Raw genomic sequence first — 72,089 nt, 5'->3', positions numbered from 1 at the left:
CAAAACTTGTCCGAATCTGCGGAAAAAATTAATATTTGGGTCAACATTTGTAAAACTCTAATTCCTCTCTCTCAGATCCCATACTATGGGAAGAGAGGGAGAGTTTTAGTTTTAGCGAATCAAAATTTACGAAGTAAATAACTATTTTTCATCCATCCGTATCCATTTTCCATGCAAAAATGAGAACATTGATTTTCTTGAATTACAGCGCCAACTACTAAGAATCAAAACAAATGTTTAAGATAAAGTGTACTTAGTTTTTTATGTAGAATCCGATTCTTCAATAAAATGTTGGGGTTCCGATTTGAAATTTTTAATTTTCCTCCCACCCCACCCCCAGGGAGCTGGGGTGGCGTGCTAATTTTAGCAGCAGCAGATGTACCCCTCGAAAATAATCAACTTTGGATTCTATACATTTTTTCGTGTGAAGCTTATTTTTCGAGTTATTCTGGTTTGTCAACTTAAAATTTACACCCTGTATATCGATAAACTAAATATCGCAGTAGACTAAGTTGGGAGCGGGCATGTAAAATTCCGCTTTACAAATAATTTTGTTTGTAACGGGAAAGAAGTCGATGCTTTCGGTCGACATCTCCCGTTGCGTGAAAGACGCGATGAGTAGTCCGTTTTTTTTTTCCTTTTTTTTTCTTTTGGATGATTCCAGCTACACATTGCAATAACGAAATTGCAGATATCAGAAATATCCCGTAACCATTTGCTCTATAAAGGATACCTTATCAGCTATGAACACTTATTCTCCTTCGTTACTGTGAAACACTTCTTTCATACTACAAACTCTTTGCTATTACGAACGACCTACAGAGTTTAGTAAAAAACAATGAGTACTCAAATGAGAAAACATGGTATCATGCGTTCCGGATATTTTTCTGCACCCGAGATAGGGTTTCGATGGTTGCTGTCATTTGCCAGACAACAACAAAACGGAAAGTAGAATATATGCCCTTTTGTTGTTGTCTGGCAAATGACAGCAACCATCGAAACCCTATCTCGGGTTTGCCGTGAGAATGATGTCAGATTTGGGAGATACAAATATTAAAAAAAATTGCATACTTTGCGTACTTTCGTTCTATAATGTCATATGGGATCATATTCTGTGGCAACTCATCAAACCGAGGAAAAGTTTTTAGGGTGCAAAAGCGAATGATATGATTATTTTATGGTGTAAATTCAAGAACATCTTGTACAAACCTGTCCAAGGAACTTCGTATTCTAACCACTGCTTCTCAGTATATTTATTCGTTAATGAAATTTGTTGCAAGTAATAAATCTCTTTTTCCAGCCAATAGCTCAATACAGACTATCAATACTAGGAATAAGGACCATCTACATAAAGACCTAAAATGACTTACCTTAGTCCAAAAAGGGGTACAATATTCAGGAAGACAAATTTTCAATAAATTGCCAGCAACCATTAAAAACTTGGTTTCAGATAAAGCACGGTTTAAACAGAGTTTGAAAGACTTTTTGATAGGCAACTCCTTCTGCTCCACAGATGAATATCTTAACAGGAGCTGTTAAGCCAGCTTAAGTAAAAATGTCTGTTAGATTTCAGTTTTGACAGCTCTTAGTCACACAGTCAACATTAGGTATTTTGTGTATGATAAATTTCTTAATAGTGCATAAAAGTGTTTCATCCTCACAGCGTGTTAATTCTGTAAATATTAGCAGTTCCAGTTTACTGCATTGTATTAACCTATTTCGACAATCTACTAACAAATGATCGAGGTAGTAAGTATTATATTCAAATGTTTTACGTTATATTTTCTGACATGTACCACAGGCACGAGAATCATCTCATGTTTTGGGCCTATGGAACGGAAAATGGATCTAATCTAAACTTATTCTTACAAGGGAACCTCCCCATCGCACCCCCCTCAGATTTAGTTATAAGTTGGCACAGTGGATAGGCCTTGAAAAACTGAACACAGATCAATTGAGAAAACTGGAAGAAGTTGTGTGGAACTGTGAAAAAATAGTTTTTTATTTTCGGTTTATGTGACACTCTTATGTTTTCATCACTTTTTTGGGAGTGATTATCACATCCACAAGAAAACCTAAATCGGGCAAGGTAGAAGAATCTTTTTACCCATTCGCCAAGTGTACAAGTTAGGTGGGTCGACAACATATTCCTGTCATGTGACGCACATGCCGTCACCAGTGTCGTATAGAATATATCAGATGTGTTTTCCTGTGGAGGAATCGGTTGACCTATGACCTTGCGATCAAATGTTTTCGGTTCCCATTGGAGAGGCACGTCCTCTCGTCTACTAATCGCACGGTTTTGCGATGCGGTCGCAAAACACAGACACTAAACTTATTACAGTGAACAGAGTCGTCAATGAACGAACGGACAGATAATAACCACGCAAAAATAAAGAAAGTAAAATTTTCACTTGTGGGAAGTCTTGAACGAAGGACCTCTCTTACTGCAGCTGCTCACGCTACCACGGGACCACGGCACTGCTGAGGTGACGTCCTCCTTGATGTTGCCTATGTGGCCCATGGACTACTCAGTTTGTATATTTTGCTTATTTTTTCACAGTTCCACACAACTTCTTCCTGTTTTCTCAATTGATCTGTGTTCCGTTTATCAAGGCCTATCCACTGTGCCAAGTTATAACTAAATCTGAGGGGGGTGCGATGGGGAGGTTCCCTTGTTAGTGTTTCACTGTCCATATGAACACATATAGGTAAAACAAATATCGCAGTAGATTAATTTCGGGTAGCTATAAGTGTAGGCGCATAATATTCCGCTTTCAAAATCATGTTATTTGTAAAGGGACACAAACCGACGGTTCCCTCGATACTAAGACGTAACGAATAGTATTCGTTTGACCTGACTCCGGGTATATATTTTAAAAACAATATTTTTCAGATTTTGCTGTGAAATTTCTATACGTCACTTTCGTAAGTTACATCAGATTTGCATGTTTCTTGAACAGAAGTCCACAATCGAAACACTAGACGCTCTAAGCGTGCCACGGCCTCCACATTGGAACGGTGACACTGATGCGACTCGCAACCCGGCGGTCAACCCTTGTTAACTATTGCGATGGGTAGCATCGCGTGGGGGAGCAGCTATTCACCGTCTATGTAGCAGTGGCTGTTGTATTAAACCATCTCTTCTGTGTCGACTATACCGAGCTAGGAGGCGCAGTGGTTAACACACTAGACTCACAGTCGGGAGGACGACGGTTCAAACCCGCGTCCGGCCATTCTGATTTAGGTTTTCCGTGATTTCCCTAAACCACTTCTGGCAAATTCCGGGACGGTTCCTTTGCAAAGGCACGGCCGATTTCCTTCCCCATGTCGCTTCAGGCAAATGCCGGTTCAAAAATGGTTCAAATGGCTCTGAGCACTATGGGACTCAACTGCTAAGGTCATTAGTCCCCTAGAACTTAGAACTAGTTAAACCTAACTAACCTAAGGACATCACAAACATCCATGCCCGAGGCAGGATTCGAACCTGCGACCGTAGCGGTCTTGCGGTTCCAGACTGCAGCGCCTTTAACCGCACGGCCACTTCGGCCGGCGGCAAATGCCGGGATGGTTCTTTTGGAAGGGCACAGCCGATTTCCTTCCCCACCATTCCCTAATCTGATGGCCGGCCGGAGTGGCCGTGCGGTTCTAGACGCTACAGTCTGGAGCCTAGCGACCGCTACGGTCGCAGGTTCGAATCCTGCCTCGGGCATGGATGTGTGTGATGTCCTTAGGTTAGTCAGGTTTAAGTAGTTAAGTTCTAGGGGACTGATGACCTCAGAAGTTAAGTCACATAGTGCTCAGAGCCATTTGAACCAACCTAATTTGATGGGACCGATGACTTCGCCATTTGGTCCCCTCCCCTGCATCAACCAACCAACCATCTGGGTCGACTTCCTAGTTTATCCGCTGTGTGTTAGTCGAAACATGACGTTTGTAGCGACTGTCCAATAGCGTCACCTCAACTCGGTGAATGAGTACCACACATTTCCCGCGTTTCCTTGTTTTGTGACAACGCTGTAGATTACGCTATTTAGTTCTGCAGGCTGTAAGTAGTTACGTGTTTCTAATTATACTGTTCGCAGAACATTACTTTTCTCGATGATAAGTTTTGATTTGTCTATAAGTTTTGATTGTCGCTGTCATTAATACAAATTAGCATTCGAAGCAAACAAGAGTGTGTGGTTTTTTATGTTACCACTGCCTAGTAAGTGTCGAGTCATCACCTCTTCTCAGCCATGGAACCCCAAAATCTGCGACCTGGAACCTGACGAACGACTTGGTTTATCAGCTACTGGATGAATGTACAAGGTAATCAGAGTTCAGTGACGTATGACAATGTTAACGAAAGTAAAGCGTCGTGCAGGATAATGCAGCAATTTCTTGACGTGACTGTGCCCAATGCTGGCACGGTATTCAACGGAATAAATGCAGGAAATAGAAAGAGTCTTAAAGAGTTAAAGTTGATTTCGAGGCTTGCGTTCGTCTTCAAAAAGAGTACATGAAGCACTACGCATCAACTACAACTATTCATAGTTTCCAAGAGCGAATCGGGTACAGGAAATGAGAGAAGACATAAGGACTTTGACTCTAATTCAGTAAAAATAAGAACTGTCAAGCACATAAGCATAACCAGTGAACAATCACTGGTACGCCAGTGGTTTTGCTGCGACGTCACATGCAATAAAAATAGTGTAATACACTATTTTGCAATATCACTTGTATGTATGTTGACATGTGCTGATTGTTTCTATATAAAGAAAGTAATAATTCTAACACGGATTTTATTGCTTTTAAACAAATGGTTAATAGGTTACGGCTGTTGCTCGGAGCGGCTGCGATTGAACGTGGTCAAGAAACTAAAAAGTTGCAGGTGAGAGTAACATCCAGCTCGGATAAACCTGTTACGACAGCGACGCCTGCAGCACACAACAGAAGCTATATAAGGCTCTGAAGGATCAAATATGTTGCAACTGCGTGATAGATTGCGAGGCGGAACTATGAGGTTGCCTGTTACAGTGTAAACGCAAGAATGGTATAAACTTGTTCAAAATTAAGGAAATTTTAACAGGATCAAAAGCATCGGATGATAACTGTGGTGTCACCGCCAGACACCACACTTGCTAGGTGGTAGCTTAAATCGGCCGCGGTCCATTAGTACATGTCGGACCCGCGTGTCACCACTGTGTGATCGTAGACCGAGCGCCACCACACGGCAGGTCGCGAGAGACGTACTAGCACTCGCCCCAGTTGTACGACGACTTTGCTAGCGACTACACTGACGAAGCTTTTCTCTCATTTGCCGAGAGACAGTTAGAATAGCCTTCAGCTAAGTCCATGGCTACGACCTAGCAAGGCGCCATTTGTAACATTACATGTATCTAAAGAGCCTCACTTGTATCGCCACAATCTCCAGATGTCTCATCAAGAACGATGTACCACAAGGATGGAATAAAGTTAAGTAGTCCAGAAGCTACGTACTTTTCTTTATAACATTCATTACGTATCCTGTTTCAGACCTCACTCCATCCTTCGTGAGTTAGCGCGTGCATCTTGGCAGCCTCTTTCAATTAGTGTGCGTAGTGTTGGCAAGTCTGCCGACACTACAATAACTAATTAGTCTTCTCACTGATATCAGAAAGCGAGGTGAATGGTAGTACGTTTCTCTCTGCTGGTGATTCTGTCCTGTAAAAATTTAATATGGTCCAGAGTGGAATATATTATTTGCTTTAGTAAGGACCACTAAGTGACATACACTAAAGAGCCAAAGAAACTGGTACACCTGCCTAATATTGTGTATAGCCCTCGCGAGCATGCAGAAATGCCGCAGAACGATGTGGCATGGACTCGACTGATGTCTCAAGTAGTGCTGGAGGGAACTGACACCATGAATCCTGCATACGTGTCCATAAATCCGTAAGAGTACTAGGAGGTGAAGATCTCTTCTGAGCAGCACGTTACAAGGCATCCCAGATATGCTCAATAATGTTCATGTCTGGGGAGATTGGTGGCCAGCGGAAGTGTTTAAACTCAGAAGAGTGTTCCTGGAGCCACTCTGTAGCAGTTCTGGAAGTGAGGGGTGTCGCACGGTCCTCCTGGAATTGCCCAAGTCCGTCGGAATGCACGATGGACAGAATGGATGATGGAGACCAGACAGGATGCTTACGTTTGTGTCACCTGTCAGAGTCGTATCTAGATGTACCATGGGCCTCGTATCACTCCAACTGCACACGCCCCACACTAATACAGAGCCTCCACCAGCTTGAACAGTCCCCTACTGACATGCCAGATCCAGGGATTCATGAGGTTGTCTCCACACCCGTACACGTCCACCCTCTCGATAAAATTTGAAACCTGACTCGTTCGACCAGGGTACAGGTTTCCATTCATCAACAGTCTAGTGTCGGTGTTGACGGGCCCAGGATAGGGGTAAAGCTTTATGTCGTGCAGTCATCAAGACTACACGAATGGGCCAACGGCTCCGAAAGTCCATATCGAAGATTTTCGTTGACTAGTTTGCACGCTGACACTTATTGATGGCCCGGCATTGAAATCTGGAGCCTTTTGCTTCTGTCACGCACGTTGAATGATTCCCTTCAGTCATCATTGGTTCCGTTCTTGCAGGATCTTTTTCCGGCGGCAGCGATGTCGGAGATTTGATGTTTTATCGTATTCCTGATATTCACGTTACACTCGTGAAGTGGTCTTACGGGAAAATCCCCACTTCATCGCTACCTCCGAGATGTTGTGCTCCATCGCTCGTGCGCCGACTCTAACGCCACATTCCAGCTCACTTAAATATTGATAATCTGCGAGTGAGGCAGCAGTAACCGGTCTAACAATTGCGCCAGACACTTGTTGTCTTACATAGGCGTTGTCGACAGCAGCGCCGTATTCTGCCTGTTTACATATCCCATTATTTGAATCCGCATGCCTATGCTAGTGTGTATTGCGCTTCAGTTTAGTTATTTTAATAGTTACGTTAAAAATCGCTCATTCCTACTCATGATGCTCAACCTCAACAAAAGCTCTTACGCTTGTCTAAGTCTCGTTATGGGCACAATACTATCCCGGGGGCAAATAACCTCCTTGCACGTATTATCTAAAAGTTAAATTACGCAACAACATTTCAGTTTACTGCAGTTTCTGTGTACTTATTTTTTTATCGTCAGACTTTCGACTGGTTCGATACACCTCACTCTCTTCATCTCAGAGTAGCACCTACATACGAAGTACCCAATTTTTTTTTGTAAACTCGGTGATTTTCGAAGTTTACGGGCTTGTCATCTGCAGAACGTTCAGGTAATTGGCAGACCAAACTTCCTATTCCAGTTATTTTTTTTAGCCATCGGTTGAGTCAGTAATTAACATCAGACATTTGATTTATATGAGTTACCCTCGGACACTGCCTGCCGGTAGACAAGTAGCCGCGCGCGGCTGTCGGAAATAACAGCCGTTCGCCACACGTCCCAGTTTGCTGTACCAATAGGCGACGAATATATACAGGGACAGCTACGCCATATTCGGCCGACGACACTCGCCGCAGCTCTACTGAATGGTTCATTTGGCTCTGTGCACTATAGGACTTCACGTCTGAGGTCATCACTCCCCTAGAACTTAAAACTACTTAAACCTAACTAACCTAAGGACATCACATACATCGATGCCCGAGGCAGGATTCGAACCTGCGACTGTAGCGCCTAGAACCGCTCGGCCACTCCGGCCGGCGCAGCTCTACTACCAGTGCATCCAGACGACAGTTCAGTGCTTCTGAAGTAGCGACCCTCCTACACTTAGTTGCAATGCTGTAAAGTTTTGCGTACTATGCTTCGTTTAGACTAAGAATCTCAACGAATGTTTTTTTAATTTTTTTTTAATGCGATCATTTTAGGTGAGAATCATCCACTTTTACGTTTGCCCGAATTTTCGTTTGCAAAGTAACAGCGGATAATTTGCAAACTTTGTGTTTGATGAAAACAGTACGCAACTTCCTGGCAGAGTAAAACTGTGTGCTGGACCGAGACTCGAACTCGGGACCTATGCCTTTCGCGGTCAAGTGCTCTACCATTTGAGCTACCCAAGCACGACTCACGCCCGTCCTCACAGCACAGCAGGAGACGAGGTACTGGCAGAAGTGAATCTGTGAGGACGGGGCGTGACACGTGCTTGGGTAGCTCAGATGGTAGAGCACTTGCCCACGAAAGGCAAAGATCACGAGTTCGAGTCTCGGTCCAGTACACCGTTTTACTCTGCCAGGAAGTTTTATATCAGCGCACACTCCGCTGCAGTGTGAAAATCTTATTCTGAAAGTAGTACGTAATTTATCGATTCATCTCAGAATTGTCGATGGATCATTCCATTGTCTGCACACATCAAAATGCGTTTCGTACATTCTAATCTCTATCGTCCCACAAACTTTTGACCTCTTCCACTTTCTTACTTCGGAAATTATTTCCTTATTTCTTAACATATATCCTATCATTTTGTTCTTTCTCTTAGTTAACCATATCTAAGTATTTCTTTCGTAGCCGATTCTGCGGATGACCTCTTCATTTAGCATCCTATTAATTTAGAAACGAGGGACTTCTAAAATGAAGTTACACATTATTGTGACTGACTAACTAATTTTTTCTGAATGTTGCACTACACTTCAAAGTGACGCAGATACCTGACAGCACTTTTCAGCCAAGTCACATAGTCTCTGCAAACAACGATCGTAACGTTCTACTAATCGTTCAGTTCCCCTACGATAGAAATCCGCTTCTTGTTGACGATGCCACTCAGGAACGGGTGTGTGAACGTGCACATTGTCGGAGAATCTGTTTCCTCTCAGATGTTCTTTCAGCTCTGTATGACGGATGGTTCCAGACCTTCTATTGAAAACCCTGAACCAAAGCTCTTGTTAATGCATTGTGTGGGCCGCTCTGTATGACGGATGGTTCCAGACCTTCTATTGAAAACCCTGAACCAAAGCTCTTGTTAATGCATTGTGTGGGCCGCTCTGTATGACGGACGGTTCCAGACCTTCTATTGAAAACCCTGAACCAAAGCTCTTGTTAATGCATTGTGTGGGCCCCTCTGTATGACGGATGGTTCCAGACCTTCTATTGAAAACCCTGAACCAAAGCTCTTGTTAATGCATTGTGTGGGCCGCTCTGTATGACGGATGGTTCCAGACCTTCTATTGAAAACCCTGAACCAAAGCTCTTGTTAATGCATTGTGTGGGCCGCTCTGTATGATGGATGGTTCCAGACATTCTATTGAAAACCCTGAACCAAAGCTCTTGTTAATGCATTGTGTGGGCCGCAATGTATGACGGATGGTTCCAGACCTTCTATTGAAAACCCTGAACCAAAGCTCTTGTTAATGCATTGTGTGGGCCGCTCTGTATGACGGATGGTTCCGGACCTTCTATTGAAAACCCTGAACCAAAGCTCTTGTTAATGCATTGTGTGGGCTGCTCTGTATGACGGATGGTTCCAGACCTTCTATTGAAAACCCTGAACCAAAGCTCTTGTTAATGCATTGTGTTGGCCGCTCTGTATGACTGATGGATCCTGACCTTCTATTGAAAACCCTGAACCAAAGCTCTTGTTAATGCATTGTGTGGGCCGCTCTGTATGACGGATGGTTCCAGACCTTCTATTGAAAACCCTGAACCAAAGCTCTTGTTAATGCATTGTGTGGGCCGCTCTGTATGACGGATGGTTCCAGACCTTCTATTGAAAACCCTGAACCAAAGCTCTTGTTAATGCACTGTGTGGGCCGCTCTGTATGATGGATGGTTCCAGACCTTCTATTGAAAACCCTGAACCAAAGCTCTTGTTAATGCATTGTGTGGGCCGCAATGTATGACGGATGGTTCCAGACCTTCTATTGAAAACCCTGAACCAAAGCTCTTGTTAATGCATTGTGTGGGCCGCTCTGTATGACGGATGGTTCCAGACCTTCTATTGAAAACCCTGAACCAAAGCTCTTGTTAATGCATTGTAGGGGCCGCTCTGTATGACGGATGGTTCCAGACCTTCTATTGAAAACCCTGAACCAAAGCTCTTGTTAATGCATTGTGTGGGCCGCTGCATGGACGCGCAGGAGAACAGAACCTATGCTTAGTTTTCCACGCTTCTTATTCTTCATGGAGTTGCACAACAATGTCAGTGTGGTAAAGTACTAACCGGAGTCAATGGTTGTGCCCTTTTGGGTGAACTTCGTGGACATAAGTCATTCTCATTCGAAGGAAACGGTGACCATGCTTTTCCTGCTGTGACGCGACATTACATTTTGTCTCCATTCTTTAGATGCTCTAAGTGCTGCATGTGTGATTTGATGGATCCATATCTCGTCGCTTGTAGTGATGCGGCTTCGGAAATCGTTGCCTCCCACGGAGTACCGTTCGAGGAAGTACGGAGACGACATAAACCTTTTGCTTCTCCGCGCAGGTGACTGACTGTGGAACGCAGCGTGAGCGCAGATCCGATGGAATGCTCTGCTATTTAGATGCGCATCAACTGAGTAATGTCCACGACAGTAACTCTGCAACTGCTACGCATCAGTTCGTCTATTGCCTGGAGATTGTCGTCTATGTTCGATTCCGATGGCTTTCCTTCCCATCACCGTCTACGCGGTCAAATTGTTGGCCCTATTTAACTACAACTGGACGCGGCATTTCTTGTTATGCATACGCTGCCAGGATTTCATGCTGAGTGTGTGTCCAGCTTAGACATTTTTCCAACAAAAGTTATGTTGTCTGGCCAACTTCAACTTTAGAATAAGTTTTCAGCTGCCGCGCCATTTTAGTCGAACACTGTAATTGAATTGATAACCGTACCGCAGCAGAACTCTGTCCGCAAGGAATGCGAACCGCGTGCTGTCTTCTGAAGACGCGCCAGACTCGTTGCGCAATTATATTAGCCTGGCACGACATATTAAATAAATCAGACTGACGTGACACAAATTATGGGATACCTCCTAACATTGTGTCGGACCTTCTATTGCCCGCCGTTGTGCAACAGCTCGACATGGGATGGAGTCAACCAGTCGCTGGTAGTCCCCTGCAGAAACGTTGAGCCATGCTGCGTAGGCGTTGTCTGTGGCCGGCCGCTGTGACAGAGCGGTTCTAGGCGCTTCAGTCCGGAACCACGGGGCTGCTACGGTCGCAGGGTCGAATCCTGCCTTGGGCATAAATATGTGTGATGTCTTTAGGTTAGTTAGGTTTAAGTAGTTCTAAGTTTAGGGGACTGATGCCCTCAGATGTTAAGTCCCATAGTGCTTAGAGCCATTTGAACCATTCGTTGTCTGTGTAGGATTTTCTGCACGAAACTGACCTTCCGATTACGTTCCATAAATGTTGGATGTGATTGATGTCGGGTAATCTGGGTGGCCAAATAATTCACTCTAATTGTTCAGAATGTTCTTCAAACCAATCGTGAACGACAGTGGCTCGGTGAAATGGCGCATTGTCATCCATAAAAGTACCTTTGTTGTTTGTTGGAAATGGTCTCCAATTAGCCAAACGTAATCATTTCCATTCAACGATGCGTTCAGTTGGACCAGACGCCCCTTTTTATTCCATGTGACCATTCGTGAGGTCTGCGCCACACTCGAATCTTACCATCATTCCTTATCAACTTAAATCGTAACTATATCATCAGTACACGGTTTTCCAGTCGTTTAGGGTCGAACCGCTAAGGTCACGAGCCTAGCAGAGGTGCTGTCGGAGATGTCGTGCTGCTAGCAAAGGCGATCGCGGCGGTCGTGTGCTGTCATATACCATTAACGCCAAATTTCGCCGTACTGTCCTAACGGATAGGTCCATCGTAAGTCCCATATTGATTTCTACGGTTATTTCACGCAATGCTGCTTGTTTGTTGACACTAACAAGGGAACCTCCCCATCGCACCCCCCTCAGATTTAGTTATAAGTTGGCACAGGGATAGGCCTTGAAAAACTGAACACAGATCAATCGAGAAAACAGGAAGAAGTTGTGTGGAACTATGAAAAAAATAAGCAAAATATACAAACTGAGTAGTCCATGTGCATGGTAAGCAACATTAACGAGAGGGTTAGCTTTTGAGCGCCGTGGTCGCGTGGTTAGCGTGAGCAGCTGTGGAACGACAGGTCCTAGGTTCAAATCTTCTCTCGGGTGAAAATTTTAATTTTTTATTTTCAGATAATTATCAAAGTTCAGGCACTCACACATAATCAACTTCGCTCTCCAAAATTCCAGGACATGTTCAGATTTGCTTGGACATATACAGAATTTGACGGTCTACGCACGGAAACATTTGAAAACGTAAAAAACATATGTTTTGACAGAGCACAGGGAAAAATGTGCGACTCTGAAACTGTTGCATTCATTTGATGCAGTTTATGTGACAAACTCTTATGTTTTCATCACTTTTTTTGGAGTGATTATCACATCCACAAGAAAATCTAAATCGGCCAAGGTAGAAGAATCTTTTTACCCATTCGCCAAGTGTGCAAGTTAGGGGGGTCGACAACATATTCCTGTCATGTGACGCACATGCCGTCACCAGTGTCGTAAAGAATATATCAGACGTGTTTTCCTGTGGAGGAATCGGTTGACCTATGACCTTGCGATCAAATGTTTTCGGTTCCTATTGGAAAGGCACGTCCTTTCGTCTACTAATAGCACGGTTTTGCGGTGCAGTCGCAAAACACAGACACTAAACGTATTACAGTGAACAGAGACGTCAACGAATGAACGGACAGATCGTAACTTTGCGAAAATAAAGAAAGTAAAATTTTCGCTCGAGGGAGGACTCGAACCAAGAACTTTTCGTTCCGCACTTGCTCACCCTAACCACAAGACCACGGCGCTCAGCGGGTAATGTTCTCCTTTATGTTGTCTATCTTGCACATGGACTACTCAGTTTGTATATTTTGCTTTTTTTTTCATAGTTCCACACAACTTCTTCCTGTTTTCTCGATTGATCTGTGTTCAGTTTTTCAAGGCCTATCCACTGTGTCAATTTATAACAAAATCTGAGGGGGGTGCGATGGGGAGGTTCCCTTGTAAGTACTCTACACAAACGCCGCTGCTCTCGGTCGTTAAGTGAAGGTTGTCGTCCACTGCGTTGTTACCCTGGGATTTGATATTCTCCGAACGCTCTTGACACTGTGGATCCCGGAATATTGAATTGTCTATCGTTTTGCGAAATGGAAAATCCCATGCTTTCAGCTCGGCGCTGAAAGTCTGTTAGTTGAGATCATGCTGCCATAATCAGGTTGGAAACACTTTCGCATGAATCACCTGAGTCACAGCTCCACCAGTGCACTGCCCTTTTGTACTTTGTGTACGCGATGCTACCGCCATCTCAATATGTGCGTATTGCTATCCAATATCTTTTGGCGCCTCGGTGTGTTTCTTACCTCGTTTCTTACATTATTTTTTTAATTGTGAGGGGACTTTGAAGAGAGAAGTTACGTGTTAAAATGGCTGGCTAAGTAATTTTCACTGAATGCTGCACTACACTTCAAAGTGACACATATACGTGACATTATTCTTGAACATAGTCTCTAAGTCATTGTAAACAATGGCCGTAACGTTCTACGAATCTTTCAGGTCTTCAACTACAGAAAGACGCTCCTTGGTCCCGAAGCCTTTCGAGAAACGGTATGTGACCTTACTCATTGTTGGAGTATCTCCTTCTCCGCACATATTCTTTCAGATTCCCGCCAAACTGGAAATCGAATTGTCAAGACCGTATGGTGGATGGTTCCAAAGCTTCCATGGGTAAAGCTGAAGCAAAATTTGATTTTGATTAAAATTCAGTCTTGATCACGTTATGTCTGTTTTAATGAGTAACGGGTTTCGGTTTTTTTCTATAAAACCATCATCAGACCCATTGGCTCCCTTGGGTTGGTAGGTGGAGCTCTCCTTGCTGCTGTGCAGTCAACTGATGACTGCACAGCAGCAAGGAGAGCTCCACCTACCAACCCAAGGGAGCCAATGGGTCTGATGATGGTTTTATAGAAAAAACCGAAACCGGTTACTCATTAAAACAGACATAACGTGATCAAGACTGAATTTTAATCAAAATATAACAATTAATTGATCACTGTATTCCAAAAATGTTTACCAAAATTGTGCAAAATTTGATTTGGCGCACCGTTTGGACTGTTGCAGGAGAACAAAAGCCCTGCTTAATTTTCCACGCCGTTCCTGTTGGAGTTGCGCAGTACTAATCAGATGTAATGGTTGTGCCTTTGTCATAGGCAATGGGTACACAACTCTTTCACAGTTGAAGAAAGCGCTGAAGATGACCTTTCCTGCTGATGGCACAAATTAACGTTTCTTCCGAAGAGGCGAGAAGTCTCCGTTCCATAGAGGCTCTCTTTGTTACGTGTATGGTTTGATGGACCCATTTCTAATCGCTTATAATGACGCAGCTTCAGAAACCATTGCCTTCCACGGAGTAACATCCAACAGAATCCAGAGGCGCCTTAAACCTTGTGCTTTCGCGTACAAGTGACTGACTGTGGAATCCCGCGTGAGCGCTATTTCCGGTAACGCAGACGACCTCTTATGATAAAATAAGCAATACCTGTTGAGATGAGCATCAGGTGAGGAATGTCCACGGCAGTATCTCTGCGACTGGTACAAATCAGTTCCTCAATTGCCTGGAGACTGTCGAGTCAGATGGCTTTCCTTCCCATCACCACCTGCGTCTGTGTGACCTTGGGCAAATTGTTGGCTCCTTTTAACTACAACTGGTTGCGGCATTACTTTTGATTTATGTGCCACCGGAATTTCACGGTGAATCTGTGTGCAACTTAGACATTCTCCCAACACTGATTATACTGTTTCGCAAACTTCGACTTTTGTATACGTTTTCAGCTACCGCGCGATTTCAGTCTCAAACTGTGATCCACCGCAACAGAACAGTGTCCGCAAGTAAACCGGACCGTATGCTGTCGTCTGACAATGCGCCACTCTTGTCGCGCAGTGGTCTTAGCTTCCTGAAATCGCCACGCACTTTGTGGCATTCCTCCGTAAACCAGATCTGAAACTCTTGGTTTCTCCTCTTCTCTGGTTTTCTCACGGTTCTTGATTCACTTCCATGCAGTGCTACACTCTAGACTCGCATTCTCTGAATTTTCTTTCAAAAATTAAGGTGTGTATTTGATACCAGTAAACTTCTTTTAGCTTGGGATATCGTTATTGCTTTTCCTATGCGGTGTTTAGCTTCCAGGATAGCAGAATATCTTTATTTCTTCTGCTGCATGGTCCTAATCCAAACGCAACGTTAATGAAATTTGTTAAGAGAGACTCCCAAGTTGCACAGTATTCTCATTACGTAGTTAATCTTTTAAGTTATTGGACTTATTTTAGATCTCTTTATGGTTTTGCCTTAAAAATTCAGGTGTAGCAATTGCATTATATTTTATGGAATATTTCGGCTTTGCAGTTTTGTCTTATTTTACGCTGCAGGTTCCTCCTCAGGGCAGCAGCATTATTTGACAGTTGTAGGATTCTGAACTCTGTTTTGGACAATACACTCTTGGCAGCGACTGGCACTCTTCTACTTTCAGTTATTCTACATAAAAGTTTTGTTGACAAATGTTGCTGGTTATGTAGCTACTAACTCGTACCCTGTATAATTTTAATTACGAAAGTAGCTGTTTGGATGGTTTATTTTGTGACTCTCTTCACTTTCTCTTCTTATTGTACGTCACCTTCCCAACTTTGTTTATTGTATTACATATCTCTGCCGCATTTCTTCCTTCTGTTCCTAAAAACAATTCTGTTTCGTTGTAATACATTCGTATATTTGAACCCCGTGCCTCCATCCTTGGACAATATTCTGTAATAATTTTTTAACAAATTATTTCCTATTTTTACGAGTGTGTAGCTCGCTTACGAGTATTACTTTCTCTCTATTATAACTATTTTTATTGATGGCCGTGTACCTGCGCTAGGCGCCGCCTAGTGCCTGAAGTCTTTACTAACGCTATGGGTAGCTTCTGATTCCAATCATTACTGTCTATACACTGTGTGATCATGGATCAGCCCCCGACACTTTGTTCCGGGGCTATGTTTAGAGTTGTAGAGTATATGAGCGTGATCTGACTACGCTGCTATGGCTGATGACCAACATAGCACGAGGTAAATCGACTGTTACAATTTTTACGTATTCTTCTGTGGGTTTATCCTCAGTGTCTTTTATACCATTTTCTACGGTGCTCTTCACGTTAGATTATCGAGTTTTTTAGTCATGTTTCACTATTGCTTTTTGGTAGTAGCATTTTGTACGTGATTTCATATCCTTGTCGTCCTACATATTTAAATTTTTGCTTTTCATTTTTGAGTACAGTAGTTCAGGATAGCACCACGCCAGGTTATTCATTATGTACATTTTCTGTTGTGCTTACAACTAACCTGATATTGCCCTTCCCGGCTGAAACGCATCTTTTTTCAACCGATAAAGACCATTGTTTTACCTGGGACTCTTTTTTAATATTAATATTGATTAGTTTATGATTAGTTTTATATTTGTTTCTTCTTCTTCCTTTGCTTTCTTTGGTTAAGTCTCAATTCACATACTGTGTTCAGTAGACGCATCATGTTACTGAACAGTTCTCAAATTCTTCTGCCTTTATGGCTCAAATGGTTCAAATGGCTCTGAGCACTGTGCGAGTTAACTTCTGAGGTCATCAGTCGCCTAGAACTTAGAACTAATTAAACCTAACTAACCTAAAGACATCACACACATCTATGCCCGAGGCAGGATTCGAACCTGCGACCGTAGCGGTCGCTCGGTTCCAGACTGTAGCGCCTAGAAACGCACGGCCACTGCGGCCGGCTTCTGCCTTTATGGAATGTTTTCAGAAGATCTTGTCGTTATCATCCTTTCACCCTGGAATTTAATGCCATTTATGAACCTTTCTGTTTCTTTCTCCATTGCTTTTACGGCATGTAGATTGAATGGTAGACGGGAATGCTGTATCCGTGATGAACGGCCTTGTAAATCCTCTGCTCTTCTATTCTTATTGTTATCTCTTGAGTGTTGAGCATATGCGTACATCGATCAACCACAACATTATGACAGCCTACCTAATAGCTGCTTTGCCCAACTTTGGTACGGATTACAGCTGCGGCGCGTCGAGGCATGAAAACAGTGAGGCCTTGGTAGGTCGCTGAAGGGAGTTGCGCACTAAACATCTGCACACGCAAGTAACCTAATTCCCATAATTTTCGGGGAGAGGGTCAATGAGCTCTGATGCCATGTTCAATCACATCGCAGATGTACTCGATCAGGTCCAGATCTGGCGACCTGGGGGGGGGGGGGGGGGGCAGTACATCAATTGGAACTCGTCACTCTGTTGCTCAGACCAGTCTATCACACTCCTGACCTTGTGACATTGCGCATTATCTTGATGAAAAATGCCACTGCTATTATGGAACCATGAAGGCGTGAACGTGGTCTGCAACCAGTGTACGATACTTCTTGGCCGTCTTGGTACCTTGCACGAGCTCCACTGGCCCAAGGATGCCCAAGTGAATGTTCCTCAGATGATAATGGAACCGCCGCCATCTCGTCTCCGTCCTGGAGTACAGGTGTCAACGGGCTGTTACCCTGGAAGAAGACGGTCTCGCGCGCTCCCATCGTCCCATGGGCTTGATGAAGAAGGTATTGATATCCATTAAACCATGCAACGCTCTGTCACTAAGCCGGCGTACGATGCCGATGGGCACTTGTCCATTTTAGTCGTAGTTGCCGATGTCGTGGTATTAGCCCTGGCACGTGTATGGATCATCGGCTGTAGAGGCTCATCGTTATGAATGTTCGACGCACTATGCGTTCAGAAACACTTATACTCTGCCCAGCATTACACTATGTTGTTAGTTCCGTCACAGTGCGCCACTTGTCCCATTTTACAAGTCTGTCCAGGCTACAACGTCGGATGTCTATAATTAGAAGTGGCCGCTTAACCCCTTGACGCCTGCACTTGGTTTCACCTTCGTTTCGCCACGTGTTGAACACACTCCTCGAACACCCGACAAGTCGTTGGGCTGGGAAGACTGGTAAAACATTACTGGTGGCGAACTGTGACAGAACTAGCATCAGAGTTTAATGCTGCGCAGAGTTGGTTCAAAAAACGGCTCTGAGCACTATGGGACTTAAAACCTACGGCCATCAGTCCCCTAGAACTTAGAACTACTTAAACCTAACCAACCTAAGGACATCACACAACACCCAGTCATCACGAGGCAGAGAAAATCCCTGGCCCTGCCATGAATCGAACCCGGGAACCCGGGCGCGGGAAGCGAGAACGCAACCGCACGACCACGAGCTGCGGACCTGCGCGGAGTACAAGGGTGTCTGAACAAACAGTGCACCGCACACTCATAACGATGGACCTAAACAGCCGATGATGACTCATGCATGCAGTTTCCGAAATCCTCGTGCCGACTGTCTGCCCTCGGTCAAACTCAGATAGATGGCGCCTACACATGTACAGCACGGTCTCTGATACTACATGCACCGTGCGTGTGTCTGACTAGCAGCTGTTCCTCACCAAGTAGACATTGCTGTCGCCTGGACACGTTTATATCGATATTAGGTCTGTGTTCATCATGTTCTGACTGATCGGTGTGTATCATCCGCCATTCTCAAATGGCTCTGAGCACTATGGGACTTAACATCTGAGGTCATCAGTCCCCTAGAACTTACAACTACTTAAACCTAACTAACCTAAGGACATCACACACATCGATGCCCGAGGCAGGATTCGAACCTGCGACCGTACCGGTCACGCGGTTCCAGACTGAAGCGCCTAGAACCGCTCGGCCACTCCGGCCGGCCCGTCATTCTCGATAGTATTTGTTTGTCTGAGCATTTCAAACACCTTGCACCCCTCAATATTGCCAAGCATTCTTTGTAAGTGATAACGACCTTGCCGCAGTGGTAACACCGGTCCTTCATAAGATCACCGAAGTTAAGCACTTTCAGGTTGGGCTAGCACTTGGATGGTTGACTATCCTATCTGCCGAACGCCGTTGGCAAGCGGGTTGCACTCAGCTCTTGTGAAGCAAATTGAGGAGCTACTTGATTGAGAAGTAGCAGCTCCGGTCTCTTAAACTAATATATTGGCGGGAGAGCAGTGTGCTTATCACATTCCCCTCCATCTCCGCATCCAGTGACGCGGCGGCCGGACGGTACCTTTGAGCCTCCATGGCCTATTCCTACGGAGTTTAGTTTTACTTTCATTCTTTCTACGTGAAACATGAGTCACGATGTGACCTCGCGGCTTTACTTACCCCAATCAAAAGTTTGAGGTTCGAATTCCGGTCTGGCTCGCAGTTTGAATCCGCCAGGAACTATTAAATCAGCGCACACTCATCTGCAGAGGGAAATTAATTTTGGACATAGTGAAACATTTATTCCGTAGAGGGTCTACAAAGATTTGTTGGAAGGGCTAAGTGCCCGAAAGATTCCGATTTGAAATGTGTTATTGAAAGGAAATTGGATACTCCATGTGATAGTAAAACGAAAATTAGCGTACAGGCATAAAGTTACAATTGACGTTGTTTCACAACACAGCATTGTGGACAATCCACCGCTTCGTGCATTAAACAGTGGTTTGCACCCTGAAACTGCTTGCAACTTCGTCTCACCATCGACTCCAGATGATCTGTAAGGAACGGCATACAAGTAGTGATGAAGAAAGCTTCGTAGTCAGTGTTTATTCTCATTGCTAACACAGAAATCACATGTTTTATTATTGTGGAAGAGAGTAGATGGTTGCCTGGGGAGGTAGGCAATTCATAGAACTTGTTATGGCACAGTGAATTCAAAACATCAACGGACAATTAAATTTATCTCTCTTTTCATTATCAGTTTATTAAATGGAGTACTTTGAAGTACTTCAGTATATAGCATATCACAGGAGGAAACGTCAATATTCAGGGATATGACAGGAACGATCATTCGAACCAAGAAAGTCTAATATACACAGGCTCTAAAGTGCATACCAGAAGGGCTATGAGCACATGTTGATCTTTGCTGCTATGAAACACATCTCCTCTACTGTACAAGTACTTGTAGGTCTTTCTTAAGGTATGAGTAGAGATCATGTATACTAGGCTGTTTTGCTTCAGATGATGGTTTTGTGTCATATCCCTGAATAGTGACCATTCCTCATGGAACACCCTGCACCAAAGTTTCATGAAAATAACAGCCCCACTCGTTCGTTGGGTATAAAAATATTTGAAATTTGGTATTTTTTGTGCTAAGTCGTCCTTCGTAGCTGAGTAGTCAGCGCGGCAGAAAGTCATGCGAGGGGCCACGGTTCGATTACCTGCTGTGTCGGGGATTTTCTCTGCTCGAGGCTGGATGTTGTGTTTTATTGCCCATCATTTCATCCGGAGAAGCACAACACGATTTGTTACAGGTTTGTCTGATACGTGGGAGAGTGTCACAGAGATACAGAAGGAATTGCACTGGAAGACTATCCCGAGAAAATCTATTAAAGTTTCAAGAACTGGCTTCAAATTATGACTCAACGAATATACTACAACCCCCTCCGTATCACACACATAGGGATCGTGAGGATAAGATTAGTATAATTAGTGCACGAATAGAAGTACTCAAAAATCATTCTCCTCACGTTCCATGCGTGAATAGAACAGGAAGAAACCCTAATAACTGGTGCAATGGATCGTAATCTTAGCCATGCACATCACGCTCGTTTGCAGATCGTAGATGTAATAGTTTTATTCTCTACCAGATTACCATGTCCAATTACACGCAGATGCTGAAGAATGACTGATATTGGTCGCGATTTTTTTGCATTTGCGAACGTTACACTGAATTTTTCTCAAGGGAGAAAAAATTCCAGCGTTGATAGAGATCTTCATAACAAAGAAGAAAGGTTACTGCTGCTTTCTTATCGTATAATCACAGAACACTATGTAATGTTTATGTAAAATTCGGGAAATAACTCGGTGTAGCAGACAAAATATCCCATTCGTAGCCACCCCCCTCCCACTCACCCCGAAAAAAAAAACTCTGATTAAGCGTGTTGCGAATTGCCTAACGAGCCATAACCATAAACTCCTTCCTCCCCTCAGTGCTCGGAACGGCCGGCGGCTCCCGCCCCCTCCCTCCCACGCGGCAGTAATCCAACTCAACACCGCAGTGGCCGCCCCCACGCGACACGTGCGTGCTCTAAAACGCACCTCTAATCTTGCAGCGGCTTCCCGACCACTAAATCAACCTTATCTGCCCGGGAGACACATAAACTCACCTGCAATCGAACGGCCTCGTTTAGTTGCAAATTATCAGCAAGCCCTCACCTATCACCCGGAACTTTGACGGCCACAAAAGTTGCCAACGGCTGTTTGTAAAATTGTCGTTAATTAGTGGAGTGGGCAGGGGGCAGCGGTTGTAGCGATGGTGCTTGCGGGGTGATGGAGGGGCACGTGGAGTAACAGATCAATCAGTGGGAACCCGAAGTGAACCCATGGGGGCTATCGACAACCCCTTCTACCATTCTAGCCAACCCCTTCCCAAGCGCGACACAAACTTGGCAGCCATCGGACGTGCAACTGCTACAGGCAATTAGATGCAGTGGTGAAGCATGGAAACAGTCCCGTTTCTAATAGTGAATATTCACAGAGGCGGGGACAAAAGTTGATATAATGGGCATCAAGGACAATAAGCAGAAAATTTTACAATTTCAGTTCACAGTGCCATCCAAGGCAGCGGGCGGGCTGACAAAACGGCTACACAAAGTGTACGTTCAAGCTCATCACATCACCTATAGACACGACACGCTGGTTACCTGCAACGATTTAAATGGCAATTCTTATGGTGCAGAACGAATAATGAAGAGACCGGCTGACAACAAAGGGAAATATTATTGAAAATTGCCGACTATTAGTTGGTGTACTAATCAGTTGGTATAAAGATAATTTTATACAACTGTATCACACATGAATTTAAACAGGAGAGATTTAAAGGACAAAAAATGGTTCAAATGGCTCTGAGCACTATGGGACTTAACATCTGTGGTCATCAGTCCCTTAGGACTTAGAACTACTTAAACCTAACTAACCTAAGGACATCACACACGTCCATGCCTGAGGCAGGATTCGAACCTACGACCGTAGCGGTCACGCGGTTCCGGACTGAAGCGCCTAGAACCGCACGGCCACACTGGCCGGCCTTTAAAGGACATCTGCATCGACTGTGACTGATTGCGAAGAAAATGCAAACCACATCATTTTAGGAAGTCCCGAAAACAAGGCCATTAAAGATCGAATGTCCGCTGAGTACTATGGCGTACATATGCACCCTCTACTCTACGGCTCTGATGAGGGCAACGTGCGTCAGAGTTTACAATCTTCTATACACAGTTTTTCATGCGTTAATTATTTCCAAATTATCGCATTATTTAGACCCTGTGAGTAAGAGAAGATGTATTTTTTTGGCTTTAGATGTTCCTAGAAAGACATGCTGGATCAAGCTTGAGCCGGAGAAAACGTGCAGTACAAAGCCACAAGTGAGTACAACTCCGATTCGTAAATGTTAGGGCTGAGAACAACTGAAACGATTGAAGGTACGCAAGTAGAAGCGATTTCAGCTACCTAAAATTACGAATTGGACATTCACACCATAGTTGCAACATACAAAAAATTTTACCCTAAATTTTTGTAATTTTAACATTTGTTAACGAACGTCATTTTTCTCCTTTAGCTGCAGTAATATTGTTATTAGTGTGTATACACCATTGTACGCCGATAACAATCAACACTGACTTCTGTTAATATGCATAAACTATGGATAGCTGTTGTTCGTTTAGGTAAAGCACGAAACACAGAGGAAATATGCATATTCAGTAGAGTGCACAAGAAGAAGTTTATTTAATTTCTCAGACAAAAGCTCGGATGATTTGATTCAAGCAGCGAACGTGCGGAGGAACTTGGCTGAATTGAAACTGAATAGTCTACCAAGCTCTAGAAAAGCCATGATTCGATTAAAGCAGCGAACGTGCGGAGGAACTTGGCTGAATTGCAACTGAATAGTCTACCAAGCTCTAGAAATGCATATAACTTGCGCAGTATTAATATATCGAGTAAATCATCTTTGCAACACTAACTATACCAGTATGTTACTTAAGAAATAGCGCCTACGGATAAGTCGACAAAAAAGACAGAAATACACAGAAAAGCACTCGGCTACTAGATAGGCAATAGTGAAGACATAGTAAAATATTATCACATTACTTGTCCTAAACCCCAAGATACACTCCTGGAAATTGAAATAAGAACACCGTGAATTCATTGTCCCAGGAAGGGGAAACTTTATTGACACATTCCTGGGGTCAGATACATCACATGATCACACTAACAGAATCACAGGCACATAGACACAGGCAACAGAGCATGCACAATGTCGGCACTAGTACAGTGTATATCCACCTTTCGCAGCAATGCAGGCTTCTATTCTCCCATGGAGACGATCGTAGAGATGCTGGATGTAGTCCTGTGGAACGGCTTGCCATGCCATTTCCACCTGGCGCCTCAGTTGGACCAGCGTTCGTGCTGGACGTGCAGACCGCGTGAGACGACGCTTCATCCAGTCCCAAACATGCTCAATGGGGGACAGATCCGGAGATCTTGCTGGCCAGGGTAGTTGACTTACACCTTCTAGAGCACGTTGGGTGGCACGGGATACATGCGGACGTGCATTGTCCTGTTGGAACAGCAAGTTCCCTTGCCGGTCTAGGAATGGTAGACCGATGGGTTCGATGACGGTTTGGATGTACCGTGCACTATTCAGTGTCCCCTCGACGATCACCAGTGGTGTACGGCCAGTGTAGGAGATCGCTCCCCACACCATGATGCCGGGTGTTGGCCCTGTGTGCCTCGGTCGTATGCAGTCCTGATTGTGGCGCTCACCTGCATGGCGCCAAACACGCATACGACCATCATTGGCACCAAGGCAGAAGCGAATCTCATCGTTGAAGACGACACGTCTCCATTCGTCCCTCCATTCACGCCTGTCGCGACACCACTGGAGGCGGGCTGCACGATGTTGGGGCGTGAGCGGAAGACGGCCTAACGGTGTGCGGGACCGTAGCCCAGCTTCATGGAGACGGTTGCGAATGGTCCTCGCCGATACCCCAGGAGCAACAGTGTTCCTAATTTGCTGGGAAGTGGCGGTGCGGTCCCCTACGGCACTGCGTAGGATCCTACGGTCTTGGCGTGCATCCGTGCGTTGCTGCGGTCCGGTCCCAGGTCGACGGGCACGTGCACCTTCCGCCGACCACTGGCGACAACATCGATGTACTGTGGAGACCTCACGCCCCACGTGTTGAGCAATTCGGCGGTACGTCCACCCGGCCTCCCGCATGCCCACTATACGCCCTCGCTCAAAGTCTGTCAACTGCACATACGGTTCACGTCCACGCTGTCGCGGCATGCTACCAGTGTTAAAGACTGCGATGGAGCTCCGTATGCCACGGCAAACTGGCTGACACTGACGGCGGCGGTGCACAAATGCTGCGCAGCTAGCGCCATTCGACGGCCAACACCGCGGTTCCTGGTGTGTCCGCTGTGCCGTGCGTGTGATCATTGCTTGTACAGCCCTCTCGCAGTGTCCGGAGCAAGTATGGTGGGTCTGACACACCGGTGTCATTGTGTTCTTTTTTCCATTTCCAGGAGTGTATTTTGTTAAGACGATAATTTTATCAAGGACTCAGTAATCACTGTGCAAATAATTGCTGTCGAGACGGGAATCCAAACAGAAAACAACAAAAGCCGAAAATATGGTAACTAGAATAGAAAATATTATTTCACAAAGGAAAAGCTAGAGATGTTCCCACTATTCAAGAGCCGGACCATTGCTCTAATGAGGGACGTTGTGCTAAGTATTTTCGGTGCCGAAAAACGGTTACAGCACAATAAGGCCCTAGGACCAGTGGGGTCTCTATCAAGTTTGGCACAAATTTCGTCAGTGAATAAGCTCTTCTGTTTACCATCACTTGCTGCGCGCTGCTTGATTGGTAGAGGGTTCCTTGTGATTAGAAAAGACCACAGGCCACACACAAAAAGGGAAGCACAACTGACCCGTAAAACTACAGTCCTGTAGCCATTTCTATTTTTACTGCAATCGTAGAACAGTTCAAAGTTCAAATGTTATGACCTGCTGTAGGGAAGCAGCCTACTCACGTCATACAGAATTCATATGCTTTCTCTTGTGTGCCAGCCTAGTCCTCTCTAACTAGCTGTGACGTCACAAATGTTGCACAATACCTTAAAAGTAAAGTAAATGATCTGAAATGTTAATAGCATGTCAGGAGTGATGTTAAAATAATGATGTGTTAAGGTTCAGTTTAGTAACTTTAACAGTTTTCGAAATTTGGACATTTGATGTAAAAATCGTCGGCGCAAGAGGAAGGAGCTAGAAACTTCAAAATTTATATTTGTATTCCCTTTCCATTGTAATTTAATGGAAACAGTAAGTAATATTTTGGTTGAAATTCATGATTTTCTGTTTTTGTGTCCTAAAAGTACGGAAGCAAGGTAGACTAAGAAAGTGATTAGATAAAGCTAGGATGTTTAGATTTAGGTACAATGGAGATACGTTATGATAACAAAGATGTGAGAAATGTCCAAAAGGTAGCTATAAAGCCATATGCACCTCTCCAAATGAACGAAAATCTGATATGCAGCCATAAATCACTAGATGTTGTGAATTCTGTCGTTACACTAGTGCTTCATTAGAAGGTTTGATGGCAGTATGGATGTATATCAGATTTTCGTTCATTTGGAGAGGTGCATATGAGGTCTAAAGATGGTATAATGAGATGCTGAAACTGGTAGCCTTCAAAATAAAATAAAATAACAGGTTACACGGCTGTGGGCGAATCTCACTTAACATTTACAATTCATACTAAATGCCAGCAATATGCGGCAATATTGCAGTAAGGTCGGCTAATATTGCTGATGCTGCAGGTGGTTGCGGAAGTATTGCGAAAGGGGTTGCCGGTGTTGGCCACCAAGGGTGGGGAATATTTCATATTTCAGGGCAATACCTATCTCTCTGCTTGTCTGCAAATGCTTCGCTCGCACACTCACCTTGGTTTCCTACCTCTCTCACTGACAGCGCTGCAGTTGCGTCTCTGAGCCAAAACAATATAACTTCGTTGTTGTTCGAATGTTCGTCGCATACGTGACTACCTGTTTTGTTAGTTGTTTACTGTTGTGAATTTTTTGTACGGCAATGGAGAAGTGCAAAATAGAGAATTAAGAATTTTCTAAATGTGATTCATATACGACTCGAGCCATGGGACGTCGAAAGTAATTTATACAAGGATCGGAATCTGAAAAGAACGGTTGACTAACACTTGTCGATGATTTCGGAATGAAGAGTGCTGAAGCAAACAAAAACTACAAAGTCCTCCAACTTAAAGCGAATGCGAAGAAAATATGTAGCCTAGGATGAAAGGAAGCACAGGTGACTCTCCATCAACGTAGTTTGCGTTTGACATCATGAGTTTCATACTGAGATTGCCTCAAGCACGAACCGATAGTGTGAAAAGAGGTGAGTGCTGGTGAACAAAAATGAAATACAAATAAAAATTGTATTCTTATTTCGGACTTACTTCAAGTATTTACCTTAACTAAACCCTTCAGTCTTTTCACAAAAGCAACGCCTACCTTTGGTACAAAGAGGCTTCTGGATGAGTACAGCACTGTAAAGAAGTGCATTAAGGGGTTAAGTCGTCAAACAAACCGACTTGGAGCAGGAGTGGCACCACAGGGCATTTTACACTACTGGCCATTAAGATTGCTACACCATGAAGATGACGTGCTACAGATGCGAAATCTAACCGACAGGAAGAAGATGCTGTGATACGCAAATGATTAGTTTTTCAGAGCATTCACACAAGGTTGAGGCCGGTGGCGACACCTACAATGTGCTGACATAAGGAAAGTTTCCAACCGATTTCCCATACTCAAACAACAGTTGACCGGCGTTGCCTGGTGAAACGTTGTTGTGATGCCTCGTGTACGGGGGAGAAATGCATACCATCACGTTTCCGACTTTGATAAAGGTCAGATTGTAGCCTATCGCGATTGTGGTTTATCATATCGCGACATTGCTGTTCGCGTTGGTCGAGATCCAGTGCATGTTAGCAGAATATGGAATCGGTGGGTTCAGGAGGGTAATACGGAACGCCGTGCTGGATCCCATCTGCCTTGTATCACTAGCAGTCGAGATGACAGGCATCTTATCCGCATGGCTGTAACGGATCGTGCAGCCACGTCTCGATACCTGAGTCAACAGATGGGGACGTTTGCAAGACAACAATCATCTGCACGAAAAGTTCGACGACGTTTGCAGCAACATGGACTATCAGCTCGGCGACCATGGCTGTGGTTACCCTTGACGCAGCATCACAGACAGGAACGCATGCGATGGAATACTCAATGACGAACCTGGATGCACGAATGGCAAAATGTCATTTTTTCGGATGAATCCAGGTTCTGTTTACAGCATCATGATGGTCGCATCCGTGTTTGGCGATATTGCTGTGAACGCACATTGGAAGCGTGTATTTGTAATCGCTATACTCGAGTATCACCCAGCGTGATGGTATGTGGTGCTATTGGTTACACGTCTCAGTCACCTCTTGTTCGCATTGACGGCACTTTGAACAGTGGACGTTACATTTCAGATGCGGCTCTACCCTTCATTCGATCCCTGCGAAACCCCACATTTCCGCAGGATAATACACGACCGCTTGTTGAAGGTCCTGTACGGGACTTTCTGGATACAGAAAATGTTAGACTGCTGCCCTGGCCAGCACATTCTCCAGATCTCTCACCAATTGAAAACGTCTGGTCAGTGGTGGGCAAGCAAATGGCTCGTCTCAATACGCCAATCACTACTCTTGATGAACTGTGATATCGTGTTGAAGCTGCATCGGCAGCTGTACCTGTACAGGGCATTCAAGGTCTGTTTGACTCAATGCCCAGGCGTATCAAGGCCGTTATTACGGCCAGAGGTGGTTGTTCTGGGTACTCATTTCTCAGGATCTATGCACTTAAATTGAGTGAAAATGTAATCACATGTCAGTTCTACGTAGTATAATATATTTATCCAATGAACACCAGTTTATCATTTGCATTTTTTCTTGGTGTAGCAATTTTAATGGCCAGTGGTGTAATTTCCACTGTCTATACTTTTGCAAATAAATTCATAAAACTCTGTCAGCATGACCAGGAAGGATTCAGGAGTCACCCTGATAGCAGTGGAAGTTAAAAAATATAACAAAATAATTTTTTCACATGTGAAATTTTATCTTTTTTCTCTTACTGTTGGCTGCATTCGTTGTCGTAATACATTTTTCTTCATAAGTAAGAGAGATTCTTCGATGAACTTTGGATAGCATACGAACCATACATACAGGTGTATGAAACTCTAGAATTTTTTTATTTATGTAAAAATGAATGAGGTGTTACATTTTAAACTTCATGTTTAGCAAAATTTCCAATTTTATAGTTAATTAGCTCAATTTTTAACACAGTTTGTAATAGATTTGGAAAATACTAGAGTTTCGTACACCTGTAAGTATGGTTTGTACGTTGTGCAAAATTAATCGAAGAACCTCTGTTACATATGAAGAAACGTGTATTATAGCAACACATGCAGCCAATAGTAAATGAAAAACTGATGATATTCCACACGTAAAAAAAAAATTAATTTTGCTGTGTTTCCGAACTTCCAATGCTGTGAGTGTGAATCCTGAATCCTTCCTGGTAATGCTGACAAAATTTTATGAATTAATTTGTAAAAGTATAGCCAGTGGACATTAAAATGACCTGTGGTGCCTCTCCTGCTCCAAGTCAGCCCGCGTGACGTCCTACCGCCCTTAAACTTCTGTACGAACCACAGCAGCCTAATACCGAAGAGTGATCGCCAGTCCCGTTGTAACTGATATATGCTCCCTCATACTGGTATCAGTCTTAGAAATTCTCGAACCGACTGCTTCTACCAGATATTCAAAATCGTGCGTCGACATTCACGTAAAATTTTTCTGAAACTATCCGCTTACTTAAAAGAAAATGCATCCATGAAACCCAGTTTCTTTTATTCTTGTCATCTTTATGCCTTGTCTAATGTGAAAACAGCAGACTCGCACACACTTCCACTAGCTCGCGGTCATCCAGTCGTTGGAAACAGCGTGGCCCCATGTAAACATGCCTGGCCGGGATATACACTGCCGCAAACACTTGCGTGGAAACAGTGGGCGGTAATGTTGCAGTAAAGGTGGCTGCAGTTCGTCTGGCCACAGTGTTTCGTGACAACATTGTCAGGGTATGTGGTCGCCAAAATGCAATTTTTACTGCCCCCTGTAAATGTAGCTTAAGTTCCTTGTGAAAAAGCACTAATTTTAGGACTCATTGCTTCACACGCACACACACACACACACACACACACACACACACACACACACACACGTGTACAGAGGGACGGCTGCAGAGCCCTTACCAAGCCGTGCGTGTCCGAAGCTGAAGACGCAGCCGTCAGCTCCGTTGACGACGGCGTGCACGACGTCGGCCAGCGCCAACGACGCCACCTCTGCCTGCAACATAAGCGAGCCCCATTGTCAACCTGCAGCCTATGTCAGATAAGTGATAGCTAATTAGTGAAGCATTGGCTAGCGGGTGTTTTTCCCCTTAGTCATGTTTCACCAAGATTATTCTGTGACGGAGAGTCTGCAGAGGCGGTGGGCATTGTTGCCGGCATCGACCCAGGCACGCTGCACGAGCCGCTCCACCTACCTGTTGTGTAATACAGACAAATCGGCGAAGCACATGGCACTTGGAGAAGAACTACAGTTCGGTGGCGGTTGGTCCCTATCATCGATTCACTCCAAAGTCAACGACAAAATAATTTTAGTCGGAGTATACCCTTCTAAGGCAACAGAAATTAAATAAAATTTCCAAAGAAAAAAAATGTTGTGAATGACCCAGATTGTGCGCTTTTCTTTGTCTAAAATGGTGTTCTGAGACGTGTATATTTCTATTCTCTATTGTCAAACCACAATTTATGAAAGATGTTTATATTTTATTAATAGGATTAAGTAGGAATAATTAATATTTGTCATTTTGGAAATAATTGTGGTGGCAGGGAATGTCTGCACCAAAGTGTTGTTGGCGAGAGAGACCGCACATTGATATAATTTTAAAAAGGGAGGGAGAGACCGCGTATGGATACATTTTAAGAAAAGAGCGGAAAAGACCGCTCATTGATACATTTTGTAATGGTAGCAGGGATTGTCTGCACCAGAAAGCATTGTTGGTGGGAGAGACCGCACTTTAGCCTTCGTAGGAAGTCAGTAGTAAGCGAGATGTGAAGCGCGAGTTGGTAGCAGGTCTGAAGCGAGAGGTTGAGAGGAGCAGTGTGCCTGCCAGCCACCAGCTATGATTTACAAGAGATTATAAACGGATGTACAGAGACATCAGCTAACTATTATCATAAGAGGAACTAATATTATTGAATTTTTTTTTTAGAAACTCAAAACTATTGAAGTCATGTTCCCGCAATGCTAGTTGTAAGATTATTGTAAAAATTAAGTCCCATTTGAAAGTTTGTAGAATCATTTCATTACCAACAGTAAGTATTTGAAGAATTGTTTTCAGAATGTAATTAATTTTTGCCAGCAATATTCCATTACTGAGTGTAATCCATCCCAAAAACCATTAACGTAAAACTTTGCAAAATTTTATTATTGTCAAGAAAAAGTTTCACTATGAATTACGTAACTTCACTCAAATTAATTAAAAAATAATAGCTTTGCTATTAAAGAATAACGTCAGCTTTGGTAATAAATACAGCCACTTATTATGACAGCCCCCCCAGCAGCTACTAGAGTATACTAAAACAGAGTAAGTATATTCATGTCGCAGTTCGATGAAGCAGTCAGATGGCGATCCAGTAACAGTAAAAAAGGTTAGGAACACTTTTGGGTTATTGCAGGTAACGACTGGGGGCCAAGATGACGCCACATTGTATGTTTCGTCGAAATAATCAGCAAATCAATTTTAATAATCAGCATTTAAATTTGTACTCGAAGATTGCACTTATTATTATTGAGAAAGAGAATTAATTTCAAAGGGAAGATTTCATTTGTTATTATTAAGCAAGATATAGAAATCCTAAGGGAAGGTTTCATAGGTTATTGTAGAAGGGAAGCTTGCGTAACAAAAGAGATATAGAGGAGACGGGAAGGTTTCAGTGTCATGGGGTAAAATAATGTTTTTCGTCTTTAGCGGTTAAGCCTTGAAATGAAAGAGAACTATGTCACACCAAGCCAAGATTCAAATGAAGACAAATAATGTAGAGGAAAAAATTTATCTTATTAATTGATACTTCCATCGCTACTTGATAGAACAAAAAATAAATAAATAAATAAAAAAAATAAAAAAGAAATAAAAATGGAAGAAAAGCACAATGTGGACATTCTGCAAGCTAATGTATAGTTAAGGATGTTAGTTCTGTCTTCTTCCTTAACACTCGAAAATGTTTTGGAGAAGTTTCTCCATCGCCCATGAGTTGGTTTATCATCTGTCAAATTACAAAAGAGTTTGCATATTAGTTCGTAAGTGTTGAGATTATGGTATTTATATCGATAAAATTATTGGCAGAAAAATATACATCTTAAGATTACGTGTTGCTGTTTATGTGGCTGTCTGGCATTTGCACAGCTGCTATTTCGCTCCACTTTGCCATCTGCAGTTAATAAGAGTCTTCCAGTGTTATGATGCGTTTATTAACTAAAATGTTAGGCTTAAAATGAAATTATTTTGGGTCTAATATCCCTTATATTTATACCTAATTCGACAGGGAATACATCAACCCCCTGATGACATATATTTATACATTGTTTGACAGAGAATAAATGAAAGCACTGATAATGGGGAAACCTCTCCGCTACTTGTCTGAGCGTTAAAGAAGAAGAATTGTGTTTGTTCAAGGCAGAACCAATTTCAGTAATTATGTTTTAGGAAGGAAGCACGGACACAAAGAGAGCATGAACCACAAATGAATACGTTCACACTAAATAAATCGATAGTGTAGAACATCCATGAAGTTTAGTTTTTCTTCATAAAAATTATCTTTGACCTTTAAAATTATTTATAATGACAATGTACGCGTAAAAAATTGTGCTTGCTTCAGATGCTTAATATATGGAAGTATAGTTCACTATAAATTTATTTTTTACATTTACCAATAGTTGTATCCATCATCTAGAGCTATGTTATTTGGAATTCTTTCTCTAGTTACTCTCGGACATACTTTTCTGGAACCGATTTTTGTTGTACCAGCTTTTATTTCAAAACAAGTTCAAGTTATTGAAGGGTTAATGACAAAAAATGGCTCTGAGCACTATGGGACTCAACATCTTAGGTCAAAGTCCCCTAGAACTTAGAACTACTTAAACCTAACTAACCTAAGGACATCACAAACACCCATGCCCGAGGCAGGATTCGAACCTGCGACCGTAGCAGTCCCGCGGCTCCGGACTGCAGCGCCAGAACCGCTAGACCACCGCGGCCGGCGGTTAATGACAATAACGGTTGCTTCTTTTAGAATAACCCAACAGAAGTGCTAGCTTATTAGCCTTTAGAAAACTTACGAAAATGTAATATACCACTGATAGACAATAAGGCAATGGATCCAATGTAACATCTTGTATTGAAACGGACTGTGTTGTTAAATACTTACGTAAAGCCACGGTAAAGTACAAATATTATAAAGTTCACTAATTACTAAAAGAACAGGCACATCAACTAACCATCAGACGGCAGAACTTCTAAGAGCTACTCTAGGCGAGTGTAAAATGAAAGTGCGCAACGGAGAATACTAAACATGAAAATGAAGATTTGACCCTGCCTGAATACCCCTTAAATCAGGTCTTAGGATATCTTAATGGTGATATTATCTTCTCCTTATTGCTCTTTAACGTATAAATTACAGCATCAACATAAATGAAGTAGTAACTACAAATGGTAAATGCTGTTTCTGCTTATACATTCATGGTGGATTAAATCCCCATTATATATTACAAATGTTTACATATCAATGTCCAATGGACATAAAGAGATACAAATGGATTTCCTAATTAATGTGACTGATCAGTTGCCCAAATATGCCCCTTTTCATGGCTACACGATCTAATATAAATAGCGCAAGATGGCTGACATCACCTACGTACCAAACACTAGAAAAAACTACTTTCAAAGATGATCTACCGTGGTGTGCAACCTCAATGGAAATAAAATTTACGTGATCACAGCTATTTTGCTTTACAGCCGCTAATAAGCTGAAGCAATTAGAAATATCACCATATATACTGCGTCCGGTGCGTCGGAGTGATGGTTCTGGTACACGTCTGCGACGACAGAAGAACTCCAGCCAAAAAATATTAAAAAAAACTACATTCAAACCCTAGGACAGCAGAATACGATCCTCTGGCTAGTATAATCTAATACTGTGTTCATCTCTCTGTGTTCTACAGACGAGAAACGCGAACTCCCAGCCACAAGGACGGAGTTCAGATAACGTCTCAATGTGAATATAGGCAGAAAAAGTGCTCTCAATCACTGAACACTGCATACTCAACGACAACTCCCTACCTGGAGGCGAAGTCCAGAATCGTGTAAGTTTGCAACGGTACAGTGCCTAACCGTTCTAACTACAAAATCTCCTGAGAGCAAAGACAGAAGTACGTCTGTACCAACCAAAGCTGATACTGGGCGACCGTCAAACACGGGCACTCAAAACGTAAGACCCCCTTCTCGCCACCGGTCTTCCTAGCAAAGCTCGGCTCCCCTCCTTCGTAGCTGCAGAAGGCGAATCATATTCGCGAAACCACGGAATATTCTCCCTCTCTACAGATTCTTCCGAACGAAGACCAACCATATTTTAGTCTTTTGTTGTGCAGCTCGGGAAGTTCGCGAGTAAATACCTATCCCCATTAATTAGGAATCCATACAGTGGTACGCTTCTCACAGTAAAAATCCTCGGAAATAATGTAGCCTGTGTGATTTCCGAGGTAACGCTTCCTCATTCCTCTCTGCTGCGGCCAAGACTTTTAGAGTTTCCGAAGTACAGAGTGATTCAAAAAGAATACCACAAATTTAAAAATGTGTATTTAATGAAAGAAACATAATATAACCTTCTGTTTTACATCATTACAAAGAGTATTTAAAATGTTTTTTTTTTTTTCACTCACAAACAAGTTCAGAGATGTTCAATATGGCCCCCTCCAGACACACGAGCAATATCAACCCGATACTCCAACTCGTTCCACACTCTCTGTAGCATATCAGGCGTAACAGTTTGGATAGCTGCTGTTATTTCTCGTTTCAAATCATCAATGGTGGCTGGGAGAGGTGGCCGAAACACCATATCCTTAACATACCCCCATAAGAAAAAATCGCAGGGGGTAAGATCAGGGCTTCTTGGAGGCCAGTGATGAAGTGCTCTGTCACGGGCTGCCTGGCGGCCGATCCATCGCCTCGGGTAGTTGACGTTCAGGTAGTTGCGGACAGATAAGTGCCAATGTGGTGGCGCTCCATCCTGCTGAAATATGAATTGTTGTGCTTCTTGTTCGAGCTGAGGGAACAGCCAATTCTCTAACATCTCCAGATACTGTAGTCCAGTTACAGTAGCACCTTCGAAGAAAAAGGGACCAAAAACTTTATTGGCTGAAATGGCACAGAAAACGTTCACCTTAGGCGAGTGCCGTTCATACTGAGTTGTTTCCCGCGGATTCTCAGTGCCAATATACAGACATTGTGACGGCTGACTTTCCCGTTAGTGTGGAAAATTGCTTCATCACTAAACACAATCTTTGAAACGAAAGATTCATCTGTTTCCATTTGAGCAAGGATAAAATCACAGAAATCGATTCTTTTAATCTTATCAGCTGCAGACAGTGCTTGAACCAATTTCAGACGATAAGGTTTCAAAACTAACCTTTTTCGTAGGACTCTCCATACAGTTGATTGTGGATTTTGCAGCTCTCTGCTAGCTCTGCGAGTCGATTTTTCTGGGCTGCGAACAAATGCTTGCTGGATGCGTGCTACATTTTCATCACTCGTTCTCGGCTGTCCAGAACTTTTCCCTTTGCACAAACACCCATTCTCTGTAAACTGTTTATACCAACGTCTAATACACCACCTATCAGGAGGTTTAACACCATACTTCGTTCGAAATGCACGCTGAACAACTGTCGTCGATTCACTTCTGCGTACTCAATAACACAAAAAGCTTTCTGTTGAGCGGTCGCCATCTTAGCATCAACTGACGCTGAGGCCTAGTCAACAGCGCCTCAAGCGAACAAATGTACAACTAAATGAAACTTTATAGCTCCCTTAATTCGCCGCCAGATAGTGCTTAGCCCTGCCTTTTGTCGTTGCAGAGTTTTAAATTCCTAAAGTTGTGTTATTGTTTTTGAATCACCCTGTATAATCCGGTAATCCTTTCGGCCTGCTACAACACCGACCGGCCGCTGCTGTATTGTGCTGCAGTGCTCAGATTCCCCGACCGTCCATCTTGGCTACTTCCTGTGCCAAGCAGGACCAACATATCTGTGTGGGATTTTCCACCCAGAGCTTGAGTTACTCTTGCCGTTTCATTTCCACTGGTGTTCCAACCTCTTATAGTAGAGGCAATCATTCATTACGCCGTTTTGATAATAAAGACACTCTGTCACCTTTCATGCAATAAGCGTGGACAACTATTTACAAGGTGTGCGTGACAATGTCGGTTTTCTTTAAATATTCATACATACGACGCACAACCTATCAAATGGTAACTAATTCCAGTTGGAAATCACGGCGAAGTATTTAGATGAGTGCTTGTAAGGTGCGAAATTATAGCCACCTTGGATGAGTGTTGCTATGACTACATCGTACCGTCTTCTTCAACAGTGATTAGCCAAACTCAATATGTAACAGTTGAAGATAGTTGCCAATGTCAACTGTACTTTCAAACTATTATTACTGGCGACGAAGCTATGGAGTGAATAGATCTGTTCCTGTATCTAGAGAGTTGAAGAAAACGATATATGAGTCCTTCGTGTTTCAGGTTCTATCCTGAGATTTTGTTACTCATAAATTGAAAACCTCGGCTGTAAAGAATTGTAAGTGACAAGTTAGTTGCTTTAAGAAACTGAGCAGCATAGATTTAGTCCAATCTTATAAATACGTTACTTTAAGTGTATCCTTCGTGAATTTTTCATTCGTGTAAGTCATTGTTTTCAAATAGTTGGTAAAAATTTTATTCTTGAAAATATCTGAATGGGTGCTTAACATTGCTTACCTGTAGACTGAGTACGCTTAATGTGGTTTAGTATTACCACTGTTACTAGCTGGGCGAGATAACGAAATGTTACTGTGGAGCCGGCCGGTGTGGCCACGCGGTTAAAGGCGCTACAGTCTGGAACCGCGCGACCGCTAGGGTCGCAGGTTCGAATCCTGCCTCGGGCATGGATGTGTGTGATGTCCTTAGGTTAGTTAGGTTTAAGTAGTTCTAAGTTCTAGGGGACTGATGACCTGAGATGTTAAGTCCCATAGTGCTCAGAGCCATTTTTTTGTTACTGTGGAACTTCACGAATAACGAGTTTAAAAGATCTGTATTGTTTAAATTTATAATACTAAAAGCTGTTTCCAGTTATTGCAATAGTAAAGCATAAAAACCTCAAAAATTAATCTTTAATTCAGGACAGTATGGTATTTACTTTGTTGACGCTTTACTATAGTAAGTAAAAAATGTTAAGGATGCCCTTAACACTTCTGCTGTCACTCTGTCACGCAAATTCACGTAACCTACAGTAAGTGACTAAGTTAACGCTAATTACTTGATTTAATGATGATGTACCTTACTGGCAAATATCAGTTACCAAGATAATCCTCGGATTTGTACCAATTGTCCCACAAGAGCATAGTTCTGGCACGAGGACTAAACGCTTTAGTATTATAGGCAGTCATGTTTATGACGCTTACCAGTTTTCACCTGCACACACCCTGACAAACCTGCGGTTACTGAGAATCCGCCATCTCTCCGTTTATCGCGCAACTATCAACTAATACGAAGGAAGCACATCACGTGCCATGTTTTACTTGCAGGAACTCTGTTTCTCATCGACTGTCCCTGCCATGACAAAAATGGTTCCCTTTCTTACACATTTCCTAGACGAAATTGTATTCCAGATTAACATAAAATACTATCTATTCGCCAGGCAATGGAGCTCTTGCTGCCCGCCGTCCATTGCGCTGTGCATGCTGTCATCTGATAAATCAACACCTTGTAGCAGAAGTGTGGTATCTGTGGTTCACATTAATAGGGATTCGATAAAGGCGTTAATAACGAATAATTGATAGATCGAAATCTAAGACTGGTTTTTCAGTATTGTTAATTTTCGGTCCCTTTTTATTACCTTTTGTGCACAAAAACTTCTTCCATTACCTTCTCACTGCATTGTATGACTTGGATATCAGTGTTCTTGAGAAGACAACAACTGATGGTCGGGGGTGGTACAGCAATTTCGGAACGTAAAGACGCGAGGCAGGCTTTCGGGCGCGGAAATCTCCACGCAGCAGCCGCCACAACACATCGCTGGTGAACGAGGAGAGGGGTCGGGCGAGGAGACGATGAAGTGGGGCGGACAGGACGGCAGTGATGGTGGTGGAGGGGGGGGGGACAACAAAATGGGATCTCAATTACAGGCGCCCCCATCAATAACTTCGGCTCCAGTTTGCGGAGACGACGCGGCTCAAGGAGGCTGCAGGCTGACGAGTGAATGAGCAAGCGCGGTCGTAGGGCGGCGCAGCCAGCCTGTCAATGGCCCGTGAAATATTCACTGTGCGGGGGCGGCGAGGCGACACACCTGCTGTCGCCCGAGCGTCAGCCGAGTCTACTGTTGCGTGGACACAAAACGCTGACGCTCCCTCTAGGCCTGCTTATCTTAGTGTCGAGACGCTGTATCCACTGTGTGAAACGCCCTTTAGGAGATGTAGTACCATCCGTGGAAGCTATCAAAGCACTCCCCGAGTGTGGGAAGCACATAAACCCTCTCGACCGGTAGCAGTAGTCAGTTTCCGAGTGGCACAGTTCTTGTTCTCATGTTGCTGTCCACTGTACAAGTAAGTCTCCGCACAAGCCTTTTCATTACACCCATTTCAACCTGATTAATTATATTCCAGTAGCTGAAAAACCGGGCATTGGCCTGATTTTCATTTTGCCAATTTTGTATGAGGAACGAAGACAAGAAAACTTGTAGTGTAACATCGAAAAAAAATGTCGTTTCTACGTTTTAGTGAAAACACATTTGAAATTTTGCGGTAGACTCGGTGTGAGAGGATCCCGTACAGCTGCCTTTCGTGTCTACAATGCCGTTTTGTGAATATCTATGGCAACGACTTCCCATAGCTCTGTAGACCGAAATCGGTAGTCTGATGACAAAGAATTTGTGACCATAGACGTGAAGTAAAGGGAATTTATTATACGGGTTCAACAGCAGAGGAGGTAAACTGGATCTGTGCTTTATGGCCCTTTGTTTGTCCGAGTATTTATGTCTTGGTCAACATGTCTTGTCGGTTACGCTTCGTTCTTGCTTCGTTCCGCGTACTTCATTTTCCCTTCTGGTACCAGAAACTTTTCGAGCCTCCGGTTTTCGAGGGAGTTGATACTGTCTTGTCCTATTGTTTTGGGTCTCAGAGGCGAACACTAAGCAACGTGAACAAGGAACACAGCAGACAGCGTAGCGGGGGTCACCAAGGTAATGCCGGCGACGTTTTAACATTTTGGGTAATTTCCTGGGAGGGTGGCGGCCGGCGCTCTGGGGCCATAATTCCAGCCGAACCGCGGGAACAGTTCGTCTTAATTTAAAACTTCCCGCGCTGCTATTTACCAGTTGTAACGCCGGCAGAAAGCCCGCCCGAGTACCATGCAGTCCCGCCATCTCGGTAACTTTGTCCGCGACCAGGGCGCAGTTCCGACGCCGCGGAGTGGAGAAAGCTTTCAAGAGGTTGCACTGCTACTGACACACTTGTCGTTCCGGAAACCAACTGAAGCAACTACACTCTCATAAAGTGTATGCAAGTTGAGTGAAAAAGGGCTTCAAAACTTTGGAATCATACAGAAATTTATGGAGCTGACTTACAAAATCGACAGGTATCTCATTTTGTAGCAACCAGCCTGAAGTTTGATTCACTCAATGTATCAGTACTCCATCCCGTCACACGGAGTGCCAGCGTAGTGTACAGATAAAAAATCTACTTCCACTGATGCAGATCGTGCTCGCTGTGTGCTTTGGTTTCATTAAACGAACTCTGCAACAACTGTCTGGCGCACATTTGGCAACGAGTACGCTGAAGAACCTCCAAACAGGCCTACAGTTTACTCTTGGCACAAGAACTTTGTTGAGACGGATTGTTCACTGTAACATAAATCACCAGGTTGCCTGCATGCTGATAATTATGTCGAACAGGTTAGGGAGAGGAACGCCCGCAGTCACAAAAATCAACGAGACATGCATCCCGAGAGACTGGCATTCCGCAAAAGACTGTTCGGCGAGTAATGCGCAGATGTTTACTTTTGAAACCATACAGATTCACAATGGCACAGCACATTTGCAATGTAGATAAGGCTGCTCGTGGGAAATTCTATGCAGAAACGTTGCATCGGATAGAGGACGACGAGGCATTCTTGAACACAATAATATTCAGCGATGAGTCAACATTTCATATCAGTGGCATGGTGAACACTCACAACTGCAGAATACGAAACAGCGAAAATCCACTTTCAGCCCTGAAACACGTTCATGACAGCCCAAAAGTTAACATGTTTTTTTTCTTAGCAGATTGAAAGTGTAGTCCTTCCTTCTGCATGGTGGAAACTGTAACTAGTATCGTATATCTGGATATGCCTGAATGCTTTTTAGTTCCACAGATCGATAAAGATAACCGAGACGGAATGCTTTACTATCAGAAAGACAGTGCACCACCTCATTACCTCACACAAGTTCGAGGTTTCCCCGGTAATCGCTTCCCACGTCAATGGATTAACCTTGAAAAACCAATCGCGTTGTCACCTCGCTCCCGAGACTTGACACCAGTGGATTCCTTTCTCTGGGATTTCATTAAACACCGTGTGTATATTCCTCCCATACAAAACAATTCGGCCGACCTGAAAATTAGAATCTACGCTGCCGTTGACAAGTTATGCCCGTTTTGCTACAATGTGTGTGGGAAGAAATTGATTACCGGTGGGATGTTTGCCTTATTACAAATGTTGGTCAAATCGAACTAAAATGACATTTCACACTTCCATTTGAAAGTTGAGGTCGTTTGCTACAATATGACAAATCTTCCGATTCTGTAAGTTATCTCAATAAATTTCTATGTTATTTCAAAGTTGAAAAGTCCTTTTTGACTCACCCTGTACTGTACACGTCCTGCAGTTCGATCAGGTTATACACTTCGTATCATACATAAAAATACAGGAAATTAATATAGCGTGTAAAACAAATAGTGATGTTAAAAAAAACTGCAAACAGCAATTGAAGTAAAGTAACTATAGCAGATTTGAGAAATGATGACAAAATATTTAATGTACTATCTTGTTTGAGAGCAGCCGTAAATAGACATCTTGATTTGTAGCCTCCTGTCTGCTCTTATAAATAATTTTAACTACCGGTTTCGTAGCCTGGAAGCCATATCATCAAGTAAAATCTGTTAAATTGGAAAAAGTTACATCAAATATTGAGAAACAGATTTAAGGTAGAGCTCACCATCTGCAGCATCGTCGATAGAACCGACTGTGGTCCTTTCGTGCAGAGCCAAGTGGAGGGTCTGAATCAGAGGCTCAGGCGGTTCTGTGACCGTGTAGGCTGCAGATTCCTTGACTTGCGCCGTCGGGTGGTGGGTTTCCGGGTTCCGCTGAATGGGTCAGGAGTCCACTACACACATGAGGCGGCTACACGGGTAGCGGGGGCTGTGTGGAAGGGACTGGGCGTTGTTTTTTAGGTTAGATGGTCTCAGGGAACCACAGAAGGGGTGTCCGTCAGAAAGTGGGCAGGTAAAACACAGTAAGGTAGTTGTAGAAACAATTGGTATTGTAGTTGTAAATTGTCGTAGCTGTGTTGGGAAAGAACCAGAGCTCCAAGCCCTAATAGAAAGCCCTGAAGCTCAAATAGTTGTAGGTACAGAGAGCTGGCTAAAGCCGGAAATAAGTCCAGCAGAAATTTTATCAAACCATCTAACAGTGTTCAGAAAGGATAGATTAAATACAGTTATGGTGGAGTATTTATTTCTGTCAGAGGTAGTTTGCCTCGTAGCGAAATTAAAGTAGATAGTTCGTGTAAAATAGTATGGGTAGAGGTTATACCTGACAATCGGACAAAACTATTAATTGGATCGTTTTACGGACCCCACGACTCAGAAGATACAGTTGCTGAACAGTTCAAAGAAAACTTGAGTCTCATTTCAAGCAAGTATCCCGTTCATACAATTATAGTCGGTGGTGACTTTAATCTACCCTCGATATGCTGGAGAAATTGAACGTTTAAAGCCGGCGGCAGGCATAAAACGTCATCCGAAATTGTACTGAATGCTTTCTCAGAAAATTATTTTGGACAATTATTTCATGAGCCCACTCGAAGCATAAATGGTTGCGAAAGCATACTTGACCTTTTAGCAACAAATAATCCTGGCCAAATCGTGAGTATTATGGCGAATACAGGGATTAGCGACCACAAGGCAGTTGCTGCTGGGCTGAATACCGTAAAACCTTGTAATGGTACTTGAATTACGTAACCATTACGGCACCTCACCTCAACCTCTCGATACCAGCAATATTCTACTGTGTTTCTGTAAAGTAGTTAACATATTTCTGAGACAACATTCAGATTTGATTTCATTAATGTAGAGGTACTTTGATACATCGATATGTTTATATGACATGATATTATTCCTATGTGTATTCTTTCTTTTGTCACTACGATCTTTGACGTACTTGTAACTCTGAATTTTGGGCGCGTAAGCGGTTATTAGAGAGTCAAGTCTTGGTCGTCATGTTGAAAAGACGCTAATTGTAGTCAGTTTATGAAATGTGAACTTTAACAGTGAGGAAGATATTTTCAAGTATGTTTTATATTGTGAGGTGATACTGCAACAAAAGTAATAAAAAAGGAAGTGTAGCTGATTTTTTTTTCATGTTTGCAAAAGTTTAATGTTCAAGAATGGTTTATGAAACACATCTATAAAACTTTTGAATATCGCAGAATAACACATAGGCCTCTTTGCATCCGAGCTTGGAATCATCACTACCTAGATTTTCGACGATTGAGCCATGAGTTCACAACGAGACCAGCGTGGGAAACACGAAAAGATGAGTGCCTATTTTATCCATTACTTCAAGAAATGACTTAAGTAGCTGTGCTCTAATGACACCTTCCACATAATATAACTTTGTTGTCGCCTTAAAATGCAATATTTAGCAGCGTGAGCAACACTACAATCATAAATAATTTTTGACCTTTGTTGTGGTAGGGTTGCTAGAACCTACAACCATCAAAAAGAAACGCAAAGTATGTCTATTTAAAAAAGCTGATAAAAATGCTCTTACGCCTTTTTATGAGACAGTCTTCACTCCTTCCGATCTGATCATGTAAGTGTAGAAACGTTGTGGAATGTTTTCAGAGATAGTATCGACAGCAATTGAGAGTATATACCACATAAATTAATAAGTGATTGTAGTGATCCCCCATGGTACACAAAACGGATCAGATCGCTATTGCAGAAGCAACGAAGAAAACATGCCAGATTAAAAAAAAAAACGCAAAATCCACAAGATTGGCAAATGTTTACATAAGTTTGAAATATGGCGCGTACTTCAATGCGCGATGCTTTTAATAATTTCCACAACGAAATTCTGTCTCGAAATCTGGCAGAAAACCCAAAGAGATATTGGTCATACATAAAGCACACCGGTGGCAAGACGCAATCAATACCTTCACTGCGTGATAACAACGGTGAAGTCACTGATGATAGTGCCACCAAATCAGAGTTATTAAACACGGTTTTCCGAAACTCCTTCACCAAAGAAGACGAAGTAAATATTCCTGAATTCCAATCAAAAACAACTGCTAAGACGAGAAACATAGAAGTAGATATCCTCGGAGTAACGAGGCAGCTTAAATCACATAATAAAGGCAAGGCCTCCGGTCCAGATGGTATACCAGTTAGGTTCCTCTCAGAGTATGCTGATAAAATAGCTCCATATTTGGCAATTATATACAACTACTCGCTCACAGAAAGATCCGTACCTAAAGACTGGAAAATTGCTCAAGTCACACAAATGCCCATAAAGGGAAATAGGAGTAATCCGCTGAATTACAAGCCTATATCACTAACGTCGATCTGCAGTAGGGTTTTGGAACATATACTGTATTCGAACCTTACGAAGTACCTCAAGGAAAAGATTTATTGACACATAGTCAGCACGGTTTCAGAAAATATCGTTCTTGTGAAACACAACTAGCTCTTTATACTCATGAAGTAATAAATTTTATCGACAGGGGATGTCAAATTGATTTCATATGTTTAGATTTATAGAAGGTTTTCGACACCGTTCCTCACAAGCGTCTTCTAACCAAACAGCGTGCCTACGGAGTATCACCACAGTTGTGCGACTGGATTCGTGATTTACTGTCAGAAAGGTCACAGTTAGTAATAATAGACGGAAAATCATCGAGTAAAACAGAAGTAATGTCCGGCATTTCCCAAGGAAGTGTTATAGGCCCTCTATTGTTCCTGATCTCTATTAACGACATAGGAGAGAAACTGAGTAGCCGTCTTAGATTGTTTGCAGATGGTTCAAATGGCTCTGAGCACTATGGGACTTAACATCTGTGTTCATCAGTCCCCTAGAACTTAGAACTACTTAAACCTAACTAACCTAAGGACATCACACACATCCATGCCCGAGGTAGGATTCGAACCTGCGACCGCAGCGGTCACGCAGTTTCAGACTGAAGCGCCTAGAACCGCACGGCCACACCAGCCGGCGTTTACAGATGATGCTGTGTCATTTACCGTCGTGTAAAGTAATCAAATGAACAAAACGACTTGGAAAATGATTAAGATAAGATATATGTATGGTGCGAAAAGTGGCAATTGGTCCTGAATAAGGAAAAGTGTGAAGTTATTCACATGAGTACTAAAACAAAATCAGCTAAATTTCGATTACGCGATAAGTCACACAAATCTGAAGGCTGTAAATTCACCTAAATACCTAGGGATTATAATTACAAATAACGTAAATTGGAACGATCACATAGATAATATTGTGGGTAGAGCAAACCAAAGACTACGATTCATTGGCAGAACACTTAGAAGGTGCAACAGGTCTACTAAAGAGACTGTTTACACCACGCTTGTCCGCCCTATTTTGGAGTATTGCTGTGCTGTGTGGGATACGCATCAGGTCGGACTGAAGGATGGCATCGAAAAAGTACAAAGAAGGGCAACTATTTTTGCCTTATCGCGAAATAGGGGAGATAGTGTCACAGACATGATACGTGAATTGGAGTGGCAATCATTAAACCAAAGGCGTTTTTCGCTGCAACGGGATCTTCTAATGAAATTTCAATCACAAGTTTTCTCCTCCGATTGCGAAAACATTCTGTTGGCACCCACCTACATAGGGAGAAATGATCATCACGATAAAATAAGAGAAATCAGGACTCGCACATAAAAATTTATATGCTCGTTTTTCCCGCGTGCCTTTCGAGAGTGAAGCGGTATTGAGGCAGCGTGAAGGTGGTTCATTGAGCCCTCTGCCAAGCACTTTATTGTGAATAGCAGAGTAATCATGTAAATGTAGATGTAGAAATAATTTACATAGTGAATATTGTCATTAAAGTTGCAAATGGACCTGAGCGAACATTCTTTCTCTATGAATAAATGAGGCAGTTAGTGGATCGTCAGGCAAGCGGAAAGGAAGGGTCTACGGTTCTACAAGACTGCGTAATTTTTTTTAAACCATGAGAAACGTCAAGAAATATCCTCCCAACGTAGTGCGATAGAGGACCAATAATGGGCTAGAGCACCCAGCCAAAAATTAAAAATTAAACACACCTACCATGAATCCGGAATGGACAACAGTAGACCGAACATAGCCGGTTAACTATTAGATGTAGGGACACAATCAATCGAGAGTACCAAAAAATAGTTAACATGTAGGAAACATCAACAAGAATCCACTTAATAATCAAAACAGTATAAAGATGATAACTGTTACGAAATTTGTGTGAAAATTACTTACCATAAATAGAGCTGATAGTAGTGTTTGGAGATGAGGCGCGAAAGTGGCCAGCTATGGACTGAGCGAAAACCCGTGTCGGTGGTGGAAATCGGACCTACACATGTGCAGTGGAGCAATATTGCCTATAGAAATTCATGTAGCGAGCTCAGATTCGTAGCAAAAAAGTTAGAATCCAGCCCCGAATAAGATAACAGAACAATTACAGGTGACAAAGAACCATCAACAGAACATAAGACGATTTGGCATACACTAATTAAGTTCCAGTGCAAAAAATAGCTTCTTCGGACCAAGTATCACATACGACATCACCTGTTTTTTTTTCTCAGGCGCACATGCAGCTGAAACTTTTCTGGCTTATGGTATCGCTGCCACAGCTCATTTGTTCGTCCTTTTGCCGAGCACCATGAGGTGGTAGCACTTATTCCAAACTGCCGATTCCCTAACTACACAGTGTGTCTCGGAGACATTCGTGTAAGGACAAATCTTTTTTCCAAATAGAAGTGTTTTCATATGCCCTAATAACTTAATACTGCTCTACAGGTATTCATCAGGTATTAGCCAACTATAAATTAATTTTGCAGTGGATTTATAAGCTTTAATCTTCTGGGTAATATATATTATGCATTAGGACTCAATACCAACTTTGTTTACATCAGTGGTAGTAGGGTTATATTTTTTTAGTTTTGTTATCAAGCTGGACTGCCTTGTTCAAAATGCTGGACAGAAGGCTACCTTCGTAAGGTGTGAGCAGTCCAAAGTGTTCCTTTGCTTCCCTACTGACAAAACTTACTTTACACATTGCACAAGAAAGAGAATAAAATTAGGACAAGTAATATTAACTTAATATTGATTTATGTGGTGATATCAGAAGAGCAAAAATGCTTTGAAAAACTTTGCTATTGTAATTTTGTCTAAGTATTTGGAATTATTTACTTACAATTGTAGAAAGTTTTGATACCAACTGTGTATACAGATCCAACTTGAAATGTGTAGCAAATATGTGGAACATGTGAAGTGTGTATGACTTTTTTTTTTTTTTTTACAATACAGCAACCTGAAGCTGCGAAGTTGCTTGTGTAATCGTCCTCCTTATCTCCTTTGGTATAAAAAACTGACTATGGTTTCAAAATGTTTTTGGGGTTATTCATTGTTAACTAGCATTAGGACAAAGCAATTAACAGAATAGTAACCAACTTGTACTTTTAATATGTTATCGGAACTCAAGAGAACAAAGCATATTACTAAACATTTTAGTGAACAACGTTAACATATTGCGTAAATAGTAGAGACCTGGCTAAAAGTACTTTATCTTATAAACTCAGTGTATGCCGAAATCCAAACCATAAGCGGAAAAGCAAGGCATACTGAAGCAATAAAAATACAGTAATTAGTCCAGTACAAAAGAAACCATCAGGTACAGGTGCAGACAAGCTTAATAGATTTTTTTCTTTTTTAACATAAGTTGACCTGAATGTTACGATGTATTTCCAGCTGTCCGTTTTCCTTCTTAGAGGATGTCAAAAAGGACAAGATTGAGGTCACTCAATACGAACTGAAACTATTCCGCATATCAATGACACCTAATACGCGGCAACCAGCACTACACAGGAATACATGCAAGGAAATCCAAAGCAGAGGAAACAAATAAAGAACGTGCCCACTTTGTAGGAAGAATATTTCATACAAAGTATCAGAAAGAAACTAGAAAAAATACACCTTCACAAAAAATAGTACTAGAAGAGCTGGTGCTAATCATAAGCTACACTGTATCCTTTAAAATAAGCACCAGAAGTAATAGAAAATTACGAAAGTTTACTCACTGTGCGTATACAGTGAAGTAAGAAGGACGCGTGACTACATTTTGTAGGTGGTTAGGGGATATACTGTGCGCTACATTGGTACAGAGAGCTCCCATATTTGGCAGCAAAACTGGCTGGGCGTAGAGTGGAACTGAGTTTGGATTAGAGATACAGGAACGTCAACCGATGATGCTTCAACTATCCCAGAGTTCATCAACCGTAGTGACTGATAATGTGGCTGTCTCTCAGAAATGCGCGAAAACGTATTTTCCATGGGTGACAGACCTGGAGAACACGCTGGTTACTCGAACACCCTCTGTATCGAGGCAGGTCAGGACATAGTGCATAACACGCGGCCGTAAGTTATATTTCTACAGATAACGACACAGAGACGTCGAAGATGGGAGTCAGGCTTAACACGTCAGAAATATAACGCTTGCTGTGATAACCGGCATGTTCGTGCTATGTATCCAATGGCGTCGCTTTGAGTGCTGGGCCTCTATGACTACGACGTATAGTATACTGCAAAAGTCATTCTTCTCGGGTCCTCCACACGGGGAAATTTCCATCGTGAAGATGAAACGCGGAGTCGTTTCCTTTGGCCACACCTTTCTCCAATGCCACATCAAGTGAAGATGCAGAAAGGGTACTCCAGAATTTGACGCACTGTCCAAGAGGGTACTCGTCTTGCATTTCATAAGAGTACGCGACGTGCGAGGGTGAATGTACACGGTGAAAGACTAGTTTCTGTCCTCTCTGGTGCTAGTGGTGTGTCTGTTAAGGTCTTGCTGGCATTGAGTGTGGCTCTCATGAACCAACCGGATCCAACATTCTCCTGACAGTTGTGCTATCCCAACCAACGTGAGCAGCAATTTCGTAGAACGATGAAGCGCCACGATCAATGCGCTTTCGTAATGGTCACGTGCCTGTAGTTTTTTCTCCTTCTTACGCGATTCATGAGACGGTTACTTTATAAACAAACAACATTCAAATGAGATTTCTGAACGGAAAATCTTTTAATTATCCTTTCTTATTTACATAATGTGGGTAACATAATCCCCTTATATTTTTAGCAGATGCACTAGAGAGCTAATCGTCTGCATATCCAAACTATCAGTACACTTCGTACGAACATGACATTCGTTGTGCTCTGTGGTAACGTGACATGCTACTACTGCAGCTGCATCACGCCCCACTCCACTCTCCAGAATACTTGATAAATATGAAATAAATCTAAATTGTGCTGAAATGATAATTAATTTGGTTTTTGTTGGGCGCTATGCTTGACTTTGACACTTTTATAGGATTTGTCGACCTGGAAAAAGCGTTCGACAATATAAAATGGTCAAGCTGTTCCAGATTCTGAAAAAAGTAGGAGTAAGCTAAAGGGAGAGACGGGTCATATACAATATGTACAACAACTGAGAGGGAATAATAAGAGTGGACGATCAAGAACGAAGTGCTCGTATTAAGAAGGGTGTAAGGCAAGGCTGTAGCGTTTCGCCCCTACTCTTCAATCTGTACATCGAGGGAGCAATGATGGAAATAAAAGAAAGGTTCAGGAGTGGAATTAAAATACAAGGTGAAAGGATATCAATGTTACGATTCGCTGATGACATTGCTATCCTGAGTGAAAGTGAAGAAGAATTAAATGATCTGCTGAACGGAATGAACAGTCTAATGAGTACACAGTATGGTTTCAGAGTAAATCGGAGAAGACGAAGGTAATGAGAAGTAGTAGAAATGAGAACAGCGAGAAACTTAACATCAAGATTGATGGTCACGAAGTCAATGAAGTTAAGGAATTCTGCTACCTAGGCAGTAAAATAACCAATGACGGACGGAGGAAGGAGGACATCAAAATCAGACTCGCTATGGCAAAAAAGGCATTTCTGGCGAAGAGAAGTCTACTAATATCAAATACCGGCCTTAATTTGAGGAAGAAATTTCTGAGGATGTACGAATGGTTCAAATGGCTCTGAGCACTATGAGACCTGACATCTGAGGTCATCAGTCTCCTAGAACTTAGAACTACTTAAACCTAACTAACCTAAAGACATCACACACATCCATGCCCGAGGCAGGATTCGAACCTGCGAGCGTAGCAGTCGCGCGTTTCCGAACTGAAGCGCCTAGAACCGCTTGGCCACCACGGCCGGCTGAGGATGTACGTCTGGAGTACAGCATTGTATGATAGTGAAACATGGACTGTGGGAAAACCGGAACAGAAGAGAATCGAAGCATTTGAGATGTGGTGCTATAGACGAATGTCGAAAATTAGGTGGACAGATAAGGTAAGGAATGAGGTGGTTCTACGCAGAATCGGAGAGGAAAGGAATATGTGGAAAATACTGATAAGGAGAAAGGACAGGATGATAGGACATTTGCTAAGACATGAGGGAATAACTCCCATGGTACTAGAGGGAGCTGTAGAGGGCAAAAACTGTAGAGGAAGACAAAGATTGGAATACGTCAAGCAAATAATTGAGGACGTAGGTTGCAAGTGCTACTCTGAGATGAAGAGGTTAGCACAGGAAAGGAATTCGTGGCGGGCCGCATCAAACCAGTCAGTAAACTGATGACAAAAAAAAAGGCTTGGTCGTCATTAATCAGACCGACCGTCACCCCCTCGCTGAAATAACGCTTCTGTATGTGAAAAATAGATCTGAATAACTAAGCGGTGAACCTAAATCGTATTTTCAAACATCAGTTTATTGAAACAAGGAAAATACATAAACATTCTTGGCTTTCAGGCAACTTCGTCTGGCTTGACACGGCACAATGAGTGTGTGTATGGGACAATGTTGCCTCTTTGATGAGCTGGTTGGTGGATTGATCTCCGCCACGTCTTGTATTGGCTGTCGATGGCTAATGAATGGGCGTCGGAGGACAGTGACGTGCGGCCGGGCGTATGATATATCGCCGTGAACGGTAGGTACATGGCGAATGATTGGAAACGGTCGCCAGTTGAACGCTTCCGTTCTTTTGTGAGAGTAATGCACATTAAGTCCCTTATCCAGCGACCGAAGCTACTCGCCATTCAAGTAGTAAGCCATTGGCAATCCCACACTCTAACCTCAAGATGGAGCTTCAGGTAATAATGGAAATATTCAAATAAAAAGCGAGACAAGAATGTGATTGAAATTAGCATACGATGGAATGGAATGGAATGATACATGGAACAGAACTCCAGAAGCAGGTCTTAAGAGTTCGGAAGTGATCAGGTTGGCGGTGTTCATGAGAATGACTAGTTGGCAGCAGAATGAAAAATTGAATCAGCAGTGATGTTGTTGTTGTTGTGGACTTCAGTCCTGAGACTGGTTTGATGAAGCTCTCCAGGATAGATTTATCCTGTCCAAGCTTCTTCATCTCCCAATACCTACTGCAATCTACATCCTTCTGAATCTGCTTAGTGTATTCATCTCTTGGTCTCCCTGTACGATTTTTACCCTCCACGCTGCCCTCCAATACTAAATTGGTGATCCCTTGATGCCTCAGAACATGTCCTACCAACCGATCCCTTCTTCTAGTCAAGTTGTGCCACAAACTTCTCTTCTCCTCAATCCGCAAACACGGCGTAAAGACGATTTTCAAACCGACAAGGAAGATCAAAGAGTGTCTTAGATCGGCGAAGGAGAAAAGAGACCCACTTGCAATGTCGGGAATATACCGTATACCTTGCACATGCGGAAAAGTTTATGTCGGAATGACTGGACGATCCATTAACACCAGGATCAAAGAGCATAAGCGACATTGCAGGTTGGGGCAGGTGGAGAAATCGGCCGTGGCAGAACACGCACTGAATGAGACCGACCACGTAATAAAATTCGCCGACACGGAAGTTCTGGCTGTAGAGAAGCACTATCACACGCGCTTGTTCAGAGAAGCTGTAGAAATCCAAAAACACGCGAACAGTTTCAACAAGAAAGAGGAAAGCCTTAAGGTAAACGGATCCTGGCTTCCCGTACTGCAGCGAACGACCGTCGCAGGTAGCAAGAGGAGAACCGCACCGGAAATGACCGCTGAGAAGCCCTCGGACGTTGGCGCGCCAGGTACATATATGTAGTCTGCGGCCGCGAGCTCGCCTACAGTTCACCACCGGCAATGGAGGGTGAAGCTTTGACAATGCCAGCCACTCGTGCTGGCGAAACGTCAGAAAAATCATTAGATGAACGTCGGCCGAAGAACCCGAGACAGAAGCCAATAGGCAGTTTGTCAACAAGTGGCCACGAAAGCCTTAACAATTTTGTACTTCCTCATTAGTTATGTGATCTACCCATCTAATCTTCAGCATTCTTCTGTAGCACCACATCTCGAAAGCTTCTATTCTCTTCTTGTCCAAACTACTTATCGTCCACGTTTCACTTCCATACATGGCTACACTCCATACAAATACTTTCAGAAACGACTTCCTGATGCTTAAATCTATACTTGATGTTAACAAATTTCTCTTCTTCAGAAACGCTTTCCTTGCCATTGCCAGTCTACATTTTATATCCTCTCTACTTCGACCATCATCAGTTATTTTGCTCCCCAAATAGGAAAACTACTTTAAGTGTCTCATTTCCTAATCTAATTCCCTCAGCATCACCCGACTTAATTCGACTACATTCCATTATCCTCGTTTTGCTTTTGTTGATGTTCATCTTATATCCTCCTTTCAAGACACTATCCATTGCGTTCAACTGCTCTTCTAAGTCCTTTGCTGTCTCTGACAGAATTACAATGTCATCGGCGACCCTCAAAGTTTTTATTTCTTCTCCATGGATTTGAATACCTACTCCGAATTTTTCTTTTGTTTCCTTCACTGCTTGCTCAATATACAGATTGAATAACATCTGGGAAAGGCCACAACCCTGTCTCACTCCCTTCCCAACCACTGCTTCCCTTTCATGTCCCTCGACTCTTATAACTGTCGTCTGGTTTCTGTACAAATTGTAAATAGCCTTTCACTCCCTGTATTTTACCCAGCAGTGATATGAGACCGAAAAAGCAGCGTCCTGGTCAGTTTCGGAAAACGAGCCACATAATCGGAGACAGTCGAAGGGTAGTGAAAATGAACGTCATACTGGAATGAAATCCAACATAGAATAGAATAGAAAAAGGTGCAATATGCAAGTGAGCGTCTTAAACAAGGGATCGGAACAGCAGAAAGTCGGCAATATGAACTTTTCCGGGACGATGTCTCGATGTCAAGTGCTCGTACGACGAGCAAAGTCCCATCCACTCCACTGCTCGGCAGCTTTGAGTTGTGTATTTCAGAGCGCTGAACTGCCATCAGTGGCTGACGATATATCAGTACCAACCAAGAGACATTTTCTCCTGCGTACTTCTTGTGGTGTCACCGCCAGACACCACACTTGCTACGTGGTAGCCTTTAAATCGGCCGCGGTCCGTTAGTATACGTCGGGCCCGCGTGTCATCACTATCAGTGATTGCAGACCGAGCGCCGCCACACGGTAGGTCTAGAGAGACTTCCTAGCACTCGTCCCAGTTGTACAGCCGACTTTGCTAGCGATGGTTCATTGACAAATTACGCTCTCATTTGCCGAGACGATAGTTAGCATAGCCTTCAGCTACGTCATTTGCTACGACCTAGCAAGGCGCCATTATCATTTGTTATTTATCTTGGGATGCATGTACAGTCAGACCGATGTTCACCAATTATGGATTAAAGTTAAGTATTCCAGCAGCTACGTAATTTTCTTGATAGTATAATTACTTTACCTGTTCCAGACCTCACGACAGCCTGCGTGAGCTTAAACGCCCGCCTTTCGGCTTCCTCCAAACCCCGTGAATTGGCTCCTGCCAATTCACAACACTTCTCTTCCTTTCCTTTCCTCGTTCCAGGATGCCAGCTTCCAGCTGGTTTATCACAAAAGTCGTTAACATCTTCTGACTGCGGCCGGTTCTTATCGACCCTCGCGTTCCCGTGTATTGAAAACGTACCGCGCTGCGTGAGAGGCTCCATGTTGGCACAGGGCTGGCGCTCTGTGGCGCCAAGTGACTGTAACAAACGATCTTCGTCGCCGTTGGATATGTAAACACTTGCTGGAAAGTCCCCCAACCGCTATATTTTTTTGTAGGAGGCATTGACTTAGCGAAATGATGCGTCTCCCTAGTGAAAGAGTACTTAAACTTCCCCGAGATGCAGTGGTCACAAATTTACAAATTCATATCCTTTCTCTCGCGTGTACAAAGCTGGGCGCAAGTCGCTTATATCAGTTACCAACCTTTTCCCGAAAGGTCTCCGATAACGTGCAATAACGTGTACAGAAAGACAGCCGACACACGATTAGCTGCAGTTTCTGCATGGAACGACCTCCCTGTAATCAAAACTTTTCTTGATAGTATAATTACTTTACCTGTTCCAGACCTCACGACAGCCTGCGTGAGCTTAAACGCGCACCTTTCGGCTTCCTCCAAACCCCGTGAATTGGCTCCTGCCAATTCACAACACTTCTCTTCCTTTCCTTTCCTCGTTCCAGGATGCCAACTTCCAGCTGGTTTATCACAAAAGTCGTTAACATCTTCTGACTGCGGCCCGTTCTTATCGACCCTCGCGTTCTCGTGTATTGAAAACGTACCGCGCTGCGTGAGAGGCTCCCTGTTGGCACAGGGCTGGCGCTCTGTGGCGCCAAGTGACTGTAACAAACGATCTTCGTCGCCGTTGGATATGTAAACACTTGCTGGAAAGTCCCCCAACCGCTATATTTTTTTGTAGGAGGCATTGACTTAGCGAAATGATGCGTCTCCCTAGTGAAAGAGTACTTAAACTTCCCCGAGATGCAGTGGTCACAAATTTACAAATTCATATCCTTTCTCTCGCGTGTACAAAGCTGGGCGCAAGTCGCTTATATCAGTTACCAACCTTTTCCCGAAAGGTCTCCGATAACGTGCAATAACGTGTACAGAAAGACAGCCGACACACGATTAGCTGCAGTTTCTGCATGGAACGACCTCCCTGTAATCAAAACTTTTCTTGATAGTATAATTACTTTACCTGTTCCAGACCTCACGACAGCCTGCGTGAGCTTAAACGCGCACCTTTCGGCTTCCTCCAAACCCCGTGAATTGGCTCCTGCCAATTCACAACACTTCCTTTCCTTTCCTCGTTCCAGGATGCCAACTTCCAGCTGGTTTATCACAAAAGTCGTTAACATCTTCTGACTGCGGCCCGTTCTTATCGACCCTCGCGTTCTCGTGTATTGAAAACGTACCGCGCTGCGTGAGAGGCTCCCTGTTGGCACAGGGCTGGCGCTCTGTGGCGCCAAGTGACTGTAACAAACGATCTTCGTCGCCGTTGGATATCTAAACACTTGCTGGAAAGTCCCCCAACCGCTATATTTTTTTGTAGGAGGCATTGTCTTAGCGAAATGATGCGTTTACCTAGTGAAAGAGTACTTAAACTTCCCCGAGATGCAGTGGTCACAAATTTACAAATTCATATCCTTTCTCTCGCGTGTACAAAGCTGGGCGCAAGTCGCATATATCAGTTACCAACCTTTTCCCGAAAGGTCTCCGATAACGTGCAATAACGTGTACAGAAAGACAGCCGACACACGATTAGCTGCAGTTTCTGCATGGAACGACCTTCCTGTAATCAAAACTTTTCTTGATAGTATAATTACTTTACCTGTTCCAGACCTCACGACAGCCTGCGTGAGCTTAAACGCGCACCTTTCGGCTTCCTCCAAACCCCGTGAATTGGCTCCTGCCAATTCACAACACTTCCTTTCCTTTCCTCGTTCCAGGATGCCAACTTCCAGCTGGTTTATCACAAAAGTCGTTAACATCTTCTGACTGCGGCCCGTTCTTATCGACCCTCGCGTTCTCGTGTATTGAAAACGTACCGCGCTGCGTGAGAGGCTCCCTGTTGGCACAGGGCTGGCGCTCTGTGGCGCCAAGTGACTGTAACAAACGATCTTCGTCGCCGTTGGATATCTAAACACTTGCTGGAAAGTCCCCCAACCGCTATATTTTTTTGTAGGAGGCATTGACTTAGCGAAATGATGCGTCTCCCTAGTGAAAGAGTACTTAAACTTCCCCGAGATGCAGTGGTCACAAATTTACAAATTCATATCCTTTCTCTCGCGTGTACAAAGCTGGGCGCAAGTCGCTTATATCAGTTACCAACCTTTTCCCGAAAGGTCTCCGATAACGTGCAATAACGTGTACAGAAAGACAGCCGACACACGATTAGCTGCAGTTTCTGCATGGAACGACCTTCCTGTAATCAAAACTTTTCTTGATAGTATAATTACTTTACCTGTTCCAGACCACACGACAGCCTGCGTGAGCTTAAACGCGCACCTTTCGGCTTCCTCCAAACCCCGTGAATTGGCTCCTGCCAATTCACAACACTTCTCTTCCTTTCCTTTCCTCGTTCCAGGATGCCAACTTCCAGCTGGTTTATCACAAAAGTCGTTAACATCTTCTGACTGCGGCCCGTTCTTATCGACCCTCGCGTTCTCGTGTATTGAAAACGTACCGCGCTGCGTGAGAGGCTCCCTGTTGGCACAGGGCTGGCGCTCTGTGGCGCCAAGTGACTGTAACAAACGATCTTCGTCGCCGTTGGATATCTAAACACTTGCTGGAAAGTCCCCCAACCGCTATATTTTTTTTGTAGGAGGCATTGACTTAGCGAAATGATGCGTCTCCCTAGTGAAAGAGTACTTAAACTTCCCCGAGATGCAGTGGTCACAAATTTACAAATTCATATCCTTTCTCTCGCGTGTACAAAGCTGGGCGCAAGTCGCTTATATCAGTTACCAACCTTTTCCCGAAAGGTCTCCGATAACGTGCAATAACGTGTACAGAAAGACAGCCGACACACGATTAGCTGCAGTTTCTGCATGGAACGACCTTCCTGTAATCAAAACTTTTCTTGATAGTATAATTACTTTACCTGTTCCAGACCTCACGACAGCCTGCGTGAGCTTAAACGCGCGCCTTTCGGCTTCCTCCAAACCCTTTGAATTGGCTCCTGCCAATTCACAACACTTCTCTTCCTTTCCTTTCCTCGTTCCAGGATGCCAACTTCCAGCTGGTTTATCACAAAAGTCGTTAACATCTTCTGACTGCGGCCCGTTCTTATCGACCCTCGCGTTCTCGTGTATTGAAAACGTACCGCGCTGCGTGAGAGGCTCCCTGTTGGCACAGGGCTGGCGCTCTGTGGCGCCAAGTGACTGTAACAAACGATCTTCGTCGCCGTTGGATATGTAAACACTTGCTGGAAAGTCCCCCAACCGCTATATTTTTTTGTAGGAGGCATTGACTTAGCGAAATGATGCGTCTCCCTAGTGAAAGAGTACTTAAACTTCCCCGAGATGCAGTGGTCACAAATTTACAAATTCATATCCTTTCTCTCGCGTGTACAAAGCTGGGCGCAAGTCGCTTATATCAGTTACCAACCTTTTCCCGAAAGGTCTCCGATAACGTGCAATAACGTGTACAGAAAGACAGCCGACACACGATTAGCTGCAGTTTCTGCATGGAACGACCTTCCTGTAATCAAAACTTTTCTTGATAGTATAATTACTTTACCTGTTCCAGACCTCACGACAGCCTGCGTGAGCTTAAACGCGCACCTTTCGGCTTCCTCCAAACCCCGTGAATTGGCTCCTGCCAATTCACAACACTTCCTTTCCTTTCCTCGTTCCAGGATGCCAACTTCCAGCTGGTTTATCACAAAAGTCGTTAACATCTTCTGACTGCGGCCCGTTCTTATCGACCCTCGCGTTCTCGTGTATTGAAAACGTACCGCGCTGCGTGAGAGGCTCCCTGTTGGCACAGGGCTGGCGCTCTGTGGCGCCAAGTGACTGTAACAAACGATCTTCGTCGCCGTTGGATATCTAAACACTTGCTGGAAAGTCCCCCAACCGCTATATTTTTTTTGTAGGAGGCATTGACTTAGCGAAATGATGCGTCTCCCTAGTGAAAGAGTACTTAAACTTCCCCGAGATGCAGTGGTCACAAATTTACAAATTCATATCCTTTCTCTCGCGTGTACAAAGCTGGGCGCAAGTCGCTTATATCAGTTACCAACCTTTTCCCGAAAGGTCTCCGATAACGTGCAATAACGTGTACAGAAAGACAGCCGACACACGACTAGCTGCAGTTTCTGCATGGAACGACCTTCCTGTAATCAAAACTTTTCTTGATAGTATAATTACTTTACCTGTTCCAGACCTCACGACAGCCTGCGTGAGCTTAAACGCGCGCCTTTCGGCTTCCTCCAAACCCCGTGAATTGGCTCCTGCCAATTCACAACACTTCTCTTTCTTTTTATTCCTCGTTCCACGATGCCAACTTCCAGCTGGTTTATCACAAAAGTCGTTAACATCTTCTGACTGCGGCCCGTTCTTATCGACCCTCGCGTTCTCGTGTATTGAAAACGTACCGCGCTGCGTGAGAGGCTCCCTGTTGGCACAGGACTGGCGCTCTGTGGCGCCAAGTGACTGTAACAAACGATCTTCGTCGCCGTTGGATATCTAAACACTTGCTGGAAAGTCCCCCAACCGCTATATTTTTTTGTAGGAGGCATTGACTTAGCGAAATGATGCGTCTCCCTAGTGAAAGAGTACTTAAACTTCCCCGAGATGCAGTGGTCACAAATTTACAAATTCATATCCTTTCTCTCGCGTGTACAAAGCTGGGCGCAAGTCGCTTATATCAGTTACCAACCTTTTCCCGAAAGGTCTCCGATAACGTGCAATAACGTGTACAGAAAGACAGCCGACACACGATTAGCTGCAGTTTCTGCATGGAACGACCTTCCTGTAATCAAAACTTTTCTTGATAGTATAATTACTTTACCTGTTCCAGACCTCACGACAGCCTGCGTGAGCTTAAACGCGCGCCTTTCGGCTTCCTCCAAACCCCGTGAATTGGCTCCTGCCAATTCACAACACTTCTCTTCCTTTCCTTTCCTCGTTCCACGATGCCAACTTCCAGCTGGTTTATCACAAAAGTCGTTAACATCTTCTGACTGCGGCCCGTTCTTATCGACCCTCGCGTTCTCGTGTATTGAAAACGTACCGCGCTGCGTGAGAGGCTCCCTGTTGGCACAGGACTGGCGCTCTGTGGCGCCAAGTGACTGTAACAAACGATCTTCGTCGCCGTTGGATATCTAAACACTTGCTGGAAAGTCCCCCAACCGCTATATTTTTTTGTAGGAGGCATTGACTTAGCGAAATGATGCGTCTCCCTAGTGAAAGAGTACTTAAACTTCCCCGAGATGCAGTGGTCACAAATTTACAAATTCATATCCTTTCTCTCGCGTGTACAAAGCTGGGCGCAAGTCGCTTATATCAGTTACCAACCTTTTCCCGAAAGGTCTCCGATAACGTGCAATAACGTGTACAGAAATACAGCCGACACACGATTAGCTGCAGTTTCTGCATGGAACGACCTTCCTGTAATCAAAACTTTTCTTGATAGTATAATTACTTTACCTGTTCCAGACCTCGCGACAGCCTGCGTGAGCTTAAACGCGCACCTTTCGGCTTCCTCCAAACCCCGTGAATTGGCTCCTGCCAATTCACAACACTTCTCTTCCTTTCCTTTCCTCGTTCCAGGATGCCAACTTCCAGCTGGTTTATCTCAAAAGTCGTTAACATCTTCTGACTGCGGCCCGTTCTTATCGACCCTCGCGTTCTCGTGTATTGAAAACGTACCGCGCTGCGTGAGAGGCTCCCTGTTGGCACAGGGCTGGCGCTCTGTGGCGCCAAGTGACTGTAACAAACGATCTTCGTCGCCGTTGGATATCTAAACACTTGCTGGAAAGTCCCCCAACCGCTATATTTTTTTGTAGGAGGCATTGACTTAGCGAAATGATGCGTCTTCCTAGTGAAAGAGTACTTAAACTTCCCCGAGATGCAGTGGTCACAAATTTACAAATTCATATCCTTTCTCTCGCGTGTACAAAGCTGGGCGCAAGTCGCTTATATCAGTTACCAACCTTTTCCCGAAAGGTCTCCGATAACGTGCAATAACGTGTACAGAAAGACAGCCGACACACGATTAGCTGCAGTTTCTGCATGGAACGACCTTCCTGTAATCAAAACTTTTCTTGATAGTATAATTACTTTACCTGTTCCAGACCTCACGACAGCCTGCGTGAGCTTAAACGCGCACCTTTCGGCTTCCTCCAAACCCCGTGAATTGGCTCCTGCCAATTCACAACACTTCCTTTCCTTTCCTCATTCCAGGATGCCAACTTCCAGCTGGTTTATCACAAAAGTCGTTAACATCTTCTGACTGCGGCCCGTTCTTATCGACCCTCGCGTTCTCGTGTATTGAAAACGTACCGCGCTGCGTGAGAGGCTCCCTGTTGGCACAGGGCTGGCGCTCTGTGGCGCCAAGTGACTGTAACAAACGATCTTCGTCGCCGTTGGATATCTAAACACTTGCTGGAAAGTCCCCCAACCGCTATATTTTTTTTGTAGGAGGCATTGACTTAGCGAAATGATGCGTCTCCCTAGTGAAAGAATACTTAAACTTCCCCGAGATGCAGTGGTCACAAATTTACAAATTCATATCCTTTCTCTCGCGTGTACAAAGCTGGGCGCAAGTCGCTCTTATCAGTTACCAACCTTTTCCCGAAAGGTCTCCGATTACGTGCAATAACGTGTACAGAAAGACAGCCGACACACGATTAGCTGCAGTTTCTGCATGGAACGACCTTCCTGTAATCAAAACTTTTCTTGATAGTATAATTACTTTACCTGTTCCAGACCTCACGACAGCCTGCGTGAGCTTAAACGCGCGCCTTTCGGCTTCCTCCAAACCCCTTGAATTGGCTCCTGCCAATTCACAACACTTCTCTTCCTTTCCTTTCCTCGTTCCAGGATGCCAACTTCCAGCTGGTTTATCACAAAAGTCGTTAACATCTTCTGACTGCGGCCCGTTCTATTCGACCCTCGCGTTCTCGTGTATTGAAAACGTACCGCGCTGCGTGAGAGGCTCCCTGTTGGCACAGGACTGGCGCTCTGTGGCGCCAAGTGACTGTAACAAACGATCTTCGTCGCCGTTGGATATGTAAACACTTGCTGGAAAGTCCCCCAACCGCTATATTTTTTTGTAGGAGGCATTGACTTAGCGAAATGATGCGTCTCCCTAGTGAAAGAGTACTTAAACTTCCCCGAGATGCAGTGGTCACAAATTTACAAATTCATATCCTTTCTCTCGCGTGTACAAAGCTGGGCGCAAGTCGCTTATATCAGTTACCAACCTTTTCCCGAAAGGTCTCCGATAACGTGCAATAACGTGTACAGAAATACAGCCGACACACGATTAGCTGCAGTTTCTGCATGGAACGACCTTCCTGTAATCAAAACTTTTCTTGATAGTATAATTACTTTACCTGTTCCAGACCTCGCGACAGCCTGCGTGAGCTTAAACGCGCACCTTTCGGCTTCCTCCAAACCCCGTGAATTGGCTCCTGCCAATTCACAACACTTCCTTTCCTTTCCTCGTTCCAGGATGCCAACTTCCAGCTGGTTTATCACAAAAGTCGTTAACATCTTCTGACTGCGGCCCGTTCTTATCGACCCTCGCGTTCTCGTGTATTGAAAACGTACCGCGCTGCGTGAGAGGCTCCCTGTTGGCACAGGGCTGGCGCTCTGTGGCGCCAAGTGACTGTAACAAACGATCTTCGTCGCCGTTGGATATCTAAACACTTGCTGGAAAGTCCCCCAACCGCTATATTTTTTTTGTAGGAGGCATTGACTTAGCGAAATGATGCGTCTCCCTAGTGAAAGAATACTTAAACTTCCCCGAGATGCAGTGGTCACAAATTTACAAATTCATATCCTTTCTCTCGCGTGTACAAAGCTGGGCGCAAGTCGCTTATATCAGTTACCAACCTTTTCCCGAAAGGTCTCCGATAACGTGCAATAACGTGTACAGAAAGACAGCCGACACACGATTAGCTGCAGTTTCTGCATGGAACGACCTTCCTGTAATCAAAACTTTTCTTGATAGTATAATTACTTTACCTGTTCCAGACCTCACGACAGCCTGCGTGAGCTTAAACGCGCGCCTTTCGGCTTCCTCCAAACCCCTTGAATTGGCTCCTGCCAATTCACAACACTTCTCTTCCTTTCCTTTCCTCGTTCCAGGATGCCAACTTCCAGCTGGTTTATCACAAAAGTCGTTAACATCTTCTGACTGCGGCCCGTTCTATTCGACCCTCGCGTTCTCGTGTATTGAAAACGTACCGCGCTGCGTGAGAGGCTCCCTGTTGGCACAGGGCTGGCGCTCTGTGGCGCCAAGTGACTGTAACAAACGATCTTCGTCGCCGTTGGATATCTAAACACTTGCTGGAAAGTCCCCCAACCGCTATATTTTTTTGTAGGAGGCATTGACTTAGCGAAATGATGCGTCTCCCTAGTGAAAGAGTACTTAAACTTCCCCGAGATGCAGTGGTCACAAATTTACAAATTCATATCCTTTCTCTCGCGTGTACAAAGCTGGGCGCAAGTCGCTTATATCAGTTACCAACCTTTTCCCGAAAGGTCTCCGATAACGTGCAATAACGTGTACAGAAAGACAGCCGACACACGATTAGCTGCAGTTTCTGCATGGAACGACCTTCCTGTAATCAAAACTTTTCTTGATAGTATAATTACTTTACCTGTTCCAGACCTCACGACAGCCTGCGTGAGCTTAAACGCGCGCCTTTCGGCTTCCTCCAAACCCTTTGAATTGGCTCCTGCCAATTCACAACACTTCTCTTCCTTTCCTTTCCTCGTTCCAGGATGCCAACTTCCAGCTGGTTTATCACAAAAGTCGTTAACATCTTCTGACTGCGGCCCGTTCTTATCGACCCTCGCGTTCTCGTGTATTGAAAACGTACCGCGCTGCGTGAGAGGCTCCCTGTTGGCACAGGGCTGGCGCTCTGTGGCGCCAAGTGACTGTAACAAACGATCTTCGTCGCCGTTGGATATCTAAACACTTGCTGGAAAGTCCCCCAACCGCTATATTTTTTTGTAGGAGGCATTGACTTAGCGAAATGATGCGTCTCCCTAGTGAAAGAGTACTTAAACTTCCCCGAGATGCAGTGGTCACAAATTTACAAATTCATATCCTTTCTCTCGCGTGTACAAAGCTGGGCGCAAGTCGCTTATATCAGTTACCAACCTTTTCCCGAAAGGTCTCCGATAACGTGCAATAACGTGTACAGAAAGACAGCCGACACACGATTAGCTGCAGTTTCTGCATGGAACGACCTTCCTGTAATCAAAACTTTTCTTGATAGTATAATTACTTTACCTGTTCCAGACCTCACGACAGCCTGCGTGAGCTTAAACGCGCGCCTTTCGGCTTCCTCCAAACCCCTTGAATTGGCTCCTGCCAATTCACAACACTTCTCTTCCTTTCCTTTCCTCGTTCCAGGATGCCAACTTCCAGCTGGTTTATCACAAAAGTCGTTAACATCTTCTGACTGCGGCCCGTTCTATTCGACCCTCGCGTTCTCGTGTATTGAAAACGTACCGCGCTGCGTGAGAGGCTCCCTGTTGGCACAGGGCTGGCGCTCTGTGGCGCCAAGTGACTGTAACAAACGATCTTCGTCGCCGTTGGATATCTAAACACTTGCTGGAAAGTCCCCCAACCGCTATATTTTTTTGTAGGAGGCATTGACTTAGCGAAATGATGCGTCTCCCTAGTGAAAGAGTACTTAAACTTCCCCGAGATGCAGTGGTCACAAATTTACAAATTCATATCCTTTCTCTCGCGTGTACAAAGCTGGGCGCAAGTCGCTTATATCAGTTACCAACCTTTTCCCGAAAGGTCTCCGATAACGTGCAATAACGTGTACAGAAAGACAGCCGACACACGATTAGCTGCAGTTTCTGCATGGAACGACCTTCCTGTAATCAAAACTTTTCTTGATAGTATAATTACTTTACCTGTTCCAGACCTCACGACAGCCTGCGTGAGCTTAAACGCGCGCCTTTCGGCTTCCTCCAAACCCCTTGAATTGGCTCCTGCCAATTCACGACACTTATCTTCCTTTCCTTTCCTCGTTCCAGGATGCCAACTTCCAGCTGGTTTATCACAAAAGTCGTTAACATCTCCTGACCGCGGCCCGTTCTTATCGACCCTCGCGTTCTCGTGTATTGAAAACGTACCGCGCTGCGTGAGAGGCTCCCTGTTGGCACAGGGCTGGCGCTCTGTGGCGCCAAGTGACTGTAACAAACGATCTTCGTCACCGTTGGATATCTAAACACTTGCTGGAAAGTCCCCCAACCGCTATATTTTTTTGTAGGAGGCACTGACTTAGCGAAATGATGCGTCTACCTAGTGAAAGAGTACTTAAACTTCCCCGAGATGCAGTGGTCACAAATTTACAAATTCATATCCTTTCTCTCGCGTGTACAAAGCTGGGCGCAAGTCGCTTATATCAGTTACCAACCTTTTCCCGAAAGGTCTCCGATAACGTGCAATAACGTGTACAGAAAGACAGCCGACACACGACTAGCTGCAGTTTCTGCATGGAACGACCTTCCTGTAATCAAAACTTTTCTTGATAGTATAATTACTTTACCTGTTCCAGACCTCACGACAGCCTGCGTGAGCTTAAACGCGCACCTTTCGGCTTCCTCCTAACCCCGTGAATTGGCTCCTGCCAATTCACAACACTTCCTTTCCTTTCCTCGTTCCAGGATGCCAACTTCCAGCTGGTTTATCACAAAAGTCGTTAACATCTTCTGACTGCGGCCCGTTCTTATCGACCCTCGCGTTCTCGTGTATTGAAAACGTACCGCGCTGCGTGAGAGGCTCCCTGTTGGCACAGGGCTGGCGCTCTGTGGCGCCAAGTGACTGTAACAAACGATCTTCGTCGCCGTTGGATATCTAAACACTTGCTGGAAAGTCCCCCAACCGCTATATTTTTTTGTAGGAGGCATTGACTTAGCGAAATGATGCGTCTCCCTAGTGAAAGAGTACTTAAACTTCCCCGAGATGCAGTGGTCACAAATTTACAAATTCATATCCTTTCTCTCGCGTGTACAAAGCTGGGCGCAAGTCGCTTATATCAGTTACCAACCTTTTCCCGAAAGGTCTCCGATAACGTGCAATAACGTGTACAGAAAGACAGCCGACACACGATTAGCTGCAGTTTCTGCATGGAACGACCTTCCTGCAATCAAAACTAATAACTGATAACCTAAGGTCACACCTTACGTGAACACAAGGTTATGCAATGGCTATCACAAGAAAATTCCAAATCAGTTTATGAAGATAATTCAGCACCATCCAGGAAGTAAGTCGGTGACCACAAAATTGCCAAACTTATTCTGCATTGATACCAAGCTACACTACACCGATAGCAGTTACGCTACCAGAACGACAACGTGTTTGCAGGACGATGTGTTTCTTGAGTGAGCTCAGAAGTGAGCACAGCTTGTGCCACAGAGACGCATCCAGAATACCGAAGTTATGCACCAAGGGGCTATATTCCCATTTCTGTAATTAGTTTATGGACTGGAGCTTAGCTAACAACAATACTCATACTCTGACTCCAAGCTAAACATCATAAAACAATATCGCAATCATTGTGAGAAGCTCATTCATCAGGTGGTTCACATTTTTGAAGCATCTCCATTGGTTATACGGTAAACTCTGTGAGTAGATAACACATTTTTCGACCGTTGTGCATGCACAATTAATTTATCTACGGAACACTGGCATTGGTTCTACCGCCAAAACAGAGGAACACAAACGGAAAAACAGCACAGCGTTGATTGCAAAATTTGAACACACACAGTGAGAATCTATGAGCTACACATTACATAAGGTCCTAATCGCGTAGCCGGCCGGAGTGGCCGAGCGGTTCTGGGCGCTACAGTCTGGAACCGCGCGACCGCTACGGTCGCAGGTTCGAATCCTGCCTCGGGCATGGATGTTTGTGATGTCAGTTTAGTTAGGTTTACGTAGTTCTAAGTTCTATGGGACTGATGACCTCAGAAGTTAAGTCCCATATTCCTCAGAGCCATTTGAACCTAATCGCGGAAGTCTACTATACCCGGAAATCATATGCAACGACTGAAAAATCTGGCCATAAAAGTTGTGAAAAAAATGAAACCAGAGAACGTATTCAATGCGCATTCGATTCCAGCTACTTTTCGCATGGAAAACACAACCATATGTCATCGTAACGTGGAACAAGGAATTAAAAATTCTTACAATGGTATCTGGAATAGGTCATCCTTAAGCACTCAGTCTTCAGGCCACGAGTGGCCTACCGGGACCATCCGACCGCCGTGTCATCCTCAGAGGAGGATGCGGATAGGAGGGGCATCGGGTCAGCACACCGCTCTCCCGGTCGTTATGATGGTATTCTTGACCTAAGCCCATACTATTCGGTCGAGTACCTCCTCAATTGGCATCAGGAGGCTGAGTGCACCCAGAAAAATGGCAACAGCGCACGGGGGCTGGATGGTCACCCATCCACCTGCCGGCCACGCCCAACAGTGCTTAACTTCGGTGACCTCACGGGATCCGGTGTATCCACTGTGGCAAAGCCGTTGCATAAGTCATCCTTAAGCAAAAGGTAATTCAGACAAGTATCATCTGCTAACAAGGGAACCTCCCCATCGCACCCCCCTCAGATTTAGTTATAAATTGACACAATGGATAGGCCTTGAAAAACTGAACACAGATCAATCGAGAAAACAGGAAGAAGTTGTGTGGAACTATGAAAAAATAAGCAAAATATACAAACTGAGTAGTCCATGTGCAAGATAGGCAACATAAAGGACAATGATAGCTGACGAGGGCCGTGGTCTCGTGGTTAGAGTGAGCAACTGCGGAACGAAAGGTCTTTGGTTCGCGTCCTCCCTCGCGTGAAAATTTTACTTTCTTTATTTTCGCAAAGTTACGATCTGTCTGTTCATTCATTGGCGTCTCTGTTCACTGTAATAAGTTCAATGTCTGTGTTTTGCGACCGCACCGCAAAACCGTGCGATTAGTAGACGAAAGGACGTGCCTCTCCAATAGGAAAGGAAAACATTTGATTGCAAGGTCATAGGTCAACCTATTCCTCCACAGGAAAACACGTCTGATATATTCTTTACGACACTGGTGACGGCATGTGCGTCACATGACAGGAATATGTTGTCGACCCACCTAACTTGCACACTTGGCGAATGGGTAAAAAGATTCTTCTACCTTGCCCGATTTAGGTTTTCTTGTGGATGTGATAATCACTCCAAAGAAAGTGATGAAAACATAAGAGTTTGTCACATAAACTGCATCAAATGAATGCAACAGTTTCAGAGTCGCACAGTTTTCCCTGTGCTCTGTCAAAATATATGTTTTTTACGTTTTCAAATGTTTCCGTGCGTGGACCGTCAAATTCTGTATATGTCCAAGCAAATCTGAACATGTCCTGGAATTTTGGAGAGCGAAGTTGATTATGTGTGAGTGCCTGAACTTTGATAATTATATGAAAATAAAAAATTAAAATTTTCACCCGAGATAAGATTTGAACCAACGACGTGTCGTTCCACAGCTGCTCACGCTAGCCACGGGACCACGGCGCTCGTAACCTAACACTCTCCTCCATGTTGCGTACCTTGCGCATGGACAACTCAGTTTGTATATTTTGCTTATTTTTTTCATAGTTCCACACAAGTTCTTCCTGTTTTCTCGATTGATCTGTGTTCAGTTTTTCAAGGCCTATCCCTGTGCCAACTTATAACTAAATCTGAGGGGGGTGCGATGGGGAGGTTCCCTTGTAAGAACTATTACAGTGTAACCGTTGCTGATGCTTTGTCAAAAACGAAAGAAAAAGAAAAGCACCTATCTCAAAGAGCTTTCCAATTACGGTATGCTTAACACAGAGACAACGCAGAATTACGAAGAATTACGAAAGATTGACGAAGCTAAGTTTGGTATTAATTTTCTACGCAGCGTCTCACTGTTGGCACGTACCGTTATTAATGGATGACTGGGTGTTGTGTGATGTCCTTAGGTTAGTTAGGTTTAAGTAGTTCTAAGTTCTAGAGGACTGATGACAATAGATGTTAAGTCCCATAGTGCTCAGAGCCATTTGAACCATTTTTTTCGTTATTAATGCAGTCGCTAATGATTTAATTAGAACGACAACTCGAGGTTATTGCAATATTTATATAAGAATTATCTAAGTTACGAGTCTATCATATGTGAATGAGAGTGCAGTTCCTATTAATTCAAATAACTAATGATTATTATAATTCAGGAAGATTGAAGTATGATTTCAGCAATCTGGTTACTTAACTAATTGTAACCATATAGAAGCTGTGTACAGACTGTCATTTCAGTTATTTAGAGTGCAGTAAAGCACTTTCCAGTCACATTTCTGCGGTCATTTTGAAAGACTGAATAACCATCTTTAGCAGCTGCTCCTCACGGTGTATTGCTAACTGCAGCAGTTAGCAATACAACCTGAGGAAGGCGCCTTGCTACAGTCGCCGAAACGTCGGAATTTTTCAGTTGACACTGCGGCCTCAGACCCAGAAGAATTTTATACACTGTGAAAACGGCCGCGGAAGTCTACGTTTACATACAATAGGAAACTTCTTTATGGTTACCAACACGATCTCAGTAACGTGTTCAATATGCGGCACGGTGCAGCCAGCTGCCTGTAGTCGCTGTAGGACGAGGAAATACTTGAGTATAGACTGTTCCGACCTTGGCGCAGCCACCACATCTTTCACGGACGGTTTTTCTATTACTGGTGCTTTATAAACTGAAGCAGATTACTTTTGAGGTTCTATCAGACTAAATTCTCCAGCAGACACCCTAAAAGCAAATTAGCACTGTAACAGACCGAGCAGAAGACAGCACTTACTCCTAACACTTCATCGTCGTACAGTGTTGTCAGATCGTGTAGATGATTGGACTTAAAATCTGAGAGACGGCCATTTTTTGTGTTATTAAGAGTACCTCAGCTGAAGCTGGCAAGGTGCGGCGTGCGTATGCTTTCCATGTGTTCAAAATGAAACGCTTTTCTCTCTTACTGCAGAAAAATACGACCAAATTTTCTCATTACTTTTGAAGAAAATACTCCCAAATCCGACAACCCTCGATGGAGCAGACAGAAAACACGATCCTATGGATAGAGAATCTTAGCAACTGGAAGCTTTTGTTTAGCAAATTCTAATTGGTGTTTAATCTGCTGTTTTCTGTATTCAGTATATGATCAAATCAAATCATAGAGAAGTGATTGGTAAAGGTGTAAAACTGTTTTTCAGATACAAAACGCTCGTGAATTATCTGTGGAATAGGTTGTCGGGCCAATCCGAGATTGCCGGCCGGGGTGGCCGAGTGGTTCTAGGCGCTACAGTCTGGAACCGCGTGACCGCTACGGTCGCAGGTTCGAATCCCAACTCTGACATGGATGTGTGTGATGTCCTTATGTTAGTTAGGTTTAAGTAGTTCTAAGTTCTAGGGGACTAAGTTAAGTCCCATAGTGCTCAGAGCCATTTGAACCAATCCGAGATTGTTGTTGGGGTAGAGACGTAATATTCACATGCATGATTAGTATTCACATGCACGACTAGTACTAATGGGAAAAGGTGATTACGCTCTTCTATATTGCTGATTGGTTCGCATATACAGAAAATTATACGGCATTTCTGAGTCCACGTTGAGACAAAATATCTACCTTTTTGTAAGGCTTTGAAACCTCTGTCGGCAAAAAGAGAACCTTTATAAAATCAATTTTTTTCCTTCTGTTCGTCTGTCTGTGTGTCCGACTGTGAAAGACATTTTTTTTTCATGAGCCGGTAGATCTATCAATTTTTCTCAGGAGCAGGTAAAATTATCGTGTTGTAATTAGTCACATACGAAGTTCTATGGTTCCTTGCCGGTGTAAAATACTTAAGAGTGTAAGTCACTGCGGCCGAAAGACACGGCCTTTGATATCACACATTTTGACACTCGCAGACTCACGCATGAAAACATATGGGGCACTTGCTGTTGGCGTAGAATCATGAGATTGGCCAAGAAGCAAGGTTTAAGAGTAAAACTGAAGGAAAAACTCCGAAATGGTTCATTTGTAATTATATCACATAAAATAAACATTTCTTTTTTCATTTGTTATCCGACTAGAAGCTTAAAATGAATACATTCTCTGGAGTCTTGGAATTCCTAGGACCCATATCCTGCCAGTATCAACGCATTTAATAAGCAAATATCGTTGTGGTTCTCGATTCCAGGGATGGTTGAACTGCCTATATACATAATTAAGTTTCCACGGATCCCTCAGAGGGCGAGTCCAGCTCGCACCTGACCGATTTTTTCTTCTTTTTCTTTCTTCTTAAATTAGATTCACTGAGGTATAGCCATCATAAATGGCCTTCGCAGAAGGTAAAATTGATTTTAAATGACGTCGTCATTTTGCAGAATGAGAAAAAGGTACTCAAAGACTTCAACATACAGTTAATATAGTCTATACAGTGTGGTCCATTGATAGTGACCGGGCCAAATATCTCACGAAATAAGCATCAAACGAAAAAACTACAAACAACGAAACTCGTCTAGCTTGAAGAGGGAAACCAGATGGCGCTATGGTTGGCCCGCTATATGGCGCTGCCATAGGTCAAACGGATATCAACTGCGTTCTTTAAAAATAAGAACCCCCATTTTTTATTACATATTCTTGTAGTACGTAAAGAAATATGAATGTTTTAGTTGGACCACTTTTTTCGCTTTGTGATAGATGGCGTTGTACTAGTCTCAAACGTATAAGTACGTGGTATCACGTAATATTCCGCCAATCCTGACGGTATTTGCTTCGTGATACGTTACCTGTGTATAATGGACCGTTTACCAATTGCGGAAATGGTCGATATCGTGTTGATGTATGGCTATTGTGATCAAAATGCTCAATGGGCGTGTGCTATGTATCCAGCTCGGTATCCTGGACGACATCATCCAAGTATCCGGACCATTCGACGGATAGTTACGTTGTTTAAGGAAACAGAAAATGTTCAGTCACATGTGAAACGTCCACCACGACCTGCAATAAATGATGATGCCCAAGTAGGTGTCTTAGCTGCTGTCGCGGCTAATCCGCACATCAGTAGCACACAAATTGCACGAGAATCGGGAATCTTAAAAATGTCGGTGTTGAGAATGCTACACCAAAAACCGATTGCATTATATTTCTATGCACCAGGAATTGCATGCCGACGACTTTGAACGTCGTGTACAGTTCTGCCACTGGGCACAAGAGAAATTACTGGACGATGACAGATTTTTTGCACGCCTTCTATTTAGCGACGAAGCGTCATTCACCAACAGAGGTTAAGTAAACCGGCAAATACGCACTACTGGGCAACGGAAAATCCACGATGGCTGCGACAAGTGGAACATCAGCGACCTTGGCGGGTTAATGTATGGTGCGGCATTATGGGAGGAAGGATAATTGGCCCCCATTTTATCGATGGCAGTCCAAATGGTGCAATGTATGCTGATTTCCTACGTAGTGTTCTACCGATGTTACTACAAGATGCTTCACTGCATGACAGAATGGCGATGTACTTCCAACATGACGGATGTCCGGCACATAGCTCGCGTGCGTTTGAAGCGGTATTGAATAACATATTTCTCGACAGGTGGATTGGTCTTCGAAGCACCATAACATGGCCCGCACGTTCACCGAATCTGACGTTCCCGGATTTCTTTCTGTGGGGAAAGCTGAAGGATATTTGCTATCGTGATCCACAGACAACGCCTGACAACATGCGTTAGAGCATTGTCAATGCATGTGTGAACATTACGGAAGGATAGTTACTCGCTGTTGAGATGAACGTCGTTACATTTATTGCCTAATGTATTGAGGTTGACGGACATCATTTTGAGCATTTATTGCAATAATGTGGTATTTACAGGTAATCACGCTGTAACAGCATACGTTCGCAGAAATGTTAAGTTCACAAAGGTACATCTATCACATTGGAACAACCGAAATAAAATGTTGAAACGTACCTACGTTCTGTATTTTAATTTAAGAAACCTACCTGTTACGACCTGTTTTTCTAAAATTGTGATATGTTTGTGACTATTACAGCGTCTTCTGTCACAAAGCGAAGAAAGTGGTCCAACTAAAACATTCATATTTCTTTACGTGGTACACGAATACGTAATAAAAATGGAGTTTCCTATTTAAAAAAAACGCAGTTGATATACGTTTGACCTACGGCAGCGCCATCTAGCGGGCCAAAAAGAGCGCCATCTGATTTCCCCTTCAAGCTATACAAGTTTGGTTCTTTGTAGTTTTTTCGTTTGCTGCTTATTTCGTGAGATATTTGGCCCGGTCACGATCATTGGACCACCCTGTATATGTCAAATTATTTTGCGCTTTTCAGAATAAGAGCTCACTTATGGTGGGGAAATATCACTGAATCTCGTTTGGATTTAATGCACAAAGTACTTTCTTTGCATCCAGTCTGTTCCAGAAATGTGATATCGTTGTAGAACAATGTACGATTCGTACTTCTTCGAGCTATTGGGTTAGGAATCGCTGCAGACGAGCAAGACAGCTAAGACAGACTCCGTCGTGTGGCTGTGTGCTGTGAGTGACGGATGTTATTGCTCTCAAGTCTGGAAGATTCCTCGCAATTACGGCAACTCGGCGAGAAGAGCGCCCCGCGCGGAGAGATGCGCCATCTGCGGAAAATATTTTGCCGGCAGCCCTTAATTTGTTTAGCGGCTAATTAGTGGCGCTGGCAGCAGCAGACAGCGGGGAGCCTCCCTCCCTCCCCCTCCCCCCACCCCTCACCCTGTCTGCTGGCGGCGGCAACTGTCTGACGTCACCACCTGCCTGATGCTCTCACGAGAGTGTAACAGTTCGCTCTGCGCGACATTTTCAGTCTCGTCTATACCGGGACGAACACAACAGGGGAGCATCGACCA

Source organism: Schistocerca nitens, chromosome 7, assembly GCF_023898315.1.
Source record: "Schistocerca nitens isolate TAMUIC-IGC-003100 chromosome 7, iqSchNite1.1, whole genome shotgun sequence".
In the NCBI taxonomy this organism is placed as follows: domain Eukaryota; kingdom Metazoa; phylum Arthropoda; class Insecta; order Orthoptera; family Acrididae; genus Schistocerca; species Schistocerca nitens.
The sequence above is the reverse complement of the archived record's forward strand: the minus strand, read 5'-3'. Positions refer to the sequence as shown.